This window comes from Gopherus evgoodei, chromosome 10, assembly GCF_007399415.2.
Source record: "Gopherus evgoodei ecotype Sinaloan lineage chromosome 10, rGopEvg1_v1.p, whole genome shotgun sequence".
In the NCBI taxonomy this organism is placed as follows: Eukaryota; Metazoa; Chordata; order Testudines; family Testudinidae; genus Gopherus; species Gopherus evgoodei.
Genome location: NC_044331.1, coordinates 70,426,348 through 70,495,569, shown reverse-complemented (window position 1 = coordinate 70,495,569; position 69,222 = coordinate 70,426,348). Strand labels below are relative to the sequence as shown.

Here is a 69,222-nt window from a genome sequence, read left to right as displayed (position 1 = left end):
ATTTTCCCCAGGCTCTGGGCCCCGCAGGGTATGTCGGAGGCTCCCCCCCGCCTCCATCTTCCACCATCCCCCAGTGTCTCAGCTGGTAAGGGGGTGGGGCTGCGAGCTGCAGCCGAGCGGCTGGAACTCAGGCCCCGGTGGAGACACCACGCCGCTGCAGCGCTGTTGGGAAGATGGGGTAAGTGGCATGATAAGGGGCCGGGCCGGAGCCAGGTACCACCCAACCCCATCTCCCCCAGCCCTGACCCCCAGCTCCGAGCCTAGCCCCTCTGAGCTGGGCACCCCACAGCCCCATCCCCCACAGCCCTGACCCCCAGCTCTGAGCCCAGCCCCTCTGAGGTGGGCACCCCCGACCCCATCCCCCACAGCTCTGACCCTCAGCTCCGAGCCCAGCCCCTCTGAGCTGGGCACCCCCCACAGCCCTGACCCCCAGCTCCAAGCCCATCCCCTCTGAGCGGACAACCCCCGACCCCATCTCCCCACAATACTGAGCCTAGCCCCTGTGAGCCGGGCACCCCCCAACCCAGACCCCAGCTCCCCACCCAGCCCTGGGCAACAGCAGCACCACCCCCAGGCAGCGACAGCCCATTGGCACCAACCATCACCATCACCCAGCAACAGTCCATTATGTAATTGCAAACGTATACGTACCATTAAAGCATTTAATGTTTTTAAATCATGTATTTGGTGTATTTTCAAATTATTACAAATTAATTTTTGAATATATTTCACTAGTTATTTTTTACATTTCCAAATACATGTTACTATAGTATTGCAACTTTTTTTATGGAAGGGGCCCCCAAAATTGCTTTGCCCCGGGCCTCCTGAATCCTCTGGGCAGCCCTGCCCAGAGTGTGTGAGGAGCCGGGGAGGGAGGGAAATGGGGTCCCCTGGAGCCGAGCCCCAGCTGCGGTGGCGGTGAGAGGGGCTCCCAGAGTGTGTGAGGAGGTGAGTGGCCGGCTGGGCTCGTCGGTGCTGAGCAGGTAGCTCCGCAGCCGGAGATCCTTGCCTTCCCTCCTGCTGGGGCTGAGCCAAGGCACCGTGAGGCTGAAGAGCAGCAGGCCCGGGGGAGTCTCCAGGTGCTCGGCCACCAGCATGCCGGGTGTGAGGGCGGTGAGCACGAACTGACCACCTTGGCCACCAGCAGTGCCGCGAAGCCCAAGGAGGGGGTTGTGTTCTTCGCGCCACCCCGCAGCCACGCTGCCACCTGGAAGTACTCCCACTCCACGCTGCCCAGCAGCTCCACCCGCATAGGGACAGAGTCGCAGCTGGGACAGGGCTCAGCTGCAGTGTGCTGGTAGCAGATCCCACGTTTGGGGGGGAGCCCAGTGCTGGGGCAGCAGGGGGTATGAGTGGGGGGGGCACTGGTGGGCAGGAGGGGGAGCTCATGTCGGGGGGGGGGGGGGGCAGCCAAAAATTTTTTTGCTCGGGGCAGCAAAAAACCTAGAGCCGGCCCTGACTGCAAGCCATTGTCATCTCCTGGGTGCTCGGCAGAAGATGCTGCATTACGATTGCTAGCCATCATCATCTCCTGGCTGCTTGCCAGAAGACAGTGCGGTACAAGTGGTAGCCAGCAGAAGATGGGAATGACCTGGCTGAGTCACTCCTATGTCTGCCCAGGCACCCCTGACCGATTTCACTGAGGTCGGCTAAAAGAGCACCCAGGAATAATAATAATAATAAATAATAAAAATTATGATGATGATGGTGGTAGCTACTAATCATAATGCATAATCATAATCTGCTGCCAAAAGGCAATGAGCTGTTGCTATGTAGCAATGCAGTCCCACGTCTGCCAGCACCCAGGAGACGTCCGGTGACAGTGAGCTGAGTGGGCTCCATGCTTGCCGTGGTATGGTGTCTGCTCAGGTAACCCAGGAAAAAAGGCGCAAAATGATTGTCTGCCATTACTTTCACAGAGAGAGGGAGAGAGGAGGGGAGGGGGCTGATGACATGTATCCAGAACCACCCGCGATACAGTTTTTGCCCCATCAGGCATTGGGATCTCAACCCAGAATCCCAAAGGGCAGCAGAGACTGCAGGAACTGTGGGATAGCTACTCGCAGCTACCCACAGTGCAATGCTCCAGAAGTCGGTGCTAGCCTCGGTACTGTGAAGGCAGTCTGCCGACTTAATGCACTTAGAGCATTTTGTGTGGGGACTCACACAATCGACTGTATAAAAATGATTCTGAAAAACTGACTTCTATAAATTCGACCTAATTTCCTAGTGTAGACATACCCTTAGAGGCACCTGGGAGGTGGTATGTAATTGTCCCAGGCCACTGGGTGGGGGCTCGAGATGGTTTTGCATTGTTATTGAAATGGAACCCCATAGATACTGAACCCATCCCTTGTTGCTGCCAACTCAGAAGGGCACAAGGGTTACATAAGAGAGGCGGGAGAGAGAGTTGGGGGTGGATGTGAATAGCTTGGGAAGATGGCAGCTGAGAGAAACCAGGATTTATGGGAGGTGGAGCTAAGTGGATAGAAGAGTCTGGTGGGGAGCGTAGGACAAATACTGGCATTTTTTGCAGGTGCTTGCCTGCTCTTTGTGGCAGCTCTCTCCTGGTGAAAGGAGGCTGCTTCCCCAGCAAGTATTATGGTAGGTGTGAAGGACAGGTGGAGGCTATTCCTGCAGCCCAGTTGAATGCATGACATCCAATCTGGGCTGCAAGACTGCATGAGGATCACCCCATTTTAACATCTGCAGGATGCCCTATACAAGTCAGACAGGTCCACAGTTTCAGCATTGAAGGAGGGGCCATATAGATTTTGGTGTCTACAACGGAGTCCTTTATGTGTGTCAGGGGGCCGCTGTTTTAGTAGAGAGGAAGACCCTCTGTGGCAGGGGTTCTCAAACTTCATTGCACCGCGACCCTGTTCTGACAACAAAGTTACTATATGACCCCAGGAGGCGAGTGGAGACCGAGTCCCACTGCCTGGGGTGGAGGGAGAGGGGGCTGGAGCCTGAGCCCCACCACCTTAGGTGGGAATGAAGTTCAGGCTTCAACTTCAGTTGTGGTTCCCAGCAAGTCTAATGCTGGCCTTGGCAACTCCATTAAAATAGGGTCACAACTCACTTTAGGCTCACAACCCACAGTTTGAGAACTGCTCTATGAGGGTGAATCACACATTTTGATATGTGCCGGAGGCTCACCCTTCTACATTTACATGAGTCACAGGACCACCAGACAATACAGGGGTGGGCAAACTTTTTGGCCCAAGGGCCACATCGGGGTTGTGAAACTGTATGGAGGGCCGGGTAAGGAAGGCTGTGCCTCCCCATTCAGTCTGCCCTCTGACTGCCCTCCTCAAAACTCCTGACCCATCCAACCTCACTGCCCTGCCCTCCATCCACACCCTCCCGCCTCCCCCAGCAACAAGCCCCCTGGGACTCCCATGCCTATCCAATCCCCCTGTTCCCCATTCCCTGACTGCCCTGATCCCTATCCACCCCCCCCGCCAGACCCCCCGGGACTTCCACACCTATCCAACTGCCCGTTTCCTGTCCCCTGACCCCTCCACTCAGAACTTCCACCCCATCCAACCACCTCAACTCCCTGTTCCCTAATGGCGTCCCGGGATCCCCTGCCCCTTATCTAACCCCCCCCTGCTCCCCACCCCCTTACCATGCTGCTCAGAGCGTCAGGAGCTTGCAGCTCCATCGCCTGGCCGGAGCCAGCCCCACTGCTCAGAGCGCTGTCGGCATGGCGAGCTGAGGGGGCGGGGTAGAGGGAACAGCAGAGGAGGGGGCAGGAGCTAGCCTTCCCGGCTGGGAGCTCAGGGGCCAGGCAGGACAGTCCCACGGGCCGTAGTTGGCCCACCTCTGAGATAGCCTATATCTGCCTACAGGCTTTTGACCAGAGACTCAAGCTTTTGTGGGATTTTTCAGGCCCTTAGCTCTGTTTCCAGAATCTTAGGCCTTTCATAGGTGCCACTGGTGGCAGGACTGCAGCCTCCACCCACACATATGTGAATAGAACAGTTCTGGCAATAGAGGATAGAGTATATTCCTCTTTTTAAACAAAAATAATTCATGCTAATTTTTTATACAAGGAAGAAACTATAGGGAAAGGGGTCAGCTAAGAGGAAAGGCTCTTTAGTTTTCCATCGTTAGCTGGTATGGGCCGCCTTGCAGCCTATGAAACTGTGTCAGTGATACTCACATTGTTTATAAGTGGTCATTATAGTCAATTTTGCTTGGAGCTGAGGTTTGGTTCAGACAACCTCTCTTCACAGGAACAGTTTTGCTCACTTCAAAATCATATAAATCTCACTAATCCTTTAAAATAGTCCTCCTATTCAATTTTTTTAATTACGTGTTATTATATTTTTAATAACTTGGCACAAAAATAGTGGGATGATTACACAGTACAACATTATAGCATTTAATTGGAAGGAGATACATCTTTAAAGGTTTGCATTACATAGTGGAATTTTAAGAAGATCTTTAAAACTAGAAAGCAAAAAAGCTTGAATGAAGAAATAAAGTGACTGGAGCTTTGGACATTTTACAGCATGGGCAAGCTATGACCATTTACACCAGATGAGTGTGACGTTCCCCTGGTGTTATCTGGACCAGTGATCTGCTAGATTACTCCAATCCTTGACTCTCGGAGCCAGCCTTACCCTGCTCTGCTGTGAGAACCTCCACTCCTAAGCTGTTCATGCGCAGCCTCTAGCATGTAAGCTGCTCCTTGGATTATGCAACCGAATGACACTAGCCAATATCTCCAATACAGACATAACCCTACGAACCTCCATCTTGCAGTGTCCAGTTATGCCCACTGGACACTGCAAGCTCATATGAGTTTGTCAATTTAACAAAGGAATTGATATGTACCAGGCTTGTTATCCCAAGGGAAGTCTCTGACACACTTCAAACCAAATGCACTGCTTCAAGTAGAATAAACAAACAAATTTATTAACTACAAAGATAGATTTTAAGTGATTATAAGTCAAAGCATGACAAGTCAGATTTGGTCAAATGAAACAAAAGCAAAACACATTCTAGGCTGATCTTAACATTTCCAGTGCCCTTACAAACTGAGATGCTTCTCATCACAGGCTGGCTGGTTGCCCTCCAGTCAGGATCTCCTCTCTGATCAGTTCTTCAGTCGCTTGGTGGTGATATCTGTAGATGGAGGTGGAAGAGAGAAGAGCACGGCAAACATCTCTCCCTTTTATTGTGTCCTTTCTTCCCTCTTGGCTTTGCCACCCCCCCCCTTCAAAGTCAGGTGAGCATTACCTCATCGCAGTCCCAAAATGACCAAAGGAAGGGGGGTGACTCACTCGAGAGTCCAACAAATCCTTTGGTGTTGCCTAGGTCCATGTATTTTGTTCCTATGAGGCTGGGCTGGGTTTGTCCCATACATGCCCTGATGAGATGTGAACTGCCCCTCTGCTCTTGGAGAGTTTTTGTCTGGGCTTGTTTAGTCATGAGGACACATTTTCAGCCTCATAACTATATACATGAAATTACAACCTATAACAGTACTATAACAGTGCATCATTAGCCTTCCGAAGACACCCAACATGACAAACTTTGCATTGGATAGATACCACACAATCATTTTATAAGGATGAATATGGGGTACAGGGTGTTCCCATGAGGTACAGAACATCCCAATGAGGAACTGGCCTTTGGATTCTAATGGCCAGATTGTTCAACTTGTATTTCAATGTATTCAAGTACACTGATTTTAGGCTACTCTGGTTTCTCTTCAGATCGTATGAATCTTTTTCCTTTAGATAACATTTCTTTCCTTACTACTTGTGTTTGGCAAACTATTTCCCCCCTTCATGCTGTTTCAGTTAACCTTAAAGTTAATATTGTATACTTTTTTTGCTGCAAGGGAAACTCCAGTGCACAATAAAAAGATATTCTAATCCCTGACTCTAATTACCAAAAAGAGTAAGCCACAGTACAGTCCTCCTCCCATTAATTCAATGGCAAAACTCCCATTGACTTAAGGGAACAGGATTGTGCCCAACAAGAAAACAAGGTGTCTTATATTAATAACAAAAATAAGAAACACTTTTATGATACAAAGTACAATTGAAAGAATTGGTATTCTTTCATTAGGAAGTGTTCAGATACCACAGTAATAGGATATTTTATAAAAACTTATATAGATGGTGCTGAAAAATCAGTTTCAGAGTTGTATGGTAAATGAAAATGTTTTAAAAATCAAATTTTATTGTAATGTTATTAATTTACACCAGCTGTTAAATTAACCACAGCATTTCTGTAGTATAGAACTTACTCAACAGCAACTTGGAAACTATCTGCCTTTCAATACTTTCTCATGGGAAAGCTGTTCCTTTTAGACTGATCATACATTGCATCATCAATAAGGGCTCCTGCTAGGAAGGACCATTAAAAATTATAATCTCTACTTTCAGGCTGTTGTTTCACTGAATATGGTATTGAAACAATGGTAGCTGTTTCTAGAAACTTTTAAACTTTTCATATATATCTATCTTACTGTAAATATGTTTATCCAAGGGCCTAGTTCTGCAGATACCCTATGCATAAAACTCCCTTTGACTTCAATGAAAGTTCTGCATGTCGAGTGCTGACAGGATCAGGCCCTTTAATCTTTATACCTATCCATTATGTCAGTAGTTTTAAGATCAAACCCTTTTACTTCTGTCCTTCAGTTTCCTTATCTGTAAAATGGGGTTAATAATAATGCCTTGCTGTGGTGCTGCCTAGTTCAGAAGTGAGAATTAGTTAATTACAGTATGTAAACAGCTTTGAAAATGTAAAGGATTAACTTCAGAGTATTTTATTTTTGTTAATTTAACATCATCAGCAGCAATTGTTTAAAAATCTGCATCTTCTACACACAGAAGAACAGATCCCTCAACTTCTTCGACCTGAAACTCCATAACTTCCAAGAGTGCCATGTTTGGTCCGTAATTTTCAAGGCACTCTATTTTCCTTTACATAGTGATGCAGTTTTCAATCAACATCTTTCTAGAGGCTGCCTTTAAAAAAAAAATTTTTTTTTCTTCCTTGTGATCCTTCTTCTATCAAGTCATGTTTCAGTTTCTATCACACAGCTGTGTTTTGTCAATTTTAGATTCAGAAGTTTCATATTTGATGCTCTTCAGAACCTGTCATTCCACATAAATAATTTTCTAATAGTTCTTTTATTCTGTTCTTTATCTTTGGGAGAGAATAGGACATCCTCTAAGAACTTTGAGGTTAGCAGAGACAGTCCTATTAATTATGACAGTGATGGTATTGGCTGAGTTTTGAGGCAGTCTAGTTTCTCATTTATTGTAATTTTTAGGCATTTTTGTTTTGTTTCATTCTTCCCTCTCTTTTGGTTAAGAATTTCCATTACGCAGTAATTTATCTCAGATTTTCAAGCGTAATGGGCCAGGAGCTCATTTGGTTTGATGCCCACCCCTATTCAGAGGGTCAGGACAAGACATATGCACCACTTAAGTCCCACAGTCAAAATGGGGCTTATGGCTTAAGCCTTTAGTTAATCCTCTGTTTAGTCTACATTTTAACCCCCCAAAAAACCCTCTGCTATTTTGGAAGTTTACTCTTCATCCCTTTTTTTTGTGGGACATTAAAAGGATTACCTACCTATTAGAGAAAATAAGAGAGGACAACACTATCAAGAAAACAGTAAGAGATTGAGTGAAAATAATTTTTTTTTAAATCAAGTGTTGCTTCCTTTCTCACTGTTTAACAAGTTCTGTCTAGCATCTTGATAATTCTTTCTGCAAGCATAACAAAACCAAGCAAGATTATTCTTACTTGGATAAATTTCCTATTTCAGCTGCTTCTAAGTTTCCATTTTATGCTCTTAGATTTTTGTAAATAGTACAATTTGAGTCAAAAGTGTTAGCTATAGGAATGTGCATTAAAATGGACAGTAATGGGAAATTATATGATCTTTATTCCAAAACACTGAGAATATTCAAAATTGTATTTTTCTAGGCAGAAATTAACAAAATACTTTTCACTATAACATCAGACAGACTTCAGTATCAGAAGAAGGGACTTGGACCACTATTTCTTATCTTTAATCACTGTGGGAGCAAAACTTTATTCAAGGGAGTAGTCTCCTCTTACAAAAGTAAATGCATTGCATCTCTACTCACATGACATATCATCACTCATTTGCAGGATCAGATGCTATGTACTAACTCCACCGAACCCAATGTGAGTTTTATCATTAACTTGAAGGGGACCAATACATCCCACTGAATATATATGTTCCACATCTTCAGTAACTCACATGATTTAATAACAGTCATGCAAACACTTCATGGTAGGGTGCTCAGAGGACAAGTGTGAAAAATCGGGACAAGAGGTGGGGGGGTAATAGGAGCCTATATAAGAAAAAGCCCTATAAAATCGGGGCATCTGGTCACCCTACTATATGATCTCATATGTTACTTTTGTTATTGTTAAAAATAAGAAAAATAGTTTTATTTCAACTCACCAGTTGTGTTAAAGGACCCCTCTATATAAGGTCTATATAAACGAGGAACTTTATATACCTTTTTTTTTTTTTTTTTAAAGTAGCACTGCATGCTAGATTCCAAACAGGAAAGTCTTAGCCCATCATTATCTGTCATTTTCTTATTTCTTCATCAGTACTTGAACTATACACCCCTACAGTCACTTCCATTGTCTGGCTTATTTACTGGCATTCTTATGCTGTAAATATGCATCATACTTAATCTAAATTGTAAAAACATATTTAGAGAATGTCATGTTTGCTGGTTGTCTTGGTAATTTCATGTGTGCTTGCATCTTTCATTTAATCAATATAGCAACGTAAAAGAACTGTATGGAAAATCTGAGGTAAAACACAATAGCTCAGGTTTAAGAAATTGAACATCTTAAGTGCTGTTTTTGCTTGTCATGTAATGTATGGATAAGAAACTGTTTCATTTAAAATAGTAAAACATATCTCTTGACCTTTGAGAACATAAAAATTAGGTCTGTCAAGCAATTTTTATTTTTAAAAATTGAATGATTAAAAAAATTAAGCAATAATAGAATATAATTTATTTAAATATTTTTTTATGTTTTCTACATTTTGAAATATATTGATTTTCATTACCACACAGAATACAAAGTGCACAGTGTTCACTTTATATTTTTTATTACAAATATTTGCAATGTAAAAAGCAAAAGAAAGAATTTTTCAATTCACCTAAATACAAGTACTGCAGTGCAATCTCTTTATCATGAAAGTTGAACTTACAAATGTAGAATTATGAAAAAAAACTGCATTAAAAAATAAAACAATGTACAATTTTAGCACCTACAAGTCCATTCAGTCCTATTTCCTGTTCAGCCAAGTGCTCAAACAAGTTTGTTTGCATTTGCAGAAGATAATGCTGCTCACTTCTTATTCACAATGTCACTTGAAAGTGAGACTAGATGTTCGCATGGCACTATTGTAGCCAACATCGCAAGATATTTACATGCCAGATGTGCTAAAGATTCATATGTCCCTTCATGCTTCAACCACCATTCCAGGGGATGTGTGACCATGATGATGATGGGTTCTACTCGATTACAATCCAAAGCAGTGTGGACCGATGCATGTTCATTTTCATCATCTGAGGCAGATGCCAACAGAAGTTTGATTTTCTTTTTTGGTGGTTAGGGCTCTGTAGTTTCCACATTGGAATATTGCTATTTTAAGACTTCTGAAAGCAAACTCTACACCTCATCCCTCTCAGATTTTGGAAGGCACTTCAGATTCTTAAACCTTGGGTCAAGTGCTGTAGCTATCTTTAGAAATCTCACATTGGTACCTTCTTTGCATTTTGTCAAATCTGCAGCAAAAGTGTTCTTAAAATGAACATGTGCTGAGTCATCATCCAAGACTACTATAACAGGAAATATACGAACATAAGAATGACCTGGGTCAGATCAAAGGTCCTTCTAGACCAGTATCCTGTTGTCCGACAGTGGCCAGTGCCAGGTGCCCCACAGGGAATGAAAAGAACAGGTAATCATCAAGTGATCCATCCTCTGTCGCTCATTCCAAGCTTCTGGCAGAATGTATGTAAAATAGAGCTGGAGACATACAATTCTCCCTCAAGGAGTTCAGTCACCAATGTAGTTAACACATTATTTTTTTAATGAGCATCATCAGCATGGAAGCATGTCCTCTGGAATGGTGGCCGAAGCATGAAGGGGCATATGAATGTTTAGCATATCTGGCACATAAATACCTTGCAATGCCAGCTACAAAAATCCCATGCAAATGCCTGCTTTCACTTTCTGGTGACATTGTAAATAAGAATGTGAGTTAGAATGGGAGTTCTATGATCTCAAGCATACGATATACAAGAAATAGATTCTCTTAATTTAAACATTAAAATATAAAAAACATTAAAACATTAAACATCGTCAGAGGGTGAATGCTCAGCACTTTGATTATGCAGCTCCTTTAAGGGGTCTCAGGTTGGGCACTCAAATACTTGGTGACACCAAAAATCATTAGTCACTTCTTAAAATCTTGTCTTAAAAAATGTCACACATAAATAATCCAGAAAATACTTAGGAGCCAAATTGATGAACATCTCAATTGATAACGGTCTAAAAATATGATTCATTGTGTTAGTACAACTGAAATCAATATTCTCAGTATTTTTATACCTAAAAACTAAACATTGTCAGTTTTATTATGCAGGAGATTATATGTATCCTTTCATGTATATGTTTGGTTGAGAACAGACAAAACCAGGAAGAGGATAAAATAACAGAAGGAAGAGGGCTAAGATATAAAAACTTACAGGTCTGCATAGCAGAATTTACCACTAAAAACTAATGTTAGCAAGCTGCCATGTCTCAGGTAAAAGCAGTACTGTAATGTCAAAAGTTTAAAATAGGTGTAATGTACAAAATTAAAATAGATAAATTGGAAAATGCTATTATGCTTTACATCATCAGGCAAACATTTTATTTTCAAGTTTCAGTTTTTTAATATGCATCTTTATGAATTTAGTTATAGTTTCATTACCAAAATTCTCAGCAAGTTGCACAGGTGTTAGATCTCCCAGGGGGCTTTCCACATCAGCTGCAGCATTCAGCAATAAATAGCAAATTCCCAAGTACCCTAGATGAAACAAAGATGGTGAAGAGGATTTTGGAGTCCAAAGACTTCCGTTAATATCACACCTATATTTCTTTTATTTTGTGGAAAAACAAAATTACCTCACCTATTTTAAATATCTATTTAAATGTAAATGCACTATTTTAATTCCCAATACAATCTAAGACAACATACATGATTTCCAATAATATTGTTTTAACAATAAATTTGCACAGAATACCATATATCCATTTCCTGGAGTATAAATTAAAAAAGAAAACAGAATTTTAGGAGATTCTGGGAAAGTGGTTTTTTAGTAATAAAAACTTAGAACATTTTAACAGAATTGATCAACCTGCTTTTGTTAAAAACATATAATAAAGATGAACAGGTCTAACATCATATGCTAGCAGCACACTCAAAATGGAAAGATATATCAAACATGCTGTGATGAATAAGGGAATGACACGTATTTTCTGAATGTGTACGTCATAAAAACAAAAATGTACTAAGTCCAGTTATAAAAATCTGCAGATGACTAACAATTCTTCAATAAACAGAAAATCAAAAAGTCTCCTCCACACACAGGAAAAACCTTTTGCAAGTTGCCTGATACATAACTTTTTTCTTCTTCACAGACTAATCCTTCCATAAAATATTATTTAGGACATTCCGTTGTGTATCCTTATGTTCACAATGTCTTGGTCTATCCTGCAAACTTTTGCAAGCCAAGATTTGCAGAGAACAGTTTCCTGATATGGCTTTTTTTCCTAGCCACTAATATTCCCATGGAATATTATGCCATATTTTGTACAAACTACTCCCCCATCCGTTTTCAAAACATGGTTGTATTTCACTCAGATTTACCAGAGCTGAGATACATATATTTTAAAATAGACAAAGAGGTCCTAATCACTTAAGCAATCATTTGATTCCTTAACTATAAGTACTGAATGGTCAACTGAAAAAGTAAAAAAAAATCCAACAACATTCTTTGCTGTTTTTACATTATAAAGCCACATATACTGGTGTTTAAAAATAGAGTCTTCTTAGAAGTCTAAACGTCTGACAGCAACCATAGAAAATATGATGTGTGAGAAAGTTTACCATAGACAATAGCAAGATGTAGAGCAGTAGCTCCATCACACTGGGGATTTGGGAAATTCACATTAATACCAGGATAATGCAGCAGCAAAGATACAAGGTGCATTTTTCCAGTATTCACTGCAGCATGGAGTGGTGTGTTTCCATTTTCTGCTGCGTGGTTTACATCAGGTATGGGAAGTCCCTAGAACAAAAAATAATCAGGAAAGCATTTTTGAGCTGAACAACCAAAACAGATTTACAATGAGAAAAGTAGCTATATTTCAGACCATAGAACTCCTCCTCCATATTCTGTATTAATAAAACATAAAGCCTTTTATCTCTGGGTAACAGGCTCAGATGTGTTCCAAACCTGTAGTGATCAAAAGTCATTACAACCATCTGATGGCTGCTACCTGCGTGGAATTACTCAGTGATTTTTAGTCCCCTTCTTAGTGGAGACATCAAGCCTAATTCAATAGTCAGCTCTAAGTGGAACTCTTGTTCTCTCTAGGTTCTTTTACAGTGTCTGTCACCAAGTTGTTTGAGAAACATCTAGCCTCAGAAGGTAGGCTCAGAACTGAATGGACATGAAGACTGAAGAACCTTCTCTCAAGGTGGGCTTCCACATAGATTGGAGGCATCATCAGCATAATAATGTGGGAAAACCTGCACTAATTCTGTAGCTCTTCTGTGGAAATATTATGTACAATAGCAGTTAGGGGGCCTGGCCCAATCAGGACCCCATTGTGCTAGAAGCTGTTCAAAGATCAAGTAAGAGACAGGCCCTGACCTGAACAGCTTACACTCTAAACAAACAGGGCATCAATTTTCTTTGCAACCAGTCTTTCGCTTCATGAGCAAATTCACTTCCCATGTAATTTTTAAAATGAAAATTAACAATAATATTTTGGGCCTGCTGAGATCATCTCTCAGAAACCACTATTGCCAAAGAAAACAACAGTTTATGTGTGATGCCACAAAGTTCGATAGCCAGAGTTGGTGCCAAATTTGTCCCCAAACTGGGAAAGTCCAAGAAGCACATAAAGCACTTCCAAGACCTGTCAGCTTCTACTCATTAAGATGACTACCATAACTTAATGTAGGACTTCACAACCCCATTCCTCAGCTCTGGAGTTTGGAGTCTATTTCCCACTCCCACTAATAATCAACACCTGGGTTTAATTTTCCATTTCTTTTATTTAAATGTGCCCCTCACTGACACTTGGGAACAAGGCAAATTAAGTAACACTTCTGTCTATATTTTTAAACTATTATTGTTCCAGGCAGGGCCGACCAGAGGGGAGGGAAGCTGGTACAAATTACCAGGGCCCGGCTTCCCCGGCCGTTTAGCCGGTCCGCCATTGCTGGGGGGCTCAAAAAAATTTTTCACTAGGGCCGGAACCCATTCTCGGCAGCCCTGGTTCCAGATAACAGCTAAATGTAACGGAAATAATAGAAAGCAAAAAGTTATTTTCCTCTGTTTTAGCTTGTTTATTTATGCATTTGACAGACCTTTACATATAATTAGTTTCCCCTAATTTTGTGGTTCTTCCATACAAGAGGAGAGTGAACATTTTTAAGAATAGGAAAATATGATTGCAAAATAGCAATCACTGGTGGAGTGACTCAAGAGCAGGGCAGAATCTGAGTCTTTTGCACTAAAAAAATCAAATTAAGGAGCTCTGGATTAATTTTTTATACCCACATCCTTTAGCCATACTAATTTGTGTTAAACCCTTTAGAGTTCCTAATTAATACTTTTTTTTGTATTTAATGTAACTTTTTCAGTCAACTGACCATGTCAAGAAAATAGTCCAGTATCTTTGGTTGGTCATATATAGTGGCTAAAAATATGAGATTTCGATTTTTTTCATCTACTGCACCAAGGTCAAGCTGCTGGTTTATAATAAGATAATGCAAGACATCAGCATATCCCAGCTGGACACTGTGTAGAGCTCTGAGGAAGAAGAAAAAAAATATATGTAACATTTCTTCATAAGAATGATAAAATGATAAAAATAATGCATGGAAGTTTGTAATAGGTTGATTACCAATGGTTGTTTACAGTTCTATATAATTTTCTAATAATTGAGAAAGGCAGTCATTAAAAATCTTATATAAACAGTCACCAAAAGTCCATTATAAAATAAGCCATTTTAAAAAATAGGAAGGGAAGGCATTTTATAAACTTATGAGGATTTTTAGTGGTTTTCTATAACTGTGTAAGTCTATGGAGTATGCTATAACTTTGGGCATTTAACTGTTATGTATGTCAGTTGTTAATTTCTGACGTGCTTAAACTTAAATGTGACAGTGAATTTTTATTTTTTCCACTATTTGTATTTATATAGTCATGGTTGACCAAAGCTTTTAATTACTCCATAATTGGCAACAGGGAAATTGGGTGAAGGGAGAGCTCCTGTTCTAATACATGCAATCTCTTCTTCATCCCCTCAAGTACTGCCATACTGCTATTTTTCTTTTTAAATCTGAGAGGGACAGGTGGTTGGGTAACTCCCACCTTTTCATGTTCTCTGTATGTTTATATATCTCTTCACTATATGTTCCATTCTATGCGTTCCACGAAAGCTTATGCTCAAATAAATTTGTTAGTCTCTAAGGTGCCACAAGTACTCCTGTTCTTTTTGCAAATACATACTAAACACAGCTGCTACTCTGAAACCTGTCAGTAGAATAAATTTCCTAGGGAGGTTGTGGAATCTCCATCAATGGAGATTTTTAAGAACAGGTTAGACAAACACCTGTCAGGAATGGTCTAGATAAATAGTCCTGCCATGAGTGCAGCAGACTGGAGTAGATGACCTCTCGAGGTCCCTTCCAGTTCTTTGATTGACTGCCATTATGGACACCATATTTAAGAGATTTTTAAACCAGTGTTAAAGCAACAAGAACACAGTTTTGTAATTGTCAAGAAAAAATTAAACTCCACATTAAGATTATTAAAATGAAACTAGTTCTAAAGCATGATCCAAACTTGTTTACAATTTCTTACTTTAGGCTTCCATTCTGCCAGTATCCAAAGTTATATCCCTTTTTAAGCAAGGTTGATGCCAATGGCAATTAAAAATTAATTTCCTAATTCAGGTAACAGCTCATTCATAGAAGAAGTGTTCCTTTCCTATCAGATTTTCAGACTGTTGGGTTTAGCAAAAGGGATAAAATTGTCAATAAGTCAATAATTTGTCAATCCTGGAATTTCTGCTAGGAACTGAAGTGCAACACCTTCTCAAGCAGACCATCAGTTGAAGAATATCAAGTGTACATAGCTAACAAAGGTTCATCAGGTATTTTCACTAATAAAAACATTTTTTATAATAATGATAGTAACAGTAGCCATTTGCAAACAGCAAAATGGTTTTAGATATTATTGTCTTAACAGTACAAATTTTAAAAAGGGGCCTAAAGCACTTGCTATAAAAGAGATAGCCATTGTAGTCTGAATGAGTCTCTATGTTCTGGATACTAGAACAAGACACATTAGAATGAGTTTAAAATTGAACAAGTGCCAAAAACAGCTTGACAAAGTGCCCATAAAAACCATCCTGAAATGACAACTCCCACAAGCTAGGAGGTTGCTGACACCTGCAAGTAATTGAGCCAAAGGAGAGAGTGTGATCAGAAGGTACAATTACCAACTACAAATGAATGACTGAGCATAAAAGGAAAGCATGAAGTAAGAAGAGTTATGAAAGTCATGTTCAGCAGTGGTAACAATATAGGTCACAGAGTTTTTGAATCGACCATCAAATTGTGGAGAGGACGCAGGCACTAGACTGGAAGGACTTGGAAAGTGCTACAGTCTGTACAAACGCTATCACTCAAAAGCAGCAGGAGGGCGGCATAAGATGACAGGAGGCTGAACATTTAACTTATATCGGTCTGCCTTGATTACTTTTCCTTTCAAGAGCCAGAGAGGAATGTAGGACAGAGAGACAGGCAAGTTTAACTTATGTAACATCCTCATATTTTCAGCCTAATAGAAAGATCATCATCCAGAAACCTGGCTCAAAATAACTGGCTGAAGGGGCACAGCAGGCAAGCCTTTAGGAAAAGACTAGAGAGCACTATTAAAAAGTCTGTTTTTAAAAAATATTTAATTATATATATAATTTAAATAATGAAAAAAAATCACCTGGATGGGGCGAGGCTTCAAGGAAGATTTTGCAGTTAAGTGCTTCAGACTGATTAGTCCATGACCTAGACCAGAAATGGTAGCATTTTTTGAATGACACAAAAACAAGCAATTTTCATAACTTGTTTCTTTCACTCTAGGGAATCCTCCTTACGAGCAAAGATCAGAAACAAGAAATGATAGTGCTGCTCCAATCCTTGAGGAAGCCACTAGGCAGGAAATTTATCCTTGTGTGTCACCAGTGTGCATATTGGATTTGAAAGGTAGACAAGAAAAGGCAGACATGGATAAGGTTGACTCCCCTACTGAGGGGCTGCTGGTCTAGAGAAGATTTTTAATTTGTAAAAAGTCCAGCCTGAGAAATTTTACTTACTCTAGTGAGCAGCTACTTGCACAAGCAGTTTCACAGACCTCAGAACGGATGACTTGCGAGAGTAATTGCTCATCAGAGCAATTAAAGTCTCCACCATCCGGCTCAAAATGAGAGCAAAGTTTCTGATGGTTGGTCTGTGGCACTTGGGCTTTTTGCTCAGTGAGCAACAGATAAGCATGCGTCTTTCAGGATTTTTTCTTCTTTTCTCTTTTGCTCTTGTGAACCCTTTCAATAGGAAACAGAGCTTTAGATGAGTTACAACTTGTGGGTTTTTAAAGCCTGAGTTAAGAGGTTAAGGAATACATAATCTTTCAATATGTTTAGATACAATATTTGTAAAAAAACTTTGCACTTCTTACAACTCAGAAAATTTCAAAAAAATTTATAAGCACTAAACAGGTTGACAATAAGACCTCAAATTTTCCCCCTCAAAGGCAACATGCAAATTATTCGTTTAAAATTGGTTCTTGCCCATTTTCTCTTTATAATGCAAAAAGAACTGAAGAGATTTTTTTCTCTTTGCTTGTTTATTCAGCTTAGAAGTATCCAGAAAGTCACATCTAGCTTTCCCTATTTTTGCTGTAGGACTTTGTAGTGATCTCAGATGTTGATTAGGCAAACTCTGTCACTGCCTAACTGAAGAAGCTGGAGGATTGGATCTTTAGTAAAGGTGGCCTCTCTCACAAGCGCTTATTGGACTTTAAAGTTTTATATACTTACATTAATTTTCCCTTTTCTCAGTTGCTTAGCTGTGTCTGACTGATAGAATTTTGACATCAGGAGGCCAGAGTTCCATATCATATAAAAATCTGAATTTATTTAAAAAAAAAATGCACCAGCTTTCAGACTCTTTATGGCTCAGTGAAGAAGAAAAAAAATCTCTTCAACTTCTTTTGCAGGTGATTTTTAAAGAACAATCCTGCTATAATTGCATTAGAAATGACCTGGGAATAGCCAGTGTGTTATTGGAGACTTTAGATCATATGTCAAACATGAGCTCCTTCTGCTGTTTCAAAGGCAGCATTTTGCTAACCATGGCTTTTTCCACAAAAGAGAAACAGTGAATGTAATGCATCAGGTTTGACTTGCACATGACTTTGCTTCCAAAGCAGTGTACATTCCTGCAGCCATAGCTGAAGTGATGCTAAATGGCACAAAAAGGAGCAAATGGCAGAAAGCTTGACTTTTGCAACTCACAGACTCATGAAGGAAAGAGAACCAAACTTTTAAAAGTTACAGTAGACAAAAAAGCTGGATTTTCACTAACATTACAGCACTATGAAAATATGACTATATACATATATAAAAATGGCAAAGTTGTGACATTACTATATGCTTTGTTAGGACATTTCTGTATTAATTTTTTCCTTTCCTTTGCTGCTTTGTTTCAATAGCCTTCTCCCTCACTCAGTAAAAAAAAAGTTTTAGTTGTAAATGTGAATTTTGTGCTCCAGAAGGGTGCCATAATTGCCCTGGAGACCAAAGTCCTATTTTTCTACAGAATAAATATAGCACATAGAACAGCAGCAACATATTTTCCTCAGAGTGTCCTCCAACCTGCAGAAGTTATGACATTCCTCACCAAAGCCAGGAAGGCATTTTGTTCTCCATGTCTGGTCAATCCTGGTGTAATTTAGTAATAATTGTAGTGATGACTCGGGGTGGCTTTGTCAATTAGTAGTAATTGTGGTGGTAGCTTTCCATTTCCACTTGATGTTGAAATCATGATCTTGAATTAAATATAAATTTTACAACAGATATTGTTTAAGACTGAGGAAAAGATGGAGAGGAGGGAGTAAAGTTGTTAGTTCAAGTATCTTAATCAGCAAACCTGGAAATGTAATTTTGGCAAATCTGGTAAAGTGACTAGATATTCAAAATTAGCTTGATCCCGAAGAAGTCATTCAGCAAGAGGAACAGAAGTTAAAGTCAAGATGCTAAGTGGTGAGTGGTTTGGTGAATACAGAAGAGCCACATTAAGCATGGCAGAGAAAGGGTCAGAGCATCCCTTCCTTATATGCATACAGAGGATGCATGTGAGGATTTCTACCTGTATGTTTAGAAGGGAGAGGTGCTATCTCTAAGAGAGCCAGCACTGGACAGTCCAATAGGGCCTATTCTGTAGCCCTCAACACCCACCTCTCAAAGAAAGTTTCATGTCATGGAGTTTTGCAGTATTTCTGGTCCTTTGAGAGTCATTAGAGATTGATCTCGGTCTCTTTTGGGGTGTGGGGGGGGACACACCCTCCTTGTTTTTTTGAGACCAAGGACAGAAAAAAAGTGGTAGGACCCCAGCGTATTACATGAGGCTACTATCCTTAGCAGATAGGGTCACTGAGGTAGTTCTGCTTCTACAATTTATCCCAAGCCCTGTAAATCCTGACTGCAGCCCTGTTAGGGCCAGACATAAGAAGGCATATTCTCTCCTTCTTCCACATGCAGAATTACTACTCCTTTTAATGGAAGTCATGCACATGGACTGACTGAAACTATAGTTCTGGCCTCTAACTATCACTCCAAATAAAAAGGGCTGTCTTTTTTGTTTCAGCCTTTGTAACTTACACAAAGCTACTTCCATGGTACCATACAGGCTCTTGTTAAGAGTAGCTTGTGATTAAGAGTCACATTCCAATACAATGGTGCACCATCCTAGCCCTAACAAGCAATTTCATACATTTTTAAAATCCATAGTTGAACTTGGGTATTATGTAAAGATTATGCAAATTTAGACCTATCAGTTGGGAAATATCCTGGATTTGGATAAATCATTATTGGTGTATTACAATAGCTTATCACCTATGAGCAAGGAATGGATATAAAAAAAAAAATACAAAGTATGAGAATATTTGCTGTATTATGAACTCAGCAAAATCTTTTGTGTAAGTTCTGGGCTGGATTCTATCTCTTAAAGAAACCAAACTTGTATGGTAAGACACTGCTTCTCTTGTGAACTGGTTTACATATTCTCCAGGACAATGTCTTCATATTTGCGTACTGAGGATTCTCCCTTCCTCCCATACAATTCTCATTGTGGAAGGGATACTTAAGATAGAGTTTAGAGAGAACAGCAGCATCTTGATCTTATTTGTATACCAGCCACAGTGCCACTATGACCTGTGTTTTGTAAGTTGGTTAAGTACTATGGTAACAGGCTATCTTACACTGCAGTTCATAAAATCAGAAAACAAAAAACAAGCAATTTATTTTTCAAAACACTTATTTATTTTTTAAACAGTTTGATAAAACCATTGATTGGCATTTAGCGTTCAACTGTAAACAATCACAATAAGTTGCTATTGTGCATTAAACTTTATACATTTTTACACAACATTGCAGCAACAATCCATAGGAGCAAGTTAAATTCAGCATATTTGAGAATGGATTTGGCTATTGAAACACTGTACTGGAAAAATCTGTGCAGTTAGGTAAGTAAAATTATTCAAAAGCTTGATGTTTAACTCCCTCCTATGGTGTAAGTAAGCAGCATCATAATTCATCAGCTTCTATAAGTGTATATAGTGCTAGTGCTATATATTAAAAAGCCTGCTTTCACTCAGAACAAAAATTTCAAGTTAACTACAGAAATTCCTTGCTCATGAGTTAGAGTATTATATAAGAGAGTTTCAAATAGACAAAAGTTATTGTAAGCATCTTTCCTTACACCAAATGGGTATGCCACATTTAGATACATTTGTAGTCCTTTTGGGCTGATACACTCTAGGAGACCTTCTCAATTCTTTAAAACTCTTACTGCAACATAAAGAATGACCAAAAAGAGTATCTAGTTGCTTTGTGTGCAAAAGCCTATAGTAAGAGTTTTAGCATTAACAGCCAAGACAATTCACATTACCATGCATATAAGCATTGAAAACTAAATTGTTACCCACCATTTAGGGATGGATTCTGTGTCAATTGAAGCCAGTGGCAAGGCTCCCACTGACTTCAGTGGTGAAGATCAGGCACTAACTAATCTAGCGTTAGTTGGTTTTAAAGAGAGACTGTCAACTTCAAAAATTACTTGTCATAACAGTAGATGGTAAATACTCAAGATTACTATAACTTTGTTCTCTAATCTTTTGGTTATTTGTTTCAGTTTGTTAACTTTAAAGTCAGTTTCCCCGTCTGTATGGGTCTTCCACACACCAGAGAAACATAACTTTTTTTTTTTTAATTTTAAAAAGTAGTAACAAAAATGGGTACAGTTATACAGTCTGATACCATTCCTGAAAGTTCCTTAGATCACTTTTTGAAATGGACTGGGTTTCAAATTAACAGTATCACTTTAATGAACAGCTGAACCCGGGTCTTGATGTCAATGGCAGTTTTGGTGGCACAAAGAACACATCCTCAAAACACATCTCAATCCAAACCCAACCAAAAAAATAATCAAGGACTGAAATTTAGAGCATGATGTTCAAACAATCACTTTCAGGCTATTATTCTGACATTTGGGTGTCAAAACGAGTAGCTACATGTCCTTAATGTATTTAACATGAAAAAAAAAAGTTATCAGTAAATATGAATGGGTCAGAGAAAACATCCTCTGAATTTTCATAAGTGGACCTATGAATCATTTATTTGGGGAAGTGTATCATGTATTTTTACATGAGAAATGATAGATTTTAGTTTAATTTCAAGAGAGGTTCACCACATTAAAGATTAGTAAGTAGAACTTATTTTTAAAGTTACTTTGTCTAAAGGCTTCAACATCTTTCAAGTATTATAGAAAAAAGATCAACTCAATGTCATAAAACATGCCTCATTTAACACAATCATTATGAAAAAGATTGCAACCAGGTTTATTCAGACAGTTCAGTATAACTCTTAAAAACTCATGACAGAGTATCTTACCAAGAAACCCAAGCAGCATAAATTAGCATGGTTAGTTTAGTTACTAGCTGCAGGCCTTGATAAATTTCATGCCACAAGTATCTGACAACATAAATAAGATTACAATTCACAATCACAACAATCAAAGGAGTGCGGATTTGGACTGTAAGGTAAATGTTTTTCAAAGCAGTTGGTTTAGAAATAAAAACAAACAAAATAAATTTACCACTGAAGTGGTATTTCTGCTAAGACTAAAAGGTAAGCTCTGATAAGCTCTCATGACAGATGTCAGTGTTCATTCACTGTCAAAATTTGTTACGATAACCAGATATAGAGGAGCCTATCCAAAACAGATGAGGGTAGTGATGTGGGCAGGAGGGAAGTATACAGGACCAAACCATTTTTTCTGCTAAACTGGTAAAAGTATGAGAAAGAGGCTAAGGACCTGCTCCTATGAAGAACGTCCACATATTTTTTCCAGCACACAACGTAAAAAGTTCAATCGAAGCACTTATGTTCCTCAAAACTCAGAAAGTTAGCCACAACAAGCAGTTCCCACAATATATTGCAGGTATTCCTTGCCTGGGCCCATAGTTCCCTTGTGAGGTATACATATAATTTACATGAATGCCAGTACCTACTAGCCTTGATATTTAGTACAGTTTCTACTGCTTTTTAAGTTTAAACACTAAAAGGGCCAAAACAGTTTACACAGCATTCAAAACACATGGCTGTGGTTTTGCCTATATACATACAATTCTCTGCAGGCACACAAAAAAGGCTCAAGGCATTATTCATTATTTGTTTTAAACATACTTAAAGTGACCTTTAAAAACAGCAGTGCAGTATTTGCTTAAGTTCCACTTCAGTCATGAAATGTCTTTATAAAAAGTTACTAGATAATTCTCAATACTACATTTTTTATTTTCTTACCTTTCTTTAACCACTTCGTTTGTTTGTTTTGTAGTAGCAGAAACAGAACTCTTGATATGTAGTTCAGGAACGAGCTTGGTACTGACCAATGCCTTATAAAACTGAATTTAAAAGCATTAAGTTGTTTAGTAACTAGTCTTATATTTTACTTTGATGTTTTAAATACTTCTGACTGATATCCATAACTTAGCAAGCAAAAAATTGAAAGTATTTAAAAAAAAAGCCATCTTCTAGTCTTTCGAAATTACCCACCCCACTAAAATATATTCTTTCCTATACAACAGATTTCTTAGGACAGCCTCAACCCTAGAGAAGCATTTAGTGTGAAAACTGATTCCTACAACAGATTTACTGAGGCCATGAAACTCCCTGAAAACCAATTCAATGCTTTTAGTCCAGACATTTTCCCTTTTTTGAGATGAGATCAGCACATCAGGTATAGTGAAAAAATTTTAACGGTGTACACATAACTGTACACAGTAGCCATGTGTATAAATATTACACATCTAAGAAAGCCTACCTCCCCTTTGGTTTACAATTCTCCCTCACAGGGGGAAGACACTGACATTTCTGTGTTGCAGTCTCTACTAGATAATTCTAGTAGTATAAGAATACTGCTTTCGATTTATGCTTCTCCAGCCTTGAAGTACAGTGTATATATGGCATGTGAAATGCTACCACACTAACCTATCCTTCATTTCAGTCTCAGATGGAATGTTTAAGTTACCTTTTAGGTTTACAATAAATCAAATTCAAGGCATGTTAATTTATTAGAATGGATTTAACCCACTCAGAATTAACACTCTTTAAAACGTTGTTAAAAGATTACATAGAGACGACAAATGACAATTCAATCACCTTTCTGTGTCTAGTATCAGGGGGTACCCATGTTAGTCTATATCCACAAAAACAACAAAGAGTCCAGTGGCACCTTAAAGACTAACAGATTTATTTGGGCATAAGCTTTCATAGGTAAAAAACCCACTTCTTCAAATGCATAGAGTGAAACTTACAGATGCAGGCATTATTATACTGACACATGAAGAGAAGGGAGTTACCTCACAAGTGGAGAACCAGTGCTGACAGGGCCAATTCAATCAGGGTGGATACAGTCCACTCCCAATAACTGATGAGGTGGTATTAATTCCAAGAGAAAGTTGCTTTTGTAGTGAGCCAGCCACTCTGTCCCCATTCAAGCCCAAATTAATAGTGTTAAATTTGCAAGTGAATTTTAGTTCTGCGTTTCTCTTTGAAGTCTGTTTCTGAATTTTTAACCAAAAATAAAAAAAATAAAAATTCAGAAACAGACTTCAAAGAGAGCTCCTCATCAATAATTGGGAGTGACTACATCCACCCTGATTGAATTGGCCCTGTCAGCACTGGTTCTCCACTTGTGAGGTAACTCCCTTCTCTTCATGTGTCAGTATAATAATGCCTGCATCTATAGGTTTCACTCCAAGGATCTGAAGAAGTGGGACTTTTACCCACAAAAGCTTATGCCCAAATAAATCTGTTAGTTTAAGGGTGCCACTGGACTACTTGTTCTTTCTGTGTCTAGTTATTGCAGACTGTTTAACCTGATCCCATGATCATGGCTGAAAGCCACACACTCAGCGCACGTCCAGACTAACCCGCGGCATCGGCGGGTTAAAATCGATTGCTCGGGGATCGATATATCACGTCTAGTCTGGACGCGATGTATCGATCCCCGAGCGCGCTTACATCGATTCCGGAACTCCATCAACCCGAACGGAGTTCCGGAATCGACACGGAGAGCCGCGGACATCGATGCCACGCCGTCCAGACGGGTGAGTACCTCGATTTTAGAAATTCAACTTCAGCTACGTTATTCCCGTAGCTGAAGTTGCGTATCTAAAATCGATTTTAATACCTAGTCTGGACGTGGCCTCAGAGAAATTAACAGTCTTGTCATGGTGAAACATCTATACGATCAGGTCTGTAGTATACAATATTAATCGTACTAGAAGTCCCTTCACAGAACAACAATTTGTTTGCAGTATTCAAAAGGAATGTTATACGTCACCAGCACCCTACAATAGGCTTATGTAAAAACATTCTAGTCAGTCTGTTTTTGCTAGGTTTGTCTTTATGATGTTTAAAAAAAAGGGGTGGGTGGGGTGGGAATCTATTTCTTACACCTTCATTTGCTCCTCCTTATTCCTGGACATTTGTGTACATCAAAATCATCTCTAAAAGTAACTGTGATGTTACAAAAAAGAAGAAGAGGAATGATTAAGTAAGAAACATGCAGCCAGAAAAGATAAACTAAGGCACAAAGTGTTCAGCCTGGCCTTACAAGCATAAACAATTGCAGTACAATTTTTGTGCAAATAAGTACATTGTTCTTAGATGTCCATGCAACAATAAATGCAGATACACAACTGGAACTGAGTGCAAAAAAAGGAGACTAACCTTTGAAACACTTAATGTATAGGAAAAGAGATCCTAATTCTTTGCCAGTATCCATAGCTTTAAAAATAAGAAAACCTTATGTCACCTGCCCCAGAAAAGTAGCAGGGAGCATAATTTCTAAATTAACAGTTTTCATCCTTTCCCATAATAGATAAGTAGCTTCTGATAATTTAATCTACAACTCAGTATTTGACTTTTTAGAGAACTGTCAGATTTCTAATGCTATTGACTGTGTAGTCTCACCGCACAGAATTAACTCTGAGCTTTTACTAAAAACAATAAAGTGAACATGAGTTATATAACATATAACAGTTCCATTACAGTCTATGGGACAAAGTCTAATTTTTGCCCAATACAGCAACAGCTCCCTCACAGCTGTTTACTATTTATAATGTATGACTACTCTGACATCTCTGCTGATTGTGTAACTGGTACACATGTGATCTAAGGTCTAAAACTACATATGTAGTTTTAAAGTGCACATAATTTTATTTCATTTTCTAAATTTAGAAATATTTTTTAAACACAGAAGTCAGTCCATATGTGGGACTCAAAGCAAATAAAAGACGACTTCTGAAAGCAAGAAAAAGAGAAACTTTTCTTCACTCCTAGAAGCCTAAAGATGTATTGAGTTATCTTCAGAATTTTGTAAATCATAACCTGGGGCACTGAAATCAATAGGACTACTCATATGAATAAGGATTTGTGGAATCAGTTCCTAAGGGCCAAATTCTCCAACGCAATGTGGCTAATTTGCAGAGAATTGCTGGCATAAGCTTGTCCAAAGAAGAGTTTAATGAGCTTAGGAAGGATCATTTCAGGATAAGGATGACCTTTCAGTGTTGCAGAGGCACTGTAAACATTTGTATACCAGCCTGCCAGCATTGCAGGGAAAAGGGGACATGGCCCTATGTTTTGCACATTTCTGGTCCCTACAGACTGTTTGCTGCCCTCAGGATGCATTGGGACCAAGGCTCCACAGAGCTACAACAGGATCAGGAGAATGCAAAAAATTAGAGTTTTATATCCACCTTTGCACACCTCAACCTCAATGCTCTGAGCAGATCAGCTACTCTACACCCCACCCTCACCCCCCAGAGTAGGCTTCATATTTCCAGTAAGATTCATAACGAAGGTTTGTTTTTAAAGAAAGGACACACAATCCCCCTGCAAATATAGTTCATTATAAGGGAGACATTGATAGGTCTTTGTCTACAGCTCACCAGCAAGTTTAATTCAAGATATTCTTGAAATGAAACTAACACCATTTCTCTTAAAAAGACAAAACGAAACAAAAAACAAAACCAAAAAACCCACTGTTTTGAGAGGATGTCCTACACTGGAGTTCTCACCTTCAGAATCTCTCAGTTAATTGATATACACAATAGCTTTTGGAGTACAGGTTAAAAAAAAAATGTGCTGAGATAGACGGATTGAATTCTACAGGTAAGAACTTTCCAACAGGGGACTATAAATACCAGTCAAAAAGCACAGCTTTAGCTCAGACGCTTAAAAAAGATCAGCGCTGTAAAATTAAAGCCAAAAACTGTTCCAGACAAGCATTAATTTGAGAAACTCATTTGAGAGCTGCATGAATCCTAAATAAGTCAAATTAAAATCTCCTGAGCCCGGAAGTTATGGCATTCTATATAATAATATTCCCCATTACTTACTAGACAAGAGTGTTTTATTAGCAACTCCAAGTGCCATTTAATTTAGTTGCATAGCTCTCACTAAAACCTGAACTCTTACTTTGTCTCAGCACTGTTTGATTTAATCAGATATATTTTTCTAATATTAAAAACAGACATTATTAAAATTTCAGCATTATTTTGCTTTTACCTTCACTACTGCATGCCAGAGATTTGCTAGTGCAAAAGCTCGTACAGCTAGTAGCCACTGTGTTACCTGAGGATTATTTGTTGTATATTTTATACTTGAAAGCATTTTTTTATGTGCAGTTGTTTGCTCTGAGGACATGACATTTAAATAGTCAAGGAAAATACACGGTTTCTGGTTGCTCAGTAGTCCCATAGGATATTCACTCAAGGAGGAAGCAAGGATGGAATGCAGATCAGAAGGTCGCAGTTCAGAATCCAACTTCTCAAGAAATGCAAGTTGCAATTCATTCTCAATAATACTCATTTCTAATTCCAACAATTGCCTTTTTTGATTGTACTGTAGCTCTGACAGCCAGAAATGTGCAAAATGTACAAAATTATCTCCAGTGCAACACCAGACACCCAAGTCACTAATGGAATTATATGCTTTCTCCAGCCAATCTGTCACAGAAGTACTTTCAAAGTGGTTAAAAACCTTATCAAGTCGTCCTCCCTCAGGTGAAAAGAGCAGATGAGATGAATCCTTTGAAGAGACAGCTGCACTTAAATTTAACCTTGTTGGTTCACTCAAATGAGGCGGCATTTTCTTGCCGATATGAGGCAAAGGTACAGCCTTAAATAAAGAACAATTCCTGATCTTAAGAGAAAAAAATTCTTTCTGTAAGCTACTATTAACATCAACTTGAGAATTCTTCAACAAGGAACATACATCTGGAAGGTGAAGGATCTCATTTTGGCTATTTGGGCCACTTTCACATAAACGTTCATGGTTTAAATCGTCTTCCTCCTCCATATTCATATGTGAGACAATCATAGCTCTTCTGTCCTTCAAACTTTGCATTTTGTTAAACAGCAATACAGACTATTATTAACCCTAGTTGCAGCACAGCAAGTCACAAGTCAATGGATCTCAATATGAACCTGAAAGAAAAAGAATACAGGAAATTAACTCATGGTCAGTTTCCATCTTCAATTGCTTCTCTTACACCTTTTTTTCATATCCAAAACAACATTATCAGTATTACCAGGTATTATTAGAGATCTCCATATCATGAAGGAAAAAAAGAATAGCTCAATAGCAGAATGTAGTTGAGGAACCTAATAGTATAGTTTGTAAGGAGGTCCCCCTAACTCTTTTCGTTGAATATGTTCAAGGAGATTTATCCTACACTGCTGAAAGTGGATACTAATGCTATTAATTTTAACAGGTTCTAAAAAATGTTATTTCTATACACAAAATATAAGATCACGGCCTCTGATAGCAAGTGTCCCTCTACTCTGCTGCACATTTAATGCTGGTTTCTCCTCTTTTGCAGTTTAAACTCACTGAGTTAGAACTTACCTTTGTTGGGTGGTGGAAAGCCTCACAGGTGACTCAGCGAATAAGACATCTGAAAACTTATTGCATGACAATACCCTCTACTTTAACCAATAAGATTGCAGTATTTAAGTGATTAGAGACTTAACATCAGAGATCAGTTTTAAATGTCTCTCTTCCTTTCATTTTTAAACATGGACATTAAAATCAGAGGCAAAGTCTCAATTATTATGTCCATCAGAGCTGTTTTTAATAATGTTTCATTTTTCCCCAGACATGTTTGCATGTGCTACTTTCTGTACTTGCTAACTTTGTATCAAGGCACTCAGTGAAAAACTGCACAACTATAAGCCCTCAGCAGCGGGTTAAGTGCCTGGAGAACATTCACACTGACTGGCACATAGAGCACATGGAACAATATGCGCAACTCAGAGGAAAGACTACCAGGCAAACTGATTGCACAAGTATGACTAGGGGTTACAATGTATATTGCAAAAAATCAAGACGCTGACCATGTTACAAGATGACCGCCATCTGCCAACACAGGCAGTAGACAGGGATGAAATAGCTGCCATGGTTACTAACTGAATACTGTTTGTGGAGCTACACATGGCTTGTATCCAGACATATCACTAACTGTTTACAAATTTAAAAGCAGCAAAGAATCCTGTGGCACCTTATAGACTAACAGACGTTTTGGAGCATGAGCTTTCGTGGGTGAATACCCACTTCTTCAGATGCATGTGGTGGAAATTTCCAGGGGCAGGTATATATATGCTAGCAAGCAAGCTAGAGATAACGAGGTCAGTTCAATCAGGGAGGATGAGGCCCTGTTCTAGCAGTTGAGGTGTGAAAACCAAGAGAGGAGAAACTGGTTCTGTAGTTGTCAAGCCATTCACAGTCTTTGTTCAATCCTGAGCTGATGGTGTCAAATTTGCAGATGAACTGAAGCTCAGCAGTTTCTCTTTGAAGTCTGGACCATCAGCTCAGGACTGAACAAAGACTGTGAATGGCTTGCCAACTACAGAACCAGTTTCTCCTCTCTTGGTTTTCACACCTCAACTGCTAGAACAGGGCCTCATCCTCCCTGATTAAACTGACCTCGTTATCTCTAGCTTGCTTGCTAACATATATATACCTGCCCCTGGAAATTTCCACCACATGCATCTGAAGAAGTGGGTATTCACCCACGAAAGCTCATGCTCCAAAACGTCTGTTAGTCTATAAGGTGCCACAGGATTCTTTGCTGCTTTTACAGATCCAGACTAACACAGCTACCCCTCTGATACAAATTTAAAGGAGTTGTAGCACAGAAAGACAGGTGCAAGAAGAAAACATCTCCATATCGGCATCATCAATCCTCTGGTCCATTCAGTCTCCCTATCAGTTTATTATTCTATTTGCTAGATTTAGAAGTTTCATCCTTTATGGGTCTCAACTGGTAATAAGATCTGTCCTCTAACATACCATAACCAAGCTTTCAGAGACCTTCTCTATAGTCACTTCCCCCCGTCCCCTTCTCCCTTCCCACTGAGTAGCTGCCTGATCTGCATGAAAGGCTGTTCAAGTGCTTGCCTCGTGAAGGCCCTCTTCTGTCACCAGTGAAGTCAACAGCAAAACATTCACCACCTTCTGTGAGAGAGTAGGCTCACATCCTAACAATCTGTGTAAAGGCCCAACCCCCCAGATTATGAGTTTCCAATACCCATTGGGATGGATGAAATAGAGGGAGCTCTGCATCTTGCAAGAGCGGGCTCCAAATAGTTTGTTTTACATTTAAATCAAAAGCTTATAAATGTATATTTTAGTGTAAGCATCAAGTTATCCTGGGTTTCCTGGTAGGACAATTTTTCTTGAATTTGAAAGTTAATCTCTACCAGAAAACTAATTTTTACTGCTCCTTTGGGTAGTTATGCTGATTTTGTTTCAACCTATATATGCTAATAAAATTATTTAGCCAGACAGAAACTGGAACACTAAACACAGCATGTATCCTACAAAGAAGACACGATAACATGCAAGCTGAAGGACTGGAATAATAGTCACTTATTGCTTATTACAGTGACTGCTGTGCAGGATCAGATAGCAGCATAACCACAATGTACTGGTCTTTGTTTTTAAATTTACACAACAGGATGTGACTCCTGGGGGAATTCTATGCCACTGCATGTGTGCAGAATTCACGTCACCTGCGGATTTCTTGCCTTCCCCAAAGAAAAATTGCTTTCTAAAAGGGAAGCTGCAAGACCAGTCATGCACCACTCCCTAGCAGTGCAGGTACATCGTTTCAGGCACCTGGAGTAGCCAGCAGAGAGGTAAATAACCACAGGGCTGGGGACACTCCAGCCAGTGGCTTCTACCCTGAGCTGGGACCGGCTGCTAGTCCCCTCTGGGCTGGAGGCAGGACAGGACGGGACTTCCTCTTCCCCTGCAAGGGGATGACTGGGGCTGTGTCAGACCCACCTCCAGAAACCTCCCCCAGCTGCAGGAAGCTCATCATCCTCCCCTGCTTTATGCCCCCATTGCTCCTCAGCTGTGAGGAGAGGGGTCACGGTACGGGAAACTGCTCCACCATCCACCCAACCCCCATGCATCTGGGCCTCCCATACCCAGATACCCCTGCCAAACTTCACATGGTATATCCAGAACTCCCCTAGCGCTCCATACCCAAACCCCACCCCACTAAACCTCAACCCCTGCATCTGGAGCCCCCCTGCACCCAGACCACTGCCCACTGAGCTCCCTGCACTCAAACCCCTATCCTGATGCCTGAGCCCCCACATCCAGACTCCCCCCACTCACCCCCAATTAGCTGCACCCAGACCACCACCCCACCAAGCCCCACTCTCCCATCACCCAGACCCCCTACTGAGCCCCAAACATCTTCACCTGGAAGCCCCTGCAGAGTCCTATTGCCCCTGCATCTGGAAGCCCCCCAAAGAGCTTGTGCACATCCAGATGCCCACCACATCTAAACCTCCCCACTGAGCTGCCTGCATCCAGAGTCTCCGACACCTGGATCCCCCCCACTTGGATCCTGCATGGTTGAGCCTGCCTGCCCCACACCTGGTGCACCCGGCATAGAGAGGCAGGGGCAAGCCCAGTCCTTATCTCATGCTGTGTCAGGGTTAGGTGCAGCCTCACCACTGAGTCCATATCCTGGGGCTGGAGAGAGCTGCAGGGTGATCTCCCACCTTCATGCAGCCAGTGGCCTGTGCGCCCCACAGCCATGCTGGAGCCTCGGCATTTATTTCTTAACAAATAAAATGTGCAGAGTTTTAAAATGTTGTGTGCCGAATGCCCTCACGGGTAAGGATGTGCACAAAACGCATCACAGCCACAACCTGCCGTTCACTCCAGTTGGGACTGAGCACAAAAGCTTCTCTTTAGTCAGAGTAAAAAGACAACAGTGCCCTCCGTCCCTGGCAGCACAGGGTGCTTCGCGGGTACCTGCTCCAACCTGCCAGGGAAGAGTTAGTAACCCCAGCAATGGCCTGACTCACGCGGAGTCACGTCCGCCTCCCCTCCCGCAAGCCCCCCGGCGCGGGGGCGGAGAATGCAGCCCCTCCCCCCATTCACCTGCAGCCTGACGTTGAGCATCATGGAGGCCACGATGTAGAGATAGGGGAAGTTGATCCGGAGCTTCCAGGCCAAGTCGAAGAAGATGAGCAGGGTCCTGGTCAGCCCCTTGCAGAAGACCCCGTAGGACCTGGCGGCGGCCGATTGCGAGAGCAGGGCGGACAGAGCCGCCGCCATATACACCCCGCCCCCACCGGGCGCTCGGACTGCCCCGCCCCCACTCTGTGCTGCCCCGCTGGGGAGCCGATCCGGGGCCTCTCACCGCCCCTCAGCCTCCCCCAGCCCAAAGAGCCCGGACGTCGATCGAGACGGGGGAGACGGGAAGGAGGCAGGACACCTATGAAATTTACATACGCAGGTCCACCGCTTGCCACGTCACAGCGGTTTTGCGTTATGACGGCACGGCGCAGCCACGCAGGCTCGGGGGCTACCAAAAAGCAACTGGGCAAAGAGCTCCTTCCCCAGCGCCTCCCACCTCAGGATTAGGCGCATGCGTATTAAGACTGAACGCGTTTCAAGCCGAGAGAGGGAGGGCAGTGCAGTGCAGAACTGTCCTTACCAGCAGAGCAGGCGGGAACGAAGCAGGGAGGGACTGGGGCGCTTGGGCCGCCTTCCCCTGTGGAGGAGAACAGGCAGCCGGGCAGGGCGAGGCCAGCGCAGACTCTGGCTACCTTACCTTAGCCAAGGGCAGGCTGAGTGCTGACTAGCTCAGGATCTGCCCCGGTCTTCGTATTCGGGAAGCAGAGGGAATTATGGGAGGGTCTTCCCTTGACTCTGCTGGATAAAAGCTTGACAGTGTGAGCCCCTGGGTGCCCTGCTGCATCAGTAGGAAAGAGCGTTGCCCTGAGTTCTTCCTGCCTAGGTCCAGGCTGAATCCCTCTGTTCTGTGTTTTCATCGGAAGTATATTTTGCATTCATTTTATTCTGGCACAAGCACCTATAAGTGCTGAACAGCCGTTCTAGCAGGCACATCAACCAAACACTTCTCCATGCAAATATTTTTTTTTAAATAAACCACATTCTTTGCACCACTTAGGCAGCCAGACAGCTATCCCTAAACCAAGAGAAAAGTTGTTCATTTTGCTTTAGTCAAAGCTTTATTTAAATTTTAATAGTACAGTATTGAAGTACCATTCATCCGTGGATTTTCAATACACTTTGCAAAAGTTTCTCACAAACCCTCCAGGATAAATTAGCAATAATTTATACTCACTTTACAGAGGGAGAAACAGGTACAGAAATGTGGTGACTTGCCCAGTACAATAAGCCAGTGGCAGAGTGAGCAATAGAAATGATTTCAGAGTGCTGATTTTTCTTCCACACCAGAGGGAAACAGGTGCAACTCTATTAGGTTTCATTGTTGTAAATACCGGTATTAGATGAAAAATCAGGCCTGTGAAATCTTTTTCTAATTGTCTTCTGAGTACGCTCCTTTCCCATATTTATTCTAGGACCATTTAAATCATAATAAAAGTTGCACTGAAGGCTCTCTGCATTAAAAACAGTCTGAAATCATAATTGTTTATATGATTAACAATCTTCCAGTAGCACTGTAAAAATATTTTATTGCCACTTAGTTGCTTTAATGCACAGATATATAGCAATTCCAAGAGGACTGAATATATTCCCAGGTTGATCTACACTTTTGTTTATAATATTGTTTTGCCCAATGTTTTCAGTGTAGGGGAGAGCACCTAGGTAACTCATCTCTGCATGCATTTGTAACTGCAATCAGTATGAGCCCAATGCAGGAAACCAGAAGTACTAGCTTTTATTGCCAGAGATGGAAATATTTAGGCTAAGTTGTGGCAAAGCTACTGTCCACATTGTGAGTGAGTGAAAAGGGGCTGTCAGCCCAAGAATAACTCAGTGTCAGCCCCAAGTCCTTTCAGGCAGGCACCCAGACAGACAGGGACCTACAGACCTTTCTCTTTGCACTTCTCTTCCCCTGTGGAAAAGAAATTCAGAATTCAGCAATTCCCTTTCTTAATTACATGACTGCAGGCAGACAGCCCTTAGACCTTTTTAGCTGTTCCCTGTTGTTACAGGTAGAGTATTAGAAGCAGCGTCTTGAGGCAGTGAGCAGAATCCTCTGGTCTGACCAGATTGTGATTGGCATTGGCACAGAACCAGATGGGGCAGGGTGGAACATAACCTGGGCTGGTCTAAGCCAGCAACTGGATCAGTCACTGGACTAGGCCCAAGAGTGGGCACTTCTGTAAGCAGTGAAGGCTAGGGTTACTTACCAACTTTCTAATCTCACAAAATCAAACGTCCTTGCCCCGCCTCTTCCACTAGGCCCTGCCCCCACTCTACTCCTTCTCTGAGGCCCCACCCCTGCTCACTCCATACCCCCTGCCTCCCGCTCTCCCCCACCCTCACACCCTTGCTCATTTTCACTGGGGTGGGGGTTGGGGTATAGGAGAGGGTGAGAGCTCCAGCTGGGGGTGCAGGCTCCAGAGTGGGGCCTGAAAGGAGGAGTTCAGGGAGGCTCCATGCTGGGGTGCCAGCTCTGGAGTGGGCCAGGGATGAGGAGTTTGGGGGTGTAGGAGGGAGCTCTGGGCTGGAGCTGTGGGGTTCAGAGTGTGGGAGGCAGCTCCAGACTGAGGCAGGGGGTTGGATGTGGGCAGGGGTCTGGGCTTTGGGCTGGGGGTGCAGGCTCCGGGGTGGGGCCAGAAATGAGGGATTCAGAGTGCAGAAGGCAGCTCAGGGCTGAGACAGGGAGTTGGGGTGCAGGGTCTGGGAGGGAGTTTGGATGTGGGAGGAGGCAAGGGGTACATGCTCCAGGTGGCGCTTACCTCAGGAGGCTCCCCAGAAGAAGCGATATGTCCCTGAGCTCCTAGGCGCAGGGAGAGCCAGGCAGCTCAGCACGCTGCCTCAGCCCATGTGTCACACCCACAGCTCTCACTGGCCACAATTCCTAGCCAATGGGAGCTGCAAAGCCGGCGATCAGGGTAGGGGCAGCACACAGAGCGTCCCTGGCCACACCTCCACCTAGGAGCCAAGGGACATGTTGTCACTTCCGGGGACCTGCCCGGAGCCAGGTAGGGAGCCTGCCAGCCCCACCAACTGGACTTTTAATGGCCTGGTCAACAGTGCTGACTGGAGCCGCCACGGTCCCTTTTTGACTGGGCGTTCTGGTTGAAAACCAGACACCTGGCAACCCTAGACTGAAGGCATATTCACATTCATTATTTCTGATGCATATTTTTATAAGATCCAATATGCCCAGCCTTTGCCTGCAAGGAGTGAGATCATGTCATTGTCCTCTCCACATATGGTTTTTAAGTGCCCTATCAGCACTAGAGTTCCTGTCATTGTATACTGGAAGAAGAGACTGAAATAGTGCCTAGCCTTTGTGCTAGGGCTACAGTGAGGGGAAATTCCTTCTCTCTTATCCACCCACCTCATGTGTAGTCCTAGACACAACCTGGACATCAACTAATTAAAAATGAGATTTAGCATAGGGGTTCTCAACCTTTTTCTCTCTGAGCCCCTTCCCCCCAATGCTATAAAAACTCCACAGCCCAGCTGTGCCACCATAACTGGTTTTCTGCATATGAAAGCCAGGGCCATTATTGGGGTAGCAAGCAGTGCAATTTCCTGGGCCCCCCATGCTGCAGGCCCCCCCTCCCCACGAAGCTACATTGTTTAGGCTTCGGCTTCAGCCCAGATGACGGGGCTCAGGGCCCTGGGCTTCAGCGCCATGCAGTGGGGCTTCGGCTTTCTTCCCTGGACCTCAGGGAGTCTAATGCTAGCCCTTCTTGGTAGCCCCCCAGGGGGCTCCAGACCCCTGGTTGAGAACCACTGATGATGCAATACTTTGAGTCTGCTAAGTCTATCAAGTTAATTGTTTCCTGCTGCCGAAAAAAATTTTAAGTTTTCAGTTATTTAATTGTACTGCAGTGTGCAAACTAAAGGTTAATGTAGGGAAATCAGATCAACTTTTAGGTTGATATCTGCCCAGAATCTCAATAGTTCTGGCCCATATTGCTTACTGAAAGTGTTATGACCATCCTCTATATGTTTTATTAAGACTATTAAACCAAAAGATCAAGAAACCATCACTACTGAACTATGAATTCAACAATACATTTGTCAAGTTCAAATCAACAAGTTATCAATATTGTAATCTATCAAATCAAATTAATCCTTATAAATCCAAAAAAGGAATCAAAGGAGGTGGCTGTCCATTTGTTTCTAAACCCCAGATAAAAACTTTATCAAACTGTCAAACCAGGACTTGGAGCAGTTTAAATATTTGGAGGCTGAAAACAACATTATTGGTTGTGTCTAAACCACAACCTCAAAGCCAATCAAAGCTTTCTCGAGTTTGAATTTTTGCATAGTAACTAACCCTTTTCCTTCCTGCTGACCACACACTATCCTGAAGATATAATGTAGACCTTAACAGAACACTGAGAAGCAGAAATTTGGCAACTCTTGTTTGACAGTTTACCAATGACAGCTTTATATTTCATAGGAAAGTTAGTATTCCTAGTCCATCTGTTTGAATATGTCATTTCCCTTTTTGCATCCCTTCACTTGCTCCCTCTTTTCACATCAAACATAAATTGCTTGTCTCCACTTTCCAGACCATCCACAGTTTATCCTTACCTTATCCATCTTCTCTCATTCAGTATCAAAATGTTGACTCCTCTGATTCAATGGTGCCAACCTCCATCACTCACTTGTTAGATGTTAAAACGAGCACCCATGTGCTTCTTTCCTTGCTGCCTCTCATTCTCAGGAGGAGCAACCCATAAACATCCTCAAAGCTACTTTGTTATTTTCCTTCAAACCACTCCTTAAAACAAAATAAATCACCTCTTCTGTGATTTCTCAAAAAAAACCCTGACAAACATTAGGCTGCTAGTGTGTTGATACCACAGCCTATCTTGCTGACCAAAGTTGTTGTATTGTTTTCTTACACTTAGCTATCTGTAGGAAAATGCACTCATTGCTGGTGTACCCTCTCATAGCTAGGCATAATGTATCTCTCTCAAACTAGCATCCCCGCAGACAGGTACTCCAACCCTGTAGTTGTCTTGTCTCTTCTTGTGACCTAGTCCGCCAGCCAGGTCACTATTTGTTTCCTCTTTCCAGGGGGGACAGAAAGTCCAGAAAACAATAGTCTTGCAGCCTCAAGCAGAGTCTTTGAGAGAAGTCCCAACTCAGTAGTCTTTCTGTCCCCAAACTTAAGAGTCTTTACATCACCTCTTCCAGTGGCCAGTAGAAGAAACTAGGCCTTCCATCTTCTCTGGGTTCTAGCCCAAGGAACCTATAACAAGTAGGCAAGGTCTGTCTGTTCAGTTCTGCTACTTCTTCCCTGGTCTGCTTCTTAATTTGGTCAACTAGAGGCTTCCACAACAGCCCCTTCCACAGATCATGTGTACCTGCATTCTTTTCAGACTCTTCAAGATCTCAGGCTTCCCCTTCCTTCAGGAACATAGCTTACTGGACTCCTCTTTAGAGTTCTCCAAGAACTCCTAAGCCAAAAATATAAGTTTACAACAAGTAAGATGAGACTCGCCTGTACTCTTTACTGAATTTTGCTTGATTTTACCATGACAAAATTGTATTTATAGCCATCATTGTCTTTCAAACAAGACAATTTATTAATCCTTATATTTAGGAACAGGGAGGATAGGTCAAACAAATTCTCTTTGGAAATTTCCATCCTGACAGAAAAAGTTACTTTTAAACTTATCAAGATAAATCTCATTTAAAATAAAAATAATGAACATTCATACCAAGTCTGTATTCTCATATATGCTATTTCTCTCACAGCAGATAGCTTTTTTAGAGCCTTACATGAGCAGTTCTAGTGAAGAACAGGTTGCTGTCTGTAACTGCTTCTTGAAGTTATATTGTCTTGTTTCAGTTATAATTTACCCTTCTATTTTTATGCTGATCTTCTTAAATGAAAAATAATGTATTTTAGTTTCTGGATTTAATCTGATGTAGGTCTTGCAATTGTCCATATCTGTGTATCGTCAAAATGTCTTGCTCTCCAGCCCAAGAACAGAGGCCAGTAGTTTTTATGTGAATTAGCGGAACAGTAGTGCAGTGAGATAAAGGAAAGTATCATTTGTTGCTGCTCTATGTTTCTGTTCTAGATTAAATTTGTCACAGTAGTTGCTGGTCCTTGTCAGCTTCTGGCTCTGTTGACTGACATACATTTAATCTGGAGACACAGGCGCCGGCTTCCTCTGGACACCAGGTAGGGTGACCAGATGTCCTGATATTGAGGTCTTTGTCCCGCGCCCCAACTGATCTTTGGTTGGGATGCAGTTTGCCCTGATATTTCGTTCCACCAGCAGCACTCGCCTTTATTTATTTATTTATTGATTGATTGCTGCTCTGCCAGCAGGACTCAACTTTTTTATTTTTTTCCCCTCGCTGCACCCCTGGCAGCACTCAGTGCCCAACCCCCTGCTCTGCCCCAAGCCCCGCCCACCAGAGGTAAAAGTAACTTAAAGGACTTACTGATACTCCGGAGTCCTTAGGAGGGGGAAAGACCTCGACTGGAAGAGGCATGGCCTCTGCTGGAAAAGGCGGGGGTCTTTAAATCCCCAGGCCCTTTAAATCAGGATTTAAAGGGCCCGGGGCTGCGAATGTGGTAGCAGCAGGTGGGAGCCCCAGGTCCTTTAAATCACCTCTGGAGCTACCATCTGCAGAGGCGGCTGGGAACCCCAGGGGTGATTTAAAGGGCCCGGAGCTCCAGGTGCTGCTACCGCAGCAGAGCCCCGGGCACTTTGAATCACCATCAGAGGGGGATCCTGGCTGCCGCCCTGGGACCCCAGCCTCCGGTGGAGCTTTAAAGGGCAGTAGTGGCAGCTGGGAGCCCCTGGCCCTTTAAATCATCACCAGAGCCCTAGCACTGCTACCCCAGGGCTCCAGCAGCGGGGCTCAGGTGGCAATTTAAAGGGCCCTGGAGGGTAGCAGCAGTGGGAGCCTGGAGCCCTTTAAATCGCCAGCTGAGCTGTGCTGCCGGAGCCCTGGGGTAGCAGCGGCAACTGGGGGATTGGGTGGTGATTTAAAGGGCCCGGGGCTGCAGCTGCCACTACCACCCTGGGGCCTTTAAATCATCCCTGGAGCCCTGGGGAGGCAGCGGCGGTGCTCCGGTGGTAAGTTAATGGGCCCAGGGTAGTAGTGGGAGAAAAGCCCCTGGACCTTTAAATCGCTACCTCAGCCCTGCTGCAGCTATCCCAGAGCTCCGGCAGGCTCTGAGGAGATTTAAAGGGCCTAGGGCAGTAGCAGCTACTGGAGCCCTGGACCATTTAAATCATCCCCAGAGCCCTGCTCTGTCTCTGGCAGCAGTTTTAAGGGCTCGGGCGGTAGCAGCTGCTGCAGTCCCAGATCCTGTAAATAGCCACAGAGCCCCGCCGCTGCTACCCCAGGGCTCCGGCAGCAGGGCTCTGGCGGCAATTTAAAGGGCCACTGCTGGGAGGCCTGGGCCCTTTAAATTGCTGCCAGGGGAAGCCGATGGGCCCCCGGTATGGCACACTGGCTCTTGCCAGTACACCGTATCAGGGCATACTGGCTTACTTTCACTTCTGCCGCCCACCCCTAACCCCTTCCAACAAGCTCCCACCCCAGCCTTGTGTCTTCCTGCCCCAGTCCCTGCCCCTTCTCTCAAGCCCCACCCCGCCTCACCTCTTCCCAACCCTTTTCCACCCACACCCTGCCTCTTCCCACCCAGTTCCGCCCCCTCCTCGAGCACACCAGGTCCCCGCTCCTACCCCTTCCTCCCAGCGCCTCCTGCATTCTGTGGAACAGCTGATCCATGGAGGGCTCCTGTCCCAGTGTATCCCTATACCTGCCATCCCTGTGTATCTCTGCACTTCTCCCTTTTCTTTGTCCCCGTGTGGCCCTGCAGCCCCCCATTTCCGGTCCCCATGTGGCCCTGCAGTCCCCCCCCGTCCCCTTGTGGCCTTGCAGTCCCCCCCATTCAGCCCTTGGCTCAATGCCGTCATCCCACTAGCTCCTGAGCCCATGTCCCTGTCTATCCCCCCAGTAGCCCTTTTGAACCCCAGTTGTGACCTTCCAGCAGCACCATGTGTCCCGTTCTGTCTGCTCCCTGTCTCCCCCATATCCAGTGCCTCCTACCCTGGCCCTGTGGGCAGGGCACTGTGAGGAATGCAGCCAGTTGCAGGCTGCTACTGCCTGTGAGCTGGCTGCCCTCTGTTCTGGTTCCACAGCAGCCCCTGGTGGGCAAAATGTGTAACTGCAGTGCCTCTGCAGCAGAATATATTTTCTGCAGAGAAAAAATCTGTGCGGTACATGAATTCTGCAGGTGTGCAGTGGTGCAGAATTCCCCTAGAAGTAAGAACCAGGCCCTTTAGCCCTTCTTTCTTATTTTTACACTTATACCACCATACAATTGACAAATGGGTTGATTCTATACCTGTTTTAAACAGAGTTACATTGTCATACAACTGAAGTAATGTAGCAGAGAATCAGACGTACTATTTGCAAACATAGACAAAAAGTCCCTGTCTCAAAGAGCTTAGTACTATGAGTAGTTCCATTGCCTGCCAATGCTTTCATGGCAGTAAACGTTATAATTAGTACTATGTGCACGCTGGATCAGCATATAAATGTATAAATTAATACTGAGAAAATGAATAGTGAGCAAATAAAGAGTGGTTTGTGGTCATTATAATTTAAATACCTAGTGGAAGAGGTGGTTGTCAGAATTTTGTCAAGAAAGGAAAGGACCTGTTTCCTTTTATGTGTAATACCATGTAAACCACCTGTGTTAATACTACATGAAAATTATACATTTGGTTTACAATTTTTAATTATTACTTACATAAGAACGGTCATACTTATTTCCCAAAATATTTTTTTCCTAAAATTTTATTTTCATAATTCTTTCAGTCTCTCTCCTCTCTACTATAGTTAGTGTTGACATTTAAAAGTCATAGTTCCTCTTTTATTTTAAGCTATTTTTCTCCTACAGCAGACTGAGTGCTAAATTTGAATGCTGTACACATCAGCTAATACTGCATTTCTTCAGTTTTTCAATATTCAGGAAATCAATCATGTCTAAAATGTCTGCCTGTAATTTTAAATACTGTGAGTCTGCCTTTGATTTCACACCAGTTTTACATCAGTCTGACCTGCTGACTTCAGTGCAGTAAAGTTACTCTGGATTTGCACTTGAGTGAGAAGATAGCTTCTGTAATCTGACTAAATTAAAAGTAGGTAGCATGCAGTAATAACTTTACTAAAATAAGTAATTTAAGGAAAAACATTAAACACAAAATAAAACACACCATTCTGCATAAATTGTGTCTAGCTCTTTTAGTCTTCAAGCTCTTTACAAATATTAACTATTTAATCCTAAGGAAATTTAATAAATATTACTGTCCCCATTTTACACATGGGAAAACTGAAGCAGGGAGGTTGGTGACTTGTCCCAGACCACTGAGGAAGCCAATATCATAGCCAGAACTAGAATTCAGGAACAGATTCCTGAACACCTAGTCCTGTGCTCACATTTTTCTTTCTGTGAAGAACAAGGCTCTGACCCTGCACCATTAAAGTCAATGAGAGTTTTGATATTGACTTAAATGAACACAGAATCAAGTCCTATTTGCACTGTATTTAAGCAAGCCATTTGTTTTAACTATCATGTGACTGAAAAGCATCTACACATTCAATTTTTTCACTGCTCCAGTGAGAGAAAACCCTTTAAACTATTTTTTTGTAAAATAAATAAATACAATTGAGTTAAAAAAATTATATACTTAGGACACAACCTTGCCCTCTAATCTTTGTGAATCACTTTGCTTCTTGTAAAATCAACTACTGCTCAATACCCAGTAAAACTCATTGTTTCAAATTGCTATGAAATTAAATTACACTGTTTTCCCCCGAAAAACAGCAACACAGACTTTTAATTTTGTGCCTAGAAATGTTAACACATTGTCTGTTAAAGGAAAATAAATTAATAGTGCTGATGTCAGTGAAAAGTGCAATCTAAAAGTTGGAGCCTGTGTACTTTGACAGGGACATGTGCTTCACTTCATTGTGCTTCAATTCCCCCATATGTAAAATGGGCGTCATAATGCTTATCTACCTTACTGTGGTGTTGTATGGCTTTGTTAATTAACTAATTTGCATGAAAGCATGGGGAGATTCTTGGATTAAAGATGCAATCAAAATGCAAATTATCTCCATAATCCTGATACTTTGTCATAATGTGTAAAACTTTCCAGTATTGCATCAGTATGATTATCCTGCCACTCCCTGCCCACATAATCATGCTGCTGTAGTGCCAGCACAACAGAAATTCACACAGTATCTGAAACATTTTGAACAACTTCCTCTTCATGTCTAAGAATTTTTTTGTTGTATTTTTAAAAAATGTAATGGATGAGGAGAGACAGGTTACCAGATTATAAATCAATATTAAGGCTCTGACGTAAGCCTCAGGTTTATGGTTCATGATATTATCAGAACATTGGAAAGATTTTAAGGATTCACAGTATCACCATTACTTTTTGACATAACTACTTGTACAATACTATGTTTGTAACTACACATTCTATACATATTACTGTCAATTTGCACATTTGCAGATTATCAGGTACTTTTATGTTTGCTAATTAATTTAAAACTTCCTTCTCCCTCCACACTGTCTTCACCTCCTTCTTTCTGTTATCTGATTCTGAGGTTTTGAGCATATTGTCAGGCTCCACCCCTTCTGTCTGTCACCTTGGCCCATCCCTCACTCTTCTCATCCTCAGGACAAAAAACTTGTTGGCAAAGAACTGTGTAAATTTACAACACTATATTAATTATTTATTTCTGTATTTAAAAAGCTTTTTGCATTTTAGAAAACATAAAAATATAAGAATAAAATAAATAACATGGGTAAAGAGATATTACAATTCAGTAATAAACAATTACTAATGTACCCAAAGGAACAAAAAAACAACAGTAAGGATCTGTCTTGTACAGCATTCATAGGATACTTAGTTTAAGGGAGATATTCAGCTATAATTCCAAATGCAGAGTTTCTACTCATCCCAGATGATTCCATTTTAGCATGTTTGAGACAATAAAATTTTACAAATACGTGTTAAAAATATGGAATGGATCCACGGTTCTCTATTAAATTATATGGAATCCATCCAATACTGAATTATTATTTTAATGGCTTCAGTTAAATATATATCTAAAACTTTTGTGGTATAAATATCTGACTACACAGTTAAAATAAATTAATAACAAAAGTTAAAAATGCCTTAAATTAGTTTTAACATTTATTTGTAGATGTAAATTAAAAAACCTGATCCCCAAATAACCAGGTGGAAAGACTTTGAAAAGAACACATGGATAAAGATTTGGGTTGTCTTTAACAGGACCATAATAGTAATTTGTGCTCAGGGCCGGCTCCAGGCCCCAGCACACCAAGCGCATGCTTGGGGCGGCATGCCTCGGGGGGTGCTCTGCTGCTTGCGGGAGGTCCACCAGAGCCGCGGGACCAGCGGACCCTCGGCAGCCACGTCTGCGGGAGATCCACTGGAGCCACGGGACCGGCGAGCGGCAGAGCGACCCCCACGGTGTGCCGCCGTGCTTGGGGCAGCAAAATGGCTACAGCCGGCCCTGTTGTGCTAAAGCAAATGCTTTCTCCATGGCAACCTCTTCCCTTGTCTTTTTATCCTATTGAAGTAATTTTATGTTTTGTCATGGCAGTCAGGTGCCATAAATATAACTGTGAAGAAAATAAAGTTATAATCTAATCACAGGAGTAAGCAAAAAGAATAAAGGTAAATGTGCAAAGGATACTTTTGTATTTTATTATGATTATATGCATAAAGAAGACTAAAAGTTGGGGTGTTTAGATTCGTTAAAGTTGTTTCTGTTTTTCACATTCGACATACTGGATCTAATTATTAGTTCTGAATGAGCTACACTCAGTACAGGAAGTGGGGGAGGAGAGCAAAAGTGGCTGTACATGATCTTTGCACTTGCCTTATCCCCATGTTCTGGGACTATCCACAGGCCTGCTTAACACTACTAGCGTGAGATCTGTGCTAATTTATGCTCAGCTATTCATATAGCCTCTAAAGGCTGTTGCAACAGCCAAGAATAGCTGGAGCTCAGTGGCGCTCTGGCCACACTTCTGTCCTAAGCCACATCCCAGATAAATTCCTTGCAGTAGAGATGGTTAAAACCTTAAGTTAGGGTATTCCCTGTGGAGCATATCCACTGCCTTTGTGACTTCTCCATCTGCTGAAATGTCTGGAAGGGGCTGTAGGGCAATGAAAAATCAGGTCCATCTGATTTGACTTCCCTGTTATTGCTGAAGGACCTTCTGGAGGACTGGAGAACTAAAAGGATGATGTTACTGCAAGAGATTGAAATCAGAGCAATTGACAGGGAAGTATTTGTAATCAGATTTAAAATTATTGGGATTTTTGTTTGTATAGTTTTTGTTAACACTCTTTTAACTCAACCCTTAACAGATGTTTAAAAGGAGAAAAATGTTATGTGATAACATCTCATGTGCTGACTTTGTGGTGTGATGTTATGTTGTGACATGACAAATCAGTGTCACAGCATCATGATGTAATGTCGTGAGGTTGCTTTTTGCTTGTGAGGTATAGTTTTGACCAGGGCTGCCCAGAGGGGGATGGGGGGGGGGAAATGGGGCAATTTGCCCCAGGCCCCGGAGGGGGCCCCCGCAAGAATATAGTATTCTATGGTATTGCAACTTTTTTTAATCTGACCCCCCAAAATTGCTTTGCCCCAGGCCCCCTGAATCCTCTGGGCGGCCCTGGTTTTACAATGACAATCACCTCACATCGAAGAGCAAGGACTAGGGTTGCCAATTCTGATTGAAGCTATTCTGGAAGATATTTTTCCCCAACATGATGTAATGTCATTTTCTTAAATACCCGGTTAAAGTCTCCTGGATTGTCTTAAATAGTTGCAGGGATATCGATGCTGATTCTGGGAGACTCCAGGCAAATCCTAGAGGGTTGGCAACCCTAGCAATGATCCACCTGATAAAGGGGCTTCCCTAGGGCCTTCATGACAGGGAGGCATCGTCCCTTGTAGCACTAGGCCAGGATATGATACCACATCACATGATGAGAAGGCATGATGGAAAAGGCTCCCCTCATAGTAGATGTGTGTATGCCAGTGTGTTGGCCTCATGCTGAGATTAGGGTTGCCAAGCCTCCAGGATTGGCCTGAAATCTCCAGGAATACAGCCAACCAAAATTGGCAACCCTAGCTGAGCTGTGGTGCCCGGACATGATGACTTTCTGTCTCACAAGGGCTGTGAGACGGTCCCATAGCAGGACTCCATGTCGCATTAGGACTGCCCAGATAAGGCCCTCTGGGTCAGACTCAGGTCCTCTGTGTTCATGAGGCGCCTGAGGCTAGTCCCCTGACTAGGTTAGTAGCACAAACATGGCGCCCCTCCTTGTCTGAGGTAAGGGAAGGGACACCGAGCGTATCCGAAGCCGTTGCTTTCGGAGGGGGGCGTCCGAGCAGTGCCGAAGGCGGCCGAAGCCAAGCCCGCCGTGAATCACGTGTTGCCGAACACTAACGAAGTTGCGGCTGCCCTCGGAGAGAGAACCCGAGGCTTTCCGATCGGTTCCGAAGCCGCGTCGCTGGCCGGGTGGAGGTAGTCGAGCGGTTCCGAAGGCGGGGCAGCGTGTGCCGAGCGCGGCGAGGCCGGATGTGAGCGGAGCGGGAGCTTCCTGTTTCCTCGCAGCGCTCTCCGCTCCCAGCCTTGGGTGGTGGCCGCTGCCTCTTCCCCGCTTCCAGGCGCTGAGGGCGGAGGCGGCCAGACGCCGGTGCGGACCCGCGCGCCCCTAACCTCACGGACCTTCCCAGCTAGGGAGCAGAGGAGCCGCAGAGACTCGGCCCCGGAGCAGCCCCGATGCAGGCCATCAAGTGTGTGGTGGTGGGAGACGGGTAAGTCCAGAGCGCTGCTTCTCCTTCTCCTTCTCCTTCCCCTTCCCCGGGTGGGACCTGACCACGCCCTCCTCTCCCGCTCCCCGTGTGGGGTGGCTGGGGCGGGCCCCTCTCTCCATCCGCTCCCCAGAGGTCCGTCCCTACCCGTCGGGTGGCCGGGGCTGGCCTCTCTTCACCGCCCCCGCTCCCTGGGGGTCCCCACCCGTGGGGTGGCCGGGGCGGGCCTCTCTTCACCCCCCCCCCCGCTCCCTGGGGGTCCCCACCCGTGGGGTGGCCGGCGCGGGCCTCTCTTCACCCCTCCGCTCCCTGGGGGCCTACTACTTTTTCCCCCTCCCCCGTCACAAGCTTTCCACACCCAGCCCCAGCCCAATTCCCAGGGCTCCCTGGTGGGAAGGGCTGCCTGTATAGGGTATTCTGAAGTAGGTGGTGTTGTAAATAACTGTGTAAGAAATTGGTGGATCCCCAAGCTAATGCTGGATGTCATTGATACAAAGCCTCCCCCCAAAAAAAATTGTGTAAGTGGGGTACTCTGTATGAGTGTTGGTAGTGGCAGGTTGTTTCAGGGTTGTGGGTACATGTTGAGAGATGTGTACTGGTGTAGAAGCAGAGCCACCAGGGGACGGGGTGGTGGTCCTTCTATTCCTGTTGGCAAATGGGAGTGTGGGAGATATGGGAACCTGGAACACCCTCATTTCCTAGCAATTCTGAAGCCGTCCCCATATCCCGTAAGGATGTTGGTGAATGGTGGGTGCCCTAGACCTCTGGGTTTATGTGGTGAATGGACAAGTATCCTAAAGTTGGATGATTGGGTGGTGACTTGATACATAGTATTCATGCTTACAAAAATAGGGACCTTCCCTATATGTTAGTGTATGCACTCCATTTTGATGCTGTCAAAGAGATGGCCACTTCCCCAAGTTATTGTAGGGCTATTCCCTTATTCCTGACTGCTTCTAAACCACAATTGGTTTAGCAATGAACACAACTGTTTTCCCTGCTCCCTAATTAGATTTGTCATGTATAGTTTAAACAGTTCTTTCCTACCTTAAAGTTATATGGTAAAGGTATTGTCAAAGTAACTGAATGTAGAACATATACTTTTATCTCTAACATCTCTTTAATAGGACTTAATTATAGTAATAATAAACACTGGTAGTTGTAGTTCATTGTTTTGATAGACCTATGCTTTTACAGCCAAAGATTAAAATGTAGATCAGCATTTCTCAAACTGGGGTCTGTGGGCCCTGCTGATCAAGTCCTCCTTCTCCCCCGATCTCCTGGAGGCTACTGAAGCCAAATTGGGAGATTTTAGGTGCTAAAAGTCTAGTGGCGCAGCAAGGCTAAGCCAGGCTCCCTACCTATTCTGGCCCCGTGCTGCTGCCAGAAGCAGCTGGCACATCTCTGTGGCCCCAGGGGCAGGGGAAGCGTAGGTCTTTGTGTACTCCCCAAGCACCAACTCAGCAGCTCCCATTGGCTGGGAACTGCGGCCAGTGGGAGTTTTGCAGGTGGTGCCTGTGGGCAGGAGCAGTGTGCGGAGGCCCCTTGGCCCACCTGAGTAGGAGCTGCTGTCAGATATGCTGGTCACTTTCAGGAGCTGCCCAAGATAAGTGCTGCCCAGCTGGAGCCCAGACCCCTTATCCCCTCCTGCAGCCTAACCTCCTGCTCCAGCCCAGAGCCCGCACGCAAACTCCCTCCCAGAGCCCTCTCCCCCTCCTGCACCCAAACCCCCTCCCAGAGCCAGCACCCTTTACCTGCTCCTGCACCCCTGCCCCAGCCTGATGAAAGTGAGTGAGGATGGGAGAGAGTGAGTGTCAGGGGGAGGGGAGATGGAATGAGCAAGAGGCAGGAAGGGGTGGAGCCTTGGGGGAAGAATTGAGTGGGGCAGGGCCTGGGGCTGAGCAGAGAGGCTTGAGGGTCCCCAAAATTTTTTAAATCAAAGAGGGGGTCCTCCGGTTGCTGAAGTTTGAGAACTACTGATTTAGATTATAAACTCAGAGTAGATTGTGATCTCTGCAGGGCAAGAACTGTATTTTACTATGTTTGTAGTTAGTAAGGTAGGGACCTGGTCCTAACTGGAGCCTGTATGTGCTATTGTGGTGCAAAAAATTATCAACCTGTCACTTATTCATTGTCTGTAAAGAACTGTGTACACCTGTGGTACTTTGCATGCCCTATTATTATAATAGAAATAACTTTGATATAATTTGTAATACGATTGAACCCGAGTTTATGCATAGTTATACCTTTGTAAAGAACATGTTGGAAGGTCTGTATTGTGTGTTTTAGTGCTGAATGATGTTGAATAGGCTTCATAATGGGAAGCTCTTCCCAGTGTCTTGGAAGCATTTTTTTTCTTACTAGATGTCAGAGCTGGATGGGATGGGAACGGAGTTACTGCAGATAATTCCTTCTTGGGTGCTGGCTAGTGAGTCTTGCCCACATGCTCAGGGTTTAGCTGATCGCCATATTTGGGGTCGGGAAGGAATTTTCCTCCAGGGCGGATTGGCAGGGGCCCTGGAGGTTTTTCGCCTTCCTCTGCAGCGTGGGGCATGGGTCGCTTGCTGGTGGATTCTCTGCAGTTTGAGGTCTTCAAACCAGTTTTGAGGATTTCAATAACTCAGTCCTGGATTAGGGGTTGTGGATGGGTAGGGTTCTGTGGCCTGCCTTGTGCAGGAGGTCAGACTAGATGATCATATTGGTCCCTTCTGACCTATGAGTCTATGAGCTCATAGAGCATCACAGGCCAGCTGGAGAGCAAGACTTGTTTTATGCAGTTTTTTTTTCATAGAAACAAAAATCCCAGTGTAGTCTAAGCATAATTGGACATCACAGCAACCCAGTGTAGCTAGACTGAGAAATGTAAGTACAGCTAGAAGAAATCACCATCAGCCCTATGTCACTTAGTGTGGTTTTCATCATGTTACTTGGGAATGATTAGTTTTCATTAACATTTAGACTGTTTAAAATAACTTCTAACAATGATATCTTGACGCATTTGGCAGACTATAGTGCTGTAATTCATTGGCACTGGTAGGAGTAACAGATCATTCTCTCACTTAATTTATTCTTTCATTAATTTAAGCTAACTTGGATTTTTAAATCAACATCTTAATTCTTTGTCTGAAATATTTTATTAAAATGAATATTTTGTCTGCGTTAGATGTTCTGAAAGAATTAAATCTACCTGGGTTCAAAAAAGAATAAGATAAATTCATGAAGGATTGGTTTGTCAGTAGCTGTTAGCCAAGATAGTCAGGGATGCAACCCATGCTCAGAGCTACCCTCAGCCTCTGACTGCAACAAAACAGGAGTGTATCTCTCCAGAATTGCTCTGTTCTGTGCTTTCTCTTTGACACTCTTGTCCTGGCTACTGTTGCAGACAGAATACTGGACTAGATGGACCATTGGTCTTACCAAGTATGGCAGCTCTTACGTTCTTAGCAATTTTTTTCCTATTAACTTTTAAAATTTGATGAATAAAGAGCAAACAAGTATAACAACTTATATACAAACTCTTCATGATGTGTTAATAATTTATAAGCTAATCGTAACAATACTTAAATTGTGATTGTGTGCAATATGAATGATTAATAAATAGGTCAATTGTACATATTACTCATTTTACGAACGGTTTCCATTTATAAAAATCTCACTAGCTTAACATAGCAAATTGTATTTAAACAAATTTTTGCCAGACCTAGTGTTGCTGATAATAAATTTAAATGCTATTTTCCATGTTTTGAAAAACACTTTAGAATGTCGAATAGAAGGAAACCACGTTGTGTATGGTGACTTATTCAACAAAAAGTATACAACATTTAAAAAAACCCAACAATGTGGTCCTATATAAGTATAATCTCACTGCAACCATTTTCAGAATTATTTTTCTTCTCTTTCTTGAAAACTAAAATGGTGTAATTTGCTTAAATTTTGTATATGCTTTTGAGTGAAGGGCTGACATATTCAATTTGTTTGCCTTTAATGCGTGTACCTCAGAAACTTTGCTGTCTCAATGGGATCTTGATCTGTGTGTTCCCATTTTGATAGCTCTTTAAGTCCATGATTGCATTTTTCCATATATAATTACCTAATTCTGTGGTTTGACGTTTAACTTGCTGCTTTTTTTTAAAGTACCAGCTTACCAGATGATCTAGAAGAAATATCTAAAAATGATTTTAAAATATATATGGAAGCCTTATAGTTTAATAATAATAATAAATGTTAATAGCAAATTGTATTTAAACCAATTTTTGCCAGACCTAGTGTTGCTGATGATGAATTTAAATGCTATTTTCCACGTTTTGAAAAACACCTTAGAATGTTGAATAGAAGGAAACCACGTTGTGTATGGTGGCTTTATTAAACTATATAACTGAGAACCTGATTTGCTTACGTATGCACATTAATTTGTGTATTCTTTGCCAAATTCTGCTATAAAAAACAAACCAGAATATATAAATGTACATGTGTCATTGCTACTACTAAATTTCAGCATTTATGGACTGTTTGTCTTTAGCATACCATATGTGTACCTGGTTATGTATGCCTTAGACTTCATGCCTGAACTGATATTTATTGGTCACACAGTTGGTTAGAAAAGCACAGCAGTTTCTACTTACATGATGTTTTTGGCCTTGTATCTATCTTTAACATGAATATTGTTTCGGAGTGATAGATGGCAACTGTTGCTTTCTGAATTATTTTATTATGCAGAGAAATAAGATTGTATGATGTGCAACACTTTTCTGCTACTTACTTCGATATTGATTATTTATGAGGAATTCTTATTGAAGATGAGAATTTGGTACAAAAGCAGTGACGCAAGTTATTTTTAGCAGAGTATTTTGGTTTCATTCAGGCTTGTTTAGATGCTTCAGTTAGGGAAGCAACTGGTTATTGTTATGGAATCTTGAGCGGTTTCATCTAATGAGAAGGGACAGTTCTGAAGTGGAAGCAAACTGATTACTAGGCACCACAGAAACAGCCAGACCTCTCATTGTATTGTAAGGGTTTTTGTCATCCTTAATATATACTTAGAACTGAAACAGTGAATCAGTGGCTTCCCTTTAGTGAATGCAATTGAAATTGCTTTCCTTAACACAAAGATTTTCACTGACTGGAAGTCAATATTTAGTATAAATCAAAGCTGTGATATGTTTGATTCAATTGTTAATGGTTAGCTTTTCTCTTATAAATTGTCTTCTGAGATTTATAACTTAGCTGTAAAAATTCTCCCAAATGGAAAGCAGAGTTTCATCCTGAAAATTACTAACCTTTAAATTTAGTAAAATATGAGGTAGGTTAGGCCACAAACTTATAGTTCTTGTTATATAATTAAAAAATAATGTTTTTCCTACTGAAGTGTTTAGGGCACTATACGTAAGAATAAACAATACTGTATTACTCTAAGACACAAGATTTAAAAAAACTAGTAGAAACGTAACTGTAAAAAAGTTCAGTGTTTTGCTTGGATTTAAATCAATATGGAGGCATTGTTCTAGTGCATAAAAGCCAATTGTAGCTTCATTGTCCAAGCTCAATGAAGTACAGAAAGTAAACAAAATAAATAGTGAGATGTAAACCTTTCAGTTGATCTAAGGTATCAAGAGAACAAAGAAAAATTTAAAAAATATTAACTTGGCAATATCCATTTAAAACAAAGATAGTTGGCTTGTTTTAGTTCAGTGCAAATACTTTAAGTTGTTTCCAGTAGTGAAGCATTCCTGTAATGTGATGGTTCTTTAATTTTCATTCTGCTGAATACTTCAGCCTTTCCCATAGCAGTCTGTCTGTCAACTTTGGGGCTACTAGAGAGGCTGCTGAGGGCTGGAATTTGGGGAGCTGCTGTTAAAACACACTTTTGAATTTAAAAATTAAAACTTTTGGTAGAATTCTGGTTTATCTAGAATAGTGCCTTTTGGGAAAGAAACTTAGGATTTAGTTCTCAGAACTGGTAGAATAAGATGTTGGATCATTTCAAAGAAAAGCTCCCATCACAGAGTCTCTAGGCTAGAGGTTGGCAACCTTTCAGCAGTGGTGTGCCGAATCTTCTTTATTCACTGTAATTTAAGGTTTCGCATGCCAGTAATACATTTTAACGTTTTTAGAAGGTCTCTTCCTATAAGTCTATAATATATAACTAATCTGTTGTATGTAAAGTAAATAAGGTTTTAAAAATGTTTAAGAAGCGTCATTTAAAATTAAAATAAAGTGCAGAGCTCCCCGGACCAGTGGCCAGGATCCAGGCAGTGTGAGTACCACTGGAAATCGGCTTGTGTGCCGCAGGTTGCCTACCTCTGCTCTAGGCTCTGAGTAGTGTTAAATCCACAAAAACTAAGTACACAGCTTTTTGACCAGTGTCAATGCTAGAAGAGTTTCATCTACTATTTAAATTATATGAATTCTGAGAGAAGAGATGGGCCTTACACTGTGTACTGAAGGTCTATACGCTGGTTCAGGTGGACCAAGAGGGGAAACAAATTCCACAGGGAAAAGCCTTTCCAGGAGGATTCTAACAATTCCTGGACATCTAAATTAAGTAAACTGTTAACCCAAGTGCCTCAGTTGGCTTCCATTGCCATGGTTGCAAACAAATGCCGTGTTCTCAACTTTAAAATTTCAGAATATCTCCAGTTGCCTGTGGAGATCCAGTGGTGTTAAAATTGGAGGGAATATTAATGTAGAGTGTCTGCCAGCATTTTTACCACAATGCAATCTAACCCTGCCCAAACCAAATCTAGTGTTGTGTAAGACTTCCCAAAACTTGCTAGTGTAGATATGGCCAAAGAGAGACTTTCTTGGGTTTCCAGGATCCAAACCATGTAAAGTTTTGTAGATCAGTCAACACCTTGAATTGAACCTGGAAGCAAACAGGGGTTCAGTGCAGTCTTGGGAAACTTGGGGTAATATGCTCTGTGGAACAGAGTGAAACCAGAATTATGCAGTCTCCTGTCTGCCTGTATTCTCTCAAATTAATTTAAAAACTTTCCATGATTTACAGACTATATTTTTTGTTACAACCTAATGTTACTAACTTCTGTTGATAGGATTGGAAGGCCATGATTAAATAGTTGCTAGAAATTTTGTTGACCATTTTCAGATTAGTCATTTTCCCCCAGTTAGTCATTCTATTAATACATCTAAATCTAAAGTTTCTGTGTATAGGGGATTGCCACTCACTATATGATTACAGCTCTTTCCTAGAAGAGCTGCCTTCATTAAGACTCTAAGCACTTTTCAAATGAAGTGTGTTAATACTGAAACAGAAAATGAGGAATAAATGTAATGTAGGCATTAAAGATTTATTTCTGACTTGGTAACCATACACATCTGATTCATAGGGCAGAGAGCCAGGAAACATAGAATGGAACAAGTCTGAAACACAGGGCTGTTGGACTTGTTTTTTCTTGTTGATTTAATGACTTAGCATGATTGTACGGCTTTGTAGCACCAGGCAGTTCTTTTAAGCTTGGAATGAAATCTTTCACCAATGCCTTCCTGGGATGCTCTGAATAACCTACAGCAGGCTCACCATTCCCACTGCACAGTGAGTTGGAAAGGAAGACCTGAGGGCGGAAGATTGCCCTTCATTCATTGTTGCGAATAATGAATGGAATAGTCTTAGTTTTCAATACCTATCAAACCAATTGTCTTAAATTTTATATTCAAATTGTTTATACTTATTGATGTCTTATGGGACCTATTGAGAATGGGGCATCAGGTGAAACATGTTCTGGAATCTTAAGAGATTATTGCCTCCAAGTCGAAGGAAGCCTCTCATAGAATGTGGGACGTGGTGCTCCAGAACTTCTAGGATTTAAAGCTTTGACTTATTTATAATCTGGACCTATTCTATTCCTATTCTGTGGCACCCTGAAAGGCCTGGGTCCATACATACTCTTTACAATTTCCTTCTTGGAAGTGTTAATATACTGGACTCAGACTCTTACAGGTATAGAAGTCTAAGAATACTCAATTGGTTTAATGATATTAAAACAAGACAATGGGCTCCTGTTTTCAGAGAATGCTAGTTTACTCCAAAACACCTGGAAATTCCCCGTATGTGTACAAAGGTTTATAATGTTTAGAATTTAGAGTGATGTTCATCTTAAAATCACTTTGCAAACATTATTCCTCACAGGGTGGTTGTGAGGAATAATGTTTGCAAAGTAATTATCCCTACTTCACAGGTTGGGAAAACTGCAAAAGGGTCTGTGATTTGCTCAAGGGCACTGCATTACAACTGGGATTAGAATTTGAGAGTCTCTGGCTCTAAGTCCTGAGCTCGACTGACTAGACTTTACTCCTCTTTCCTTTACATACACCTCATTGTTTCTCTGTTATATGCTGTGAATGCTAAACTTTTAGGACTGCCATGAAGGATGCAACTTTACTGCCTCTGTTTTTGTAATGATATACTGCAGCTGTTTCTGCTTCATTTCAATATGCCACTGAAGTGAATCCTTGAAGTAAGCATTTACTGGCTACCCAAGGATAATCCATCCCTGGTCCACTCTCATTAATTGCCAGATCCTGATGCAAATCCATTTCCCACATGTGTTCCTGATTGACAAATTGCTTGGCCACTTTTTTGCATACATCTTAAAGCCACCTGAAAGATACCTACTACAGTAAAATATGCAAAACTGAGGCTTACCAAGTACAGAATTTAATGCCATAAATTAGAGGTTTATTTGAGCACAAAACACATTGCAAATTTCAAGAGGAAATTGCAGCTAATACAACAGAAGAACAGTTGAAATTTACTTTCCTTACTGCTTCAAAATTAGTGTGAACAATTTATTTATATCATCGAATTATAAGAGTTTATATCAGAGTAATGAGAAAAAACTTTTTATTAGGTGAGACAAAAAGCTACAGCAGATTGAGCAATGTGCTATGCGTCAATGTGCCACTGAGGGCTAGTCTACAGTGGCAATGCTAAAGTGCTGCTGCGGCAGTGCTTTAACCTGGCTTGTATGGTCACGGCAGAGCGCTAGGAGAGAGGTCTCACATCACGAGGGGCACTGTCTACACTGGCGCTTTACAGTGCTGAAACTTGCTGGGCTTACCAAGGTGTGTGTTCACTCCCCGGAGCAAGAAAGTTGCAGTACTGTAAATTGCCAGTGTAGACAAGCCCTGAGTCAGAAGCAGTTAAAAATTACATATGGATCTGTGGGATAAATTCCCAGTCAGGCACTAGTATGGGCAGATCACAAAGGCCTCGTTGAAGATTCTAGTTTTCAGTCATTAAGAACAATTGAATGGCTTGTCAAGCAAACAAAGTATTGTTGAATTGATTAAGAAAGTGTCTTGGAGGAACCTGTTGCAGGCAGAGTTGTGATGTACACAGTAACTTCTAGCTCTGACAGAGCACAGGATCCACCTAACCTGCTTTCGTTGTTGAACCACTAGAGATGATTAGTAGCAATAGTAGGTGTTGACTGTTGCAAAGATTATCAAAATATTCAAACAAGGTCTCTTTACCCTTGGAAGGGAAAGAGGAAATCCACGTTAAAGTAACTAGATGCTTTCACAAACCAGACAAAATATGTAGTCGTCATGGTGATAGTAAATATGATAAAACTGCCACAGGTGTTAACCCATAACGTTTTAGAGCCAGAAAACCTATGTATATTAAGGCCCCTGACTAAAATCCTTTTGTAATACTTGCAGTAATATCTTTCCTCATGCAAAAGCTAAGGACATTTTTAGCGGTAGTATTGATTAGTTGCTAGGATTTCTTTGTGTAACAGCTGAGTACTAAGGTAAGACTTTACAGCAGATAACCTGCCTTTCATGAGTTTCTTACCCATATGAGGTGCACAAAGTATAAGAGTTGCATGAGTCACAGTAATGGAAGTACAGTAAGGATTAAAATGCTGCTCATGCATACATTTTGGACAATCAGTATTTGGCGATAAAACATCTGCCTGAAAATACTTTGCCCTTTGAATAGAAGTTCATCTGTTCAAGTGAGGAGTAAGCATCAGAAAGAACATAATCCCTTGATGATGATATCCTTTCTGCAGCAACTAATTGTGAAGTGATCCTCTGGAAAATGTTATAATATCAAATGATTATACTCTTCAAATGAGGAACAAGTATCAGGACCAGATGAACTCTTAAGCATTAGAAAGCTATTTTTAATGAAATTTCTCTCTCTCTCCTCTTTTTCAAAAAATTAAATTATATAGTCAAACCTTAATTATCCTAACCCTTGTTAATTGAACCTGTTACCAAAGATCAGCTGCCTGCCTTAATATTTGAGTTTAGTTAATGCTGGGGAGAAGGGAGCTGGCTATCAGGCTTTCAAAGAAACCCAGAGCATAAGCTTTCTCCCCAATTATCTGGATTTGTTGGTTTTTTTTGTGGAGAATCTTTGCGTAACCTGGATTCAATGTTAGGATAGAATCAGTTCTAAATGAGTTTTCCATGATATGTCTGTGGGTTTCTAAGGAAGTGATACTGCACCCAGGATCTCATTCTGCCATTTTGGCAAATGTTGGTGAGGACTGCTACTCCTGTTTCACCAACCCCAATAATATGGCATTTTGATAAGAAATTGGCAATAGTTTCTTAAAAGTTAACTGGTGTAAGGAAAATAAAGTTGAGTCTTATAAAAGGAATAACAAGTCAACTTTGGCCACGTCCAGACTACCCGCCGTATCGGCGGGTTAAAATCGATCCCCGAGCGCGCTTATATCGATTCCAGAACTTCATCAACCTGAACAGAGTTCCGGAATCGACAGGGAGAGCCGCGAACATCGATCCCACACGGTGTGGACGGGTGAGTAATCCGATCTTAGATATTCGATTTCAGCTACGTTATTCACGTAGCTGAAGTTGCGTATCTAAGATTGATTTCCCCCCCGTAGTGTGGACCAGCCCTTTGAGTTGTATGAAGGTTGAGGAGAGATATTCTCTTGTTTTATGAATTTCAGGAACTTTGTGCTAATGATGGCTATCACAGTACTGTTCAGGGAGTGAAATTGGTCAAATGATAGCAGAAATTGGTTTTCTGGCTAAGACATAATTTTTTTGTAGCTAAAATCCAAACAAAGTCTGGTAACTTTTTATTGCCCCTTCATATTTTAGGAGATCTTACATTATTTGGTTCTGTCTGCTACTGAGAAGCTTAAGTTTATGTTCTGACTGATGTTTTTACTATTGGAAAGTCACAGAACATTGAGCACTGACAATTCAAGTTTCAGCTTAATCTCACTTCAAATGGCAAAATTAAATGGTTTCTGTTGAAGGGTTGGTTGTTCTCCCTTGCATGTAAGAGAGATCACTTAACCATGAATACACTTTCTCTTTTACAGTGCTGTAGGTAAAACATGCCTACTCATCAGTTACACAACCAATGCATTTCCCGGAGAATACATACCCACTGTGTAAGTATATCAATAAAACCCTATGAACTAATTTATGTCAAAGTCTGTATACTAGCCACCGTTAGTGGTGGTGATTTTTAATTGTGTAAATCTGTTGAAAACATCACCTTTTAGTTTTCTCTTAATAAAAGCTTAACTCAGCATCTAGAATTATTTAAAAGTACTTCTGGCTTCTTGGGCTAACTTTTATATTTGGTGTCTATCATAGGTGGTGGTATCCATGTAGTATTTATTGTACATTTTTGGTCAGCTCACTTCCACTCTGCTCACTAATCAGTTTATACTGGGACTACATTTGATGGCGGAGATAGGTGGACTAGAGTTTGATTTTTTTCCATCTGTAATCTTTGTGACAAGGACTTTACAGAAGATCTCAGTCTTGGTAGTTTACTGTAAAAGATAAATTTATTGGCTTGCTATTATTCACAAGAAACACTTCAACTAATCTTTTTTTAAATTCTGTAGCTTTGACAACTACTCTGCTAATGTAATGGTTGATGGAAAACCAGTCAACCTGGGTTTGTGGGATACAGCTGGACAAGAGGACTATGACAGATTACGTCCGTTATCCTATCCACAAACAGTAAGACTTATATATACTATGAGATATTTGAAAGCACGCGTATAGCCTAAATAGTCCTATAAATGTTTGATTGCTTCTTTCGTGAATCATGCTAAGATTTTTAACACTTCTTCATATTAAGATATCAAATTTAATGGTAAAATTGAACTCTGGCAAGTTTAATCTGAATGCTGCAGCTGTAATATTTGGGTCTTCTATCTGTCTGCAATTGAAGAGATGTCGAAACCTTCACACACTTATTTTTCATACACTGAGGTATGCTGGCTTTATGTGCATTTGGAGACCCACAACTGACTAGAATATTTAATTGAAAAATAAATTTTGGTGAACTGAGTAATCTCAATAGCAAGTCTGTTGATTAAGGTTTGCATCCCGCCAAAAGCAAGATCTGGTTTTCGGGCATGCTGTTTGGCTCCAGTCTGACACTCATTGCTAAGCACTTGACGTCATTCAGCTTCTCATTTGATTTGGAAGATGGTATTAAATGGGAAAGAGCCGCACTCTCTTTTCTTGGGGTTGATATGGGGTATGTTAGAGTGCTTAAGTTATTTCAGGCCAGTAGTATTTGATACACTTATCATTTTGATTATAACATCAGGAGAAATGTATTTGTGGTTTCATTGCTTGCAACTGGTTAAATCCTGAATCTGCATAGACTGTGCCTTGTTCCTCCTCTATATGGACGATGAAGTAGTCTGCTCCGTTCTCTGAAGTGCAGCTGCCACCACAGCTCAGCTAATCTCTTTAGATACTAGTTTCCTGAAGCTATTTTCTGTCAAACTCAATGGTCTTGTTTTGAGCTAGACTTTATCTTATAGGACTGTCCGTCAGCTAGAAGAAAGTGGTAAACTACAGTTATTGCAGCTTTCTCATAGTAATTACTAGCCATTATAAATGGTCTGGAACTCTATTTCATGTTCTCTAATATTAAAATGGAAAACTACTTCATTTCTTATATAATTTCATTTCTCTGCTGAATAAGATGGATTTCACTCAGTGAAAGTTAACTTTAAGTTTTGTAGTTTATACGTTTTCATTCATATGCTGTGGTCACCAATCCTCACAATTAGGTTTTCTTCTCAACCATGAGATCAGAGACTGACACTACCCTGTCAATTATAGATGGTCCCTACAAAACTTTCAGTTATCTCTGCACTCTCTCGTATGCAGGAGCAGTAGTGGGATATTTAAAACAAAGGAAACTTCCAGGCATGTTTAGGAGACTCTCAGCACCTTAACATCTTTTTTTCTTCTAACACAGTGGTTCTCAACCAGGGGTATGCGTACCCCTCCAGGGTGTACATCAGCTCATCGAGATATTTGCCTAGTTTTACAACAGGCTACATAAAAAGCACTAGTGAAGTCAGTACAAACTAAAATTACATACAGCTAATGACTAATTTATACTGCTCACTGAAACGTAAATACAATATTTATATTCCAGTTGATTTATTTTATAACTGGTAAAAATGAGAAAGTAATCCATTTTTCATTAATTGGTATTTTTGTCTGATTTTGTAAACAAGTAGCTTTTAAGGGAGGTGAAACTTGGGGTAGAGAAGACAAATTGGACTCCTGAAAGGGGTACTGTAGTCTGGAAAGTTTGAGAACCCCTGCTCTAAAAAACATCACAGCATGGAGAATGGCTCATTGGGTACCCACCAAATGGTGACAAAAGGTAAACTTCAAAGTGCATTGAACGGTCGTGTTCCAAACCTATGTACGGGGGACAAAATGATTGTTTGTTCAACCTGCTGGACACTCAGACTGTTTAAACTTCTAGGGCTAATATTCAATCAACAGATCACTTACAGTAAATAAAAGAAATGAGAGTTGATAAAGACCTGGTGTTAGAGGTTGATATTTGTTCTGCACCCAAGTTGATGTGGTAGTAACTTCTTTCTCACGTGATGTTGCAATGTTCTGATACTAATTCACATTTTAAACTTCACTGCTTTAATGTATTCTGTTCTCACTGTATGGAAAATCTTTGAGGATTGGTAAACGTGACACACATGAATGAGAGGAAAAATTCTTACCTAATTTTTTTTTTTTTTTTTTTACTGTGTGACTCTTACCCACTCCAGTGTGGCTTAACTTTTATCTGGTTTAAAGAGATGAGCATGCTTAGCAGTGTTTGCTGTTCCTAGTCATCTTTGTCAATATAAGTAGCTAAATCTACAGCTTTGGAAGAAGTAGTTCTAGTGGGTTTTTCTAGATGTCTGGTGACTTCCAAGGGAGATCCCCTTTTGAGAAGGAAAGCTGTGTTGTCAGGATTGGTGAGAATAGTAATACTGAGAAGAAATGGTCAGGTAATAGCAAACTTTACATTAAAGTTACTCCTAAACTTCATTTGTCTCATACTGTTATTAGGTTGGAGGAACCAATGATAACAATTTAACTTCCAGTCTGAAAGATCAACCTATTGCCGTATGTAAAACTTTCAATAAGCTTAAGTTCCAAGTTCTGTTGCCTTGTTTTTCCTCACATTAATACAGTGATAAATTGGCCCCTATTTTACTAAACAATAGCTCTTCCCTTGTACTTAAAGTTTAACTCTTGGGACACTATTACTGCTTTATAGATCTGAGCACCCACTACTATCATACCTCTTTAAATCAATGCTTTTCTTAAGAGGAAAGTTTTTCTTGCATAACAAGCAGATAAAATGTGTTTTCCTCCTGTGTTTTGGATTAGATTTTTAATACAGAAGGGTAACCTGAAAGTTGCAAATAACCTATAGACCTTCCTATACACTCAAACATTTGATTACCTGACATTGTAAAGGAGAGAAGTGAACCTGCACAACATGCAGAACTAGAGATTGCCATAAACTTGCAGAATTGGAAAACTGAAGTAGTGGCCATAGTATCATCTTTCTTCTTCTGGTGTCATGGTTGGGGAAACTTGCTGGGGTAATGCATGAACGACTGGGTTGCAAGTGCTTAGCAGTGCAGATGTCAGAAGCAAACCTAACAGAGAGCCTTGAAATGCAGTACAATCAACTAACATTCTGAAATGCCTCTGATTCCTTAATAAACTTGTGTTTTTATTTGTATTTACTTCAGTGTGAAAAGTGGCTCAAGGGAAGCTTGAGCTTTGTGTAATACTTTGTTCAGGTGTCAGATTTATGTAGCAAGATTGCAGTGATCTTCAGATGACTAGATTTAGAAAATCTTCTAGTTAACCAAGTTTAAACACTTTGCTTCTAAATTATTTTGGGAATCAGGATATGAAGCTTATCAGCCTTTGACATTTATATTTTGGTGCATTTGCACATTAACCTTATTTTCCATCTCTTCTATCTTTCCCTGAATTATTTTGTTTTTTCACCCAATCTCTTCCTTGCAATAAAATTCACCTCTGCTCCCCTCAACTGAAAGGCAAGGGGATAACTTTTTTTAAAGGCCTCTCTTCTCTGGTCCAATCACCACGGAATGGAGTGGACTAGTAAGATCGATTTGCATACCAAATTTTTTTACATGCTCGATCCTAGCTGAGAGGGAGGAGGGAAATGCTAGTGTTTCACATTAACATTCTTTATAATAGATTCAGAACTCACACAGGATTCATTTAATCTGTGCACAACAGTAATGATCTGGAAATTGTTTACTGAATGCAAGAAAATGCTGCTTAGATGCTTTAAGGATATTTTACGTCGAAGTAGTCATTTAATGCTGGCCAGCTGACGTGATTTCTCAGAGCCATACTCCATGTTGCACCCATTCCCTCAGACCAGAAAATCTCCCTTGAAATGGTATGATTTGCTTTCAGAAGTAAGGGAGCAGTAACACTTTCTACTTACGCACACAACTAGCACAATAGATGTTTAAATCTTGAATCACTTGGCCTTTCATTGTGTCTAAGCTGAAAAGGAGACAGGAGACTGCAATTCTAGTGACTCTTCTCTTACTGTTACCCACAAAATTCTACTTCTCCTTCCATCAACATGTCATGGGCTCCTCCAAGGTTCTGCTATTTTTATCAGTGTCTGAATAGCTTAGCAAGAGTAGATGTGCTGGGAGTAAGATTCTGAAATGCTAACGTGTTGCTAGCACAACTATTCTAGCAGTTACTGACTAGATGCCTCAAGTAGCTGAATAGAAACCTATCTTATATTAAGAAGATACCATTTGTTCTCCAGTGGTTACTGTATTGGCCTAACTCAACATTTGTTTTGTAGGATGTCTTCTTAATTTGCTTTTCCCTTGTGAGTCCTGCATCTTTTGAAAATGTCCGTGCTAAGGTAAGTGTAGGCTAGCGTCCCCTTCTTTCCTTGGAGAGACTAATCACTGTACTGTTTCTTTGCTTTACAGTAGGAATTAAAGGAAAAACTAGGTCACATGTTCTATGAAATTCTTGTGGGAAGACATTAGTAATGTTGGAGTTTAGCAGCTGTTGTTTAAATTACATGATTGAATAATGTTTGCAGTGTTGTAGCCCTGTTGGTCCCAGGATATTAGAGAGACAAGATGGGTGAGGTAATATCTTTTATTGGACCAGCTTCTGTGGGTGAAGGAGACAAGCTTTTGAGCTGCATAGAGCTGTTCTTCAGGTCATAAACTTGCAGAGACCTGAAGAAGAGCTCTGTGCACTCAAAATCTTGTCTCCTTCACCCACAAAAGTTGGTCCAATAAAAGATATTACCTCATCCACCTTTTCTTTCTGTGACTGAACAATGCTACTTTGCCTGTAAAGGAGAAATCCAGAATTTTGCTGCTTTCAGCTATGTCAGTTGATTTATCTTAAAAGTTCTTGTTAGCAGTGCAGTGCACCTGCTACATTTCAAACTAGACTCTTTTTGCTTGATGTGTGATGGTAAGGAAAAAAGTAATTGACAAAACTGTTAGGAAAATGATAAAATGTAAGGCAGCAGTTAAATGGAATACACAATCTTATCAACCTACTTTAAGATGTCAGGTGGTATAGGGAGCTCTTAAAGGTACATTTGATAGCAAAGAATTTGAAAAAGTACGTAGGCAAAAGGAGCAAATTTTGGTGATGGTGGAAGACTTGATCTAGGCTCTGGACTTTGCCTGCTGAGTAACCAGAAAATTAGCTGGCATTCAGAAGCCTATTTTATTCCTGTCACATGTTTCCATTCGTAAATGCACTCACCCACCCCTCCATCTTGGTGATGTCCAGTATACCTATTCTGGGGTATCTGTGTCTGTAATTACACTCCTGAGCCCAGATGGACTTTAACTGAAATTTTTCTGGTAACTGTTGAATTGCCCCAAAAGTTTCCATACTCCTGTCAAACCCGTGAACAAAGGGCATTTCCACTGAGTATTTACTACTGTCTGGACCAGCTGGCCACATGTGACCCACTTAGCCCACAGCTGTGTGCTAAAGGCCACGGGTGTGCCTGGGGTTCCAGGTAATAAGTTGAGAATCACTGGTCTGGACAGAGTGACTGTCACCTGTCTTGTGATTAGAGAAGGAATATTTTTGGGGAACCTCACCTTTAATTTCTTTCTTTGCCCCACACTTCTACCTACCTTACCGGAATTTTGCAAGGCTTTAATGATTTGTAAAGTGCTCTGAGGGTCTTTGATGACAGTTGCTACACAAGTACATATTTGTATCCTTTTTTTGCAGTGGTATCCAGAGGTGCGACACCATTGCCCTAACACTCCCATCATTTTAGTGGGTACCAAACTTGATCTTAGAGATGATAAAGACACTATTGAAAAGCTGAAGGAGAAGAAATTGACTCCAATCACCTATCCACAGGGCCTTGCCATGGCAAAAGAGATTGGTATGATTTTTACTGAATTACATTGACTCTACCTGAAATTCATTGTATAGGAAACTGTTTAATTTTAAGAGGAGATACTGCTTTTAACTGACTGCCAAAAACAGAAACAAGGGTATCTTTGGCACAATGTAGAGAACTGTTTTGTAACTTCAAACCTTCTGGCTTTCTGCAGGTGCAGTGAAATACCTAGAATGCTCAGCACTTACACAGCGAGGCCTCAAGACAGTGTTTGATGAAGCTATTCGAGCAGTTCTCTGCCCCCCTCCTGTAAAGAAGAGGAAGAGAAAATGTCTGCTGCTGTAAACGTTGCCCTGCCCCACTCCGAAGCTTGTGTGCTTTGCTCAGAACCAGGGAGCATTCATATTCAATGCCAAGTTTTCTGTTATAAATTAGTTTTTCCATACAATTTTTGAGTCAATCAACAATTTCATGGTTTCATTTGTTTAAAGTATGAAAACTGCTTTTCAAATCCTACTAAAAGTGAAATCCTAAATAATGACAAACCTATGTAAAGCCTTATTTTTAAAGTCCTATTCCTGCTCAGATTAATCAAGTGTTGCCAAACTATCTGCTGAATTAAGTTGTGTTGTTGTGCTATGAACACTAAGCACTGAACTATTTTTAAGACTATTGTCTTTAAGAAAACTCTGTCTGTAGGAAATGCAAAACACTCTAGTTTTTCACAAATATGTAACAGTACGGTATCCTTAGGAAAATGTTGCAGTCTAATGTAAATGTTTTCTCAACTTGTGGCTGTTGCATAGCATTGCATATCAAACCTAAACAATTAAGATAACTGACTATATGACTGACCTGAGTCACAGTAAAAAATGCTTTATCACTGGTAAGGGCTCGGTTACGATCTAGTTCTTGTTGCTGTGATTTAAAAATAAATATTCTCACTGAAGTGTATGTACTCCTCTTGGCAGCATTGTATTGTGATGGGTAAGTGAAACACATCTGGTTTGATCAAGTGATATTGCCAGACAGTATTTTGACACTGTACGCACCAATTTACACTACATTGTCAACTGAGTGGTTAAGCTGAATAGATTTTTTTGTCACAGGTAAAATCAGTAACAGTAAAATTAACTTGTCACAAATACGCAGTAGGTGAAAAAGAGGTTGGTGTTTATCGGTAGGTTTTTAAATTTACTTTCAAGTAGGGCATTCATTTAATACAACTTTGAACTGGTCATTCCCACAGATGTTATATTTAGTAAATGCTTTTCTTGTAGAATTTCTTCTTATTGAGCATATAACTTGTATTTTAAAACCTTTCTGATATTAGCATTTGTGTTTTTTGTAGATGAGAAAATTTAAGCATATCCTTATTTTCCTGTTACTTCTGATCCAGTAAGTTACGTGCTTTCTGAGGCGTTTTCTTTAGTCTTCTAGTCATTAGATGTAAAAATCATGTGAAACAGTTTACAAGTTTTAGTAATTTTTATACTTTAGACCTTTGTAAGCTATGAACCTTCTCAAACATTACTTTGCCAGGTACCCCAACGCTAACATGACTAATGTTGACAATTGTCCTTTAGCTCACCTACATGTGCATCTCTTTGATTTATATGGTAATCGTAACTTGGGTCTGTGAGATTCTGTAACTTAGTGCTAACAATTCTGTACATCCTAAACTGGCAAGAATACAATGTTGAATTACACCCTTTCAACCACTAGAACAAAATTAAAAAATCAAGTCGCAAAATTGTGAAGTTTTTACATGGATCTTTTGCTAATGCAGTTAGTATGTTTTGCATGTATGACTTAATAAATTCTTGAATCACATCATTGGTAATGCTTGGGTTTTTTTGTCAAAATGGTCTTAAATCTTTTATTGCAGAAGTGTGTGTGCTTGCTATTTACAGCAGAATAGAACTGGCTGTCTTTCAGTAATATGTAAGTACATGCTCTTCAAAACACTTGAATTCCAGGTTGCTAGATGTCATGGGGTTAGGGATTAAAAAAACTAGTTCTCGAGTCACTAACCCAAGAACAGTGCTGAGAGAAGTTTGCTGGCCCTGACGGTTTTTCTTGCTCTTTGTAGGATGCCATACTTTGCTATTCAAATAAAATTGCATTCTTCTTACTACCTTGCCTTGATCCCTGTTTCAGGTGTGATAGAAAGCTAACCAGCTACTACTGTCTCTAGATCCCACTGGTGGCAATTTAATGCTTCAATGATTTGAAAACTGGGACTTGTAGTATAAGACAACCATCTTATCCCCTGGGCCATGCTTTCAAACTCCTCTGTGGAGAGGGCTGGAGTATAACTCTAGGACTCTCTCTCTTCCTTTCCTTAAAATAGTATATCTCACTGCTAATAGGAGGCCTTATCAAGAATGGCCTTTGTCATTCTTTGTTTAGTCACATTCAGCATCACTTACTGGGAGTACATCCTTTCTTTGTGCCCACTGCTATTGCCTGTTTCCCTTGTTGCAGCAACTTTCAGTTCTCCCTCTTTGTCTGATAAAATTAAGTAATGAAGTAGGAGCGATCAGCAATTGCAATTGCTGTCATGAACATTATAGACAAGACACCAGTAAGACTAATAGGGAGGGCTTTTAAGAGTCAGCCAACACTACATCATGCTTACCTTGCATTTAGAATGTTAATATCCTAGAGGGCTGGAAGCATTTTTAATGAAAAGTTTATATTTTGTAGAATCTGATATTTCTGCAGTTCACAGAACACTTAGTCAGCTGCCCTAGGTGTACTAAAGCAAAGCATGAACCAAGAGTGACTAAGTTACACCTCAGTCTACCTCTCCCCGTGCACAGGAACATGAATTTAGGACTCTTGCATCCCAGATGAAGTGGCTAATCTGCACTGGGTCTTAATCTTGCCTGTTAGAGCTCTTTTTCTTAGTGTACACAATGACTATAGCAGTGGTTCTTAGAGGCTTGCTATGTGAAAGGGGTCACCTGTTCAAACATTTAAGTACAAGCAGGGATTAAACTTCACTCTTGAGGGGGCAAAATCAAAGGAAGCGTCTTGCCTTTGTTCTAGTACTACAGGTATCAAAAATCTGATTAAAACTGATGGTGATACTTAAGACAGGTCTAAAGGACAAGTTAGTACACCCCCCCCCCCTAGTTCCCTAGTGCACTGATACTTCAAACAGCAATAGATCAAAGTGAACTAGACAGGGCATAGCATGAAGTGAGGGGTTTGTCTTGGCAGTGTAAATAAGTACTTAAAGTGGTGCTGTAGCACAACAGCCACAAACTGCATTGCTTTTTATATACAAAACATAACTTTCTTGTCCTGGGTGTTACACATACACTTGCATGAGCACACTCAAAAGAGACACATTCTGAGATTTTATTTTGTCCCTGTGTGAAGGGGCACAGCAGGACTATCCAAACAAACTTCCAATACACAAATTGACTTTTTTTTTTTTTAAAAGGTACAATAAGGGACTGTGACAAGCAATATATGCTTTTTACAAAGCATGCTCAGTACAAAGCAACCATCTTTAATCAGATATTCACCATACAATCCATTTAAATGGTGGAGTTGCAAAATTGGTACTTGCAAAGGTTTCTTAACTAGACTGTCCAACTAAACCAAATCTATGGAAGGTAAGAGTCCAAGTCTCATTAGTCAGTAGTCTCAGGCTGGATCTAGTGTAGAAAAGGTACAAAGGTTCTCATCTGTCATTCCCTTAAGATTGTATTTTGAGATTGACATTTTAAAATGAGTCCTCTGGGATCGAAAAAGGACAATTACCTGTTCCGTAACTGGTGTTCTTCAAGATGTATTGCTCATGTCTATTCCACAGTAGGTGGGTTTGCTCGGCACGTGCACCGGTGCCAGAAGTTTTCCCTCTGTACAGGTACTGCTAAGGGACGTACTGCGGTGACCCCTGGAGTGGCACCTATATATCACACTATAAGGGGAGCTGTGCACACTCTTTTCCCCCCCACCCCCCAGTTCCTTCTTGCCAGACAATTCCAGAGGGGAAGTAGGGCAGGGTGTGGAATAAACATGAGCAACATCTTGAAGAATGCCAGTTACAGAACAGGTAACTGTCCTTTCTTCTTTGCATGATTGCTCCTGTGTATTCCACAGTAGGTGATTCCAAGCAATATCTGTTGGAGGTGGGTAGGAGTTCACGATAGACCAGGACGGGTACTGCCCTGCTGACTCCGGCATTATCGCTAGACTGAGTGACAATCACATAATGCAAAGTAAATGTATGAACTGAGGCCCAACTGGCCACCCTTCAAGTGTCTTGAATAGGGACATGGGCTACATAGGCAGCTGATGAAGCCTTAGCCCTTGTAGAGAGTGTGCCCTAACGATTGGTGGCAGGGGATCCCCTGCCAGTTCCTGCTGGGTGGAGACAGGTTGCCCCTTCCCCTGCTCAGCTGAGACAACAAAAAGTTGCAAGGATTTCCAGAACGGCTTAGTCCGTTCCAGATAAAAGGCCAGTGCCCTATGCACATCACGTGTGTGGAGGCAGCGTTCCTTGGAGGAATGGGGTTTAGGACAGAGCACAGGGAGAAAGATACCCTGTTCCCTATCAAAGGTGGAGACCACCTTCGGGAGGAACTCTGGCTGTGGGTGAAGCTGGACTTTATCCCTATGGAAGACTATATAGGGAGGTTCTGAGGTCACAGCCCTAAGTTCTGAGAACCATTGGGCCAACATGATCGCTACAAGGAAGGCCACCTTCCACTAGAGGGGAGACCAGGAACACGTGGCCAGGGATTCAAAGAGTGGCCCTGTGAGTCAGGACAAAATGAGCTTTAGGTCCCATTGTGGCACAGGGGGGCGGGGAGAATGGAAATGAATAGTCGAGGCCCTTCAGGAAACAGGAGGTCAGAGTGGGAGAAGACCGAGTGCCCTTGCACCAGTTGGTGGAAGGCTGATATGGCCACCAGGTGTACCCTGACTGAGGCAGGTGCCAGTCCTTGGGCCCTAAGGGACAGGAGATAGTCCAGAATAAGATGGCGAGGAGGGGAAAATTCCCCACTCATTCACCCACTTGGAGAACTTGGACCACTTCACCACATACATCCTGTGCATGGACAGCTTCCTACTTTCCAGTAGACCCCATCTTACATGCTCTGAACACCTGCCCTCTTCCTCGTCTATCCAGGGAGCAGCCAGGCTGTCAGGTGGAGTGCGGCTAGATTGGGATGGAAGAGGCAGCCCCCATCCTGGGAGAGGAGGTCTGGGCAAAGTCCTTGGGGGTGCCACCAAAAGAGGCAAAGGAGGGTCCTGTACTAGTGCTGGTGGGCCCATGCCTGGGTTATGAGGATGACTCTCACCTTGTCTGCTTTTATCTTTTGCAAGACCTTGTCACTCAGGGGAAACAGCAGGAAAGCATAAAGGAGCCCGCCCGATCACCGTAGGAGGCATGATCTCCGATGCGTTCCCCTCCCTACCCCACCTCTGGAGCAGAACTGAGGGCAACGGTGGTTCTGGCAGGCTGCAAAGAGGTTGACCCGGGGAACTCCCCGGTCTCAGAAAAGCCAGTAAGCGACCACTTGGGAGAAAATCCTGCTGAGGCGATCCACCAGGAGGTGTATGATCCTCAGGGAGATATCATGGGCTATACAGAACTCCCATAGGTTCAGGGCTTCCCAGCAAAGGGCCAAGGAGCAAGTTTTGCCTTGCCTGTTGATATAGTACATGGTGGCAGTGTTGTTCGTGAGGACTCTGACCACCTTGCCACGAAGGTGCATGTGGAAGGCCACACACGCCAACTGGACTACTCTGAGCTCTTTGACATTTATGGGGAGGGACAGGTCTGGGATTGACCACATCCCCTGAGTTTGCGTGTTCCCTGTGTGGGGTCACCAGGACTACAGACTGGCTGGCATCCCAAAAGGGAACCCCTTGCAGCATATTGCTTGGGTAAGACCCCCCCCATTAAAGGGACACTA

At 41.5% G+C, this 69,222-nt stretch overlaps 3 protein-coding genes across 5 annotated transcripts; 1 reads left to right on the top strand and 2 right to left on the bottom strand.

The window, feature by feature from the left end:
* Positions 1-10,226: 10,226 nt before the first annotated feature.
* On the bottom strand, positions 10,227-27,602 carry FAM220A (family with sequence similarity 220 member A). 3 transcript variants are annotated; one of them, XM_030577905.1, is made up of 5 exons: positions 26,740-27,602; positions 22,465-22,565; positions 13,973-14,132; positions 12,197-12,377; positions 10,227-11,113 (listed from the first exon to the last, which is right to left on the bottom strand). In XM_030577905.1, exons 1-5 carry the CDS (start codon positions 27,577-27,579, stop codon positions 10,944-10,946), a joined length of 1,452 nt encoding a protein of 483 aa, XP_030433765.1. In that variant the 5' UTR covers positions 27,580-27,602; the 3' UTR covers positions 10,227-10,943. The 3 variants fall into 3 exon arrangements, with proteins under 3 accessions (XP_030433765.1, XP_030433766.1, XP_030433767.1); XM_030577906.1 differs by having other exon boundaries at positions 26,806-27,602; XM_030577907.1 differs by lacking the exons at positions 13,973-14,132; positions 22,465-22,565.
* LOC115658651 (small integral membrane protein 10-like protein 2A) lies at positions 27,576-31,891 on the bottom strand. The gene is made up of 2 exons (XM_030577908.1): positions 31,636-31,891; positions 27,576-27,659 (listed from the first exon to the last, which is right to left on the bottom strand). Exons 1-2 carry the CDS (start codon positions 31,810-31,812, stop codon positions 27,639-27,641), a joined length of 198 nt encoding a protein of 65 aa, XP_030433768.1. The 5' UTR covers positions 31,813-31,891; the 3' UTR covers positions 27,576-27,638.
* A 13,438-nt stretch (positions 31,892-45,329) lies between these two features.
* Positions 45,330-65,116, top strand: RAC1 (Rac family small GTPase 1). The gene is made up of 6 exons (XM_030578171.1): positions 45,330-45,582; positions 56,907-56,978; positions 57,444-57,561; positions 61,745-61,807; positions 63,163-63,322; positions 63,495-65,116. The coding sequence occupies exons 1-6, from the start codon at positions 45,548-45,550 to the stop codon at positions 63,623-63,625; spliced, it is 579 nt and encodes a 192-aa protein (XP_030434031.1). The 5' UTR covers positions 45,330-45,547; the 3' UTR covers positions 63,626-65,116.
* Positions 65,117-69,222: the final 4,106 nt, after the last annotated feature.

Bases quoted from the DNA above. Each gene is read 5' to 3' on its own strand.
- LOC115658651 (XM_030577908.1), bottom strand. From the start codon at position 31,812: ATGGCGGCGGCTCTGTCCGCCCTGCTCTCGCAATCGGCCGCCGCCAGG. The intron at 27,660-31,635 runs GTGAATGGGGGG...TTTTTCTTTCAG, and splicing joins TGCTCAACGTCAGGCTGCAG to GTTCATATTGAGATCCATTG.
- FAM220A (XM_030577905.1), bottom strand. From the start codon at position 27,579: ATGCAAAGTTTGAAGGACAGAAGAGCTATGATTGTCTCACATATGAAT. The intron at 22,566-26,739 runs GTAAAAGCAAAA...TTTTAAATTCAG, and splicing joins TCTGGCATGCAGTAGTGAAG to TTTTATAAGGCATTGGTCAG. The intron at 12,378-13,972 runs GTCAGTTGACTG...TTTTTGTTCTAG, and splicing joins TGGACTATTTTCTTGACATG to GGACTTCCCATACCTGATGT.
- RAC1 (XM_030578171.1), top strand. From the start codon at position 45,548: ATGCAGGCCATCAAGTGTGTGGTGGTGGGAGACGG. The intron at 45,583-56,906 runs GTAAGTCCAGAG...TCTCTTTTACAG, and splicing joins TGTGTGGTGGTGGGAGACGG to TGCTGTAGGTAAAACATGCC. The intron at 56,979-57,443 runs GTAAGTATATCA...TAAATTCTGTAG, and splicing joins GGAGAATACATACCCACTGT to CTTTGACAACTACTCTGCTA.